At 42.0% G+C, this 71,870-nt stretch overlaps 2 protein-coding genes across 2 annotated transcripts in view; one reads left to right on the forward strand and one right to left on the reverse strand.

Annotated features, from left to right (window-relative positions):
• The window catches only part of AP4E1 (adaptor related protein complex 4 subunit epsilon 1), a 20,514-nt gene extending 11,679 nt beyond the window's left edge, over positions 1 to 8,835 (forward strand). The window contains exons 13-21 of the mRNA XM_062501227.1: positions 78 to 196; positions 895 to 1,197; positions 1,758 to 1,872; positions 2,239 to 2,374; positions 2,959 to 3,214; positions 3,946 to 4,524; positions 5,867 to 6,051; positions 6,752 to 6,909; positions 7,320 to 8,835. Of these exons, the coding sequence (XP_062357211.1) occupies positions 78 to 196; positions 895 to 1,197; positions 1,758 to 1,872; positions 2,239 to 2,374; positions 2,959 to 3,214; positions 3,946 to 4,524; positions 5,867 to 6,051; positions 6,752 to 6,909; positions 7,320 to 7,480 (2,012 nt within the window). The 3' untranslated portion in view covers positions 7,481 to 8,835. The remainder of the gene's footprint in view (positions 1 to 77; positions 197 to 894; positions 1,198 to 1,757; positions 1,873 to 2,238; positions 2,375 to 2,958; positions 3,215 to 3,945; positions 4,525 to 5,866; positions 6,052 to 6,751; positions 6,910 to 7,319) is intronic.
• Positions 8,836 to 14,088: 5,253 nt separating this feature from the next.
• TNFAIP8L3 (TNF alpha induced protein 8 like 3) lies at positions 14,089 to 57,701 on the reverse strand. Its single transcript, XM_062501533.1, has 2 exons — positions 57,650 to 57,701; positions 14,089 to 14,651 (listed from the first exon to the last, which is right to left on the reverse strand). The coding sequence occupies exons 1-2, from the start codon at positions 57,699 to 57,701 to the stop codon at positions 14,089 to 14,091; spliced, it is 615 nt and encodes a 204-aa protein (XP_062357517.1).
• Positions 57,702 to 71,870: the final 14,169 nt, after the last annotated feature.

The raw sequence follows: 71,870 nt of genomic DNA on the forward strand, positions 1-71,870 counted from the left end.
TTTTCTTAAAATGTGGTTTGAAATACTTGGTAGGATGTGTTATTTGTATTTCAGAGAAACTGCTGTTTTCTGTCTAGGATTTGATGATGGAAAAGAAGATCATCAGCTCCGGATGTATGCAGTACAGTCTTATTTAACATTACTTGAGGAGGAAGATAAGTTGTATCCACAGAAATTCCTTCAAGTTATGAGTTGGGTAAGGTAGACACACGGTCAGAATGCCATACACAGATTTGAGGAAGCTGTCAAAGGTGATAATGTTTTTTCATAAAAATTTATTGAACTTTTAATTTTAAGTCATTTTTACTTGAAGTCAAGCTAGCATGCTGAAATCTATTTCAGTGACCTCTTTGGTGACTGAGAACTATTAACTTGTGGTTTGTGGAAAAGCTGACTTGCTCTCTTTAAGGCAGGTGACTGTTGGAATGGCTTTGCAGCCACCTGAATCTGGCTGCATACTGAGAGCCTTTCTGTCTTCATCCAGTTAGCCAGATGTGGTTGTGAAATGCTCTTGGAGCCCTGCAAATGAGTCACCAACTGCTGTGCTGGTATTATTTGATACCTGGGGAAGCTTCTGCTCCCACCCGAGGGAGAGACTGCAGTTTGAGGAAATGGTGTTTTGTCAGGGCCTGGTTATGTTTAGCTTTCTTTTCAAGGCAGTTATTTGATTTTATTTGATTTTTAAAAAGCCAAAAGTTGGAATCTGTTGAGGTAAGCACAAAGGTCACTTCAGTCCTTTGACATATAAAACAACATGGTAAAGAAGCAACTTGGAACATGTTTAAATAATAGTTACTTGAATGTGAGGTCGATTTTGTTGTTACTTAGTAACTGAACTTTCAAAACTGAAAGCCCTGCTCTAAATACATATATTTGTCTGTTCTTTGTGAATAGGTGTTGGGAGAATATTTCAGTCTTGTTCCAGATGTTGATCCAGAAGTTATTTTGGCAAAGCTGCACAGCCTGCTGAAGAAGACTTTTGTTACTTCTGAAACTAAAGCATGGATAATGGCTGCAGTCACCAAGATAGCATCACACACCTCCTGCTCAAAAACAGTGGATGAACTAATCCAAGAACTCAGCAGCTCTCTGGATACATGCCTGAGGCAATATGCCTTTGAATTGAAGCATCTGTGTGAAGACAAGGCACTGATGAAAAGCTTGCTTCCATTTGATGCCAGTTGCACTGATCTGGTGGTAAGACACATACCATGTGTGTTTTTCTTGAACCTCTTTGTAGTTCAGGGGGATGAATATTTCGGTGAAGAGGCATTTTCAAAATGAATGGTATTTGCAGTTCTCACTGCGTGCCAGTCTGGTTAAAATGAGTTTTCAGAAACACTTTTTCAGGCATGTGGGATGGATCATAGTGTTCTGTACTGAAAAATAAAGAACCATGGTGTTTTAGTTAAGTAAGCTTAACTAAAGCTTTTAGCAGAATTGTAATTTCATACACTGGTTTATTTTTAGTTGTCTTTTGTTTTTTCAAAGATGAGATAGGCCTGCTTTAGTGATGCAGTACTGCTTTTGAATTCAAATGGTTTGCCTTCTATTTAAAAACTACTGATTTTGACCATGACATTTCCACAGTAAATGATGGAAAAGATTCTGTCCCTATAGCATCTTAACTGGTAGACATGGGAGATGTGACATGAAGATTCTGGTTTGCTGATAAGACACAATATTCTTCTGGTAACGTCAGGCTCACACAGAGCAAATATTTTCATTGCCTTTTCATTCTTTTTAATTCTGTGTAGGTAGATGCTTCCTTATCTTTTCTGGATGGGTTTGTGGCTGAGGGACTTGGTCATGGTGCAGCACCTTATAAGCCTCATCACCAGAGACAAGAGGAGAAACTTTCTCAGGAAAAAGGTGACAGTTTACTACATTTATTTAATATTGGTAAAATACCTGATAAATTAACAGTAAACTTAAATTGTTAATAATTATCTTATTAAACTAATAGTATCTTATTGCAGCTCTTGTCTGTAGACAAGAGCTAAGTTCAAATTAAATCTTAGTTCCACCTCTGTCTAGCTGATGTATATAGATTATTGTTCTGCAAGTGAGAAAGTCTTATTGTAATCCTTGCAGACCTATAGGATTTTAAATTTATGGGAATTATTAAAGTCAAAGCCTGAAAAGTCCAGCAGTACAGGGATATGAATTTTCAGCAAACAGATTTCATTGTGACTTTATTTATGCCTCCTTGTAATTTTAAAATTGTCTGTCTTGCAGCTCTGAATTTTGAACCTTATGGGTTGTCCTTTGCTTCAAGTGTGTCCTCCTCTGGTGTGACTGGCAGACAGTCCCCCACTGGTTTATCTTTTGGCTCTGATACATCTGGGAATAGTGCTGAGACGGGGCACAAAGAGTGAGTTAATTTGTGTGAAGTATACATTTAAGCTTCTGTTCTTGTCAGTATCATGGGTCTTTGTTGCTTCCTTGCATGGAACTAGAAAGAATGCAGTTGAACTTGGAGACCTCTATCACATAAGATGATCACATGGGGGCATGTATGTAATAACCAGGAAAACAGCTGATGTAGTCAGACTCCTCTTCCACTTTCTTCACAGACTGCAGTTTAGGTGATAGCTAATGCAGTAAAACTGGGGCAGGATTGCCTGATGATTGCCTTGTTAACTATTTTTTCTGCTGTCTTGCTTTTTATGAAGATAAGTGAGGCTAAGGTTTGCAGTATAAGATACACCTTTTATTTTTAGTGAACTTCCATATCCTTTTATTTGTAGTGAAATTCCATATCCGCATGTCCGTAGAAGTTAATAATTTCATTTATATGCTGCTAAACTGGCATGCAGGAAACATTTCCAGAGTCTTTATACTTTACTGCTCACTCTTGTCTATCAAAGTACCAGAGCAGTGAATGGTGTTTGAGTGTTGGCATGTTTTTATGAACATGTTCATATGGCTGATCCTTTGTTTTGTTTGCCTTTTTAGGACAAATACTCTGAAACTTGAGGGAGTACGTAAGCTGTGGGGAAAAGAAGGTTACCTTCCAAAGAAAGAAAACAAAATAGGGAAAGGAAACGAGCCACAAACAGTGCCTTGTGGCAGCTTATTAGCAGGGCAGGTGGGGGAGCCTCCTGCATTGCAGCCTGATCCAAGTGCCAGCCTGTCTGAGGAAGACAAAGAGAAGCAGCAGTTAGCATCAACTTTGTTTATTGGACTGGGATCAAGTGCTGGTGTCAGCCTGGTAAGTGATTCTTTTGAGACCTAACAGTTTGAAGTTTACATATGGTCTTATTTAAAGTTAGACATACTTGTATGCAAATGGAGGTCAAACTCCTGATAAGAACAATATGACAACCCCCCACACCCCTCCACGTAATTGAGAAACTATTGAGAATTGCTTTTGCAGTGTGATATCTTATTGAAACGTGAAACAACTTGATGAAGCAACCTCTGAGGCACATCTTACTTGGTAACTAGAACTTTCCTCTGTTCACTTGTTGTGCTCCAAATTTTAGTGTCAGTTTTCCTGAACAACTGTTCCTTGACCCAGCCTTGCAGAGCTGTCACTATTCATGTGGTTGTAAGGCTAGAATTTGGCACCCTATGTCAAGACCATTTTTAATTTGTTAGGTAGTATGTGGAACATAAAGGGTTCACAATTAGGTAATATTTTTAAGACTGGCATCATATTAGCCAGCTCAAATCTTAGCACTGGTTAATTAGAAACTACCTTTGCTTATAATCAGTGTTTTTAGTTTAAGGGAACCTAGAGTCATTCTTGCATTTTAGGCTAATATAGTACTCTGTAAGAGATACAGCAAACCCTTGGATCCATTGCAATATCTGGAATCTATTTGTATTTGTCATCTGTTTTGATTCCTTGGTCCTTCCTCACTGTTGCATGGTATTAACAGTAACACAGCTGCTTGCTAGGGACTTTTCCACCCATTTTTTTTTCTCTTTCCTTTTCAGATGGGCAAAGCAGACACAGCTACTCAGAAGTTCAAAAGGAAATCAAAGATAAATGAAACTCAACCATTGAGTGAGGAGGCATCACACTTGCAAAACAGTGCTGCTTCAGATTTTGGTCCCTTACTTGACACAGTACCTATTAATATGGAAGACTCTGAGGGAAGTATGTGCACAAGGTTAAGGAAAGCCTCCCCTTGTTCTTCAGATTTTGTAGAAGACAATTTAGCATTTGAAGCACCTCAGTCCCTCAGATCATCTATGCTGGATGACAGACTTTCAGCTAACAGGCTGTCACAGTCATCTTTGTTCGCTGATAGTAACGTTGAAATTTTTCAGCCTTCTCCAAGTGCTCAGTGTGAAAGTGCCAGTGAAACACTATTGGTCCCTTCCTTACCAGAAGAACTTGAAGAGCTTCCTCACTCTGAAGTAGTGGGACTTTGTCAGAGTGATGCCTTAGCTCTGCATTTATGTAAGGTGTGGACAGATGACTCTCTGTTGCTCATTGTTTTTGTTTCAAATAAAACCACTTCTGCACTTTGTGCTGTGAACTTAGTGTTTGAAGAAACAGAACACTTTCAGGTAAGAAACTTTGTTTCAATTGTATCTCCTGTTCACTTGGAACTTCTTGCTTTTTGCTTGCATTTAACTGTGCCTTGTTTGGTTTAATGTGACAGCCGTGCCTTTTTCCAAAGTATTTCCTTAAAAACCTGTGGCACAGCTGTTACACATTTTTAAAAGGAGGTGCAAGAAATCTCACTGAACTTACTGTCACTGGCTATAAAAGTTAAGCTCTCCCTTTTTCAATTCACCTTGAGTTTGTTTGCCTCTGTATGAGTATGTGTGATTTTTCCATTCTGAATGCAAAGACTAAACCAAATGCAAACCTCACTGGTCCTGCTTGGAGTTGTATGACTTGAGTTCACCTCACTGTGCAGCTTTCTTTTGTCTGGGTGTGACTTGTGCTTGTGCATTCCTTTGTATTTACCTGATAAGCAAACATGATGCTTTCCTGACACCAAATTTGTGTAAGCTTCTTTCAGTTTTTATTTCAAAGACTTCAGTCATGGTTCACTGTCATGCATTTAGTTGAGGGTGCAGAGGAGTTGATCAGTTTTTTTTACATTGGCTATGTTAGGGATTTAAATGTGATTGGTAAAAGCATGTTATAGCCATAATTAAAACTTAATTTAAATATTTGGGAAGATAGTTAGGAATTGCCAATTGGTATGACTATCCACAGATTTTACTAAAAGAAGCACAGAATTATTAACTCAGCAATGATGACCTGATGAATAGAGTTAAGCAGATTATTTCTTTTAGAACTGACTTAATCAAGGAACTGCTAATTAGTTATGAAGTCCCTTTCCTTTCAATTTCTGATTAGAATCAAACTTGGCATTGATAGAGAGTGAGCATCTCCTGTCTAGATTTTTCTTGTAATTCACTTAAATTCCCATCCAGGCCACCACCATGGATAGAGTTTCTGTTACCAGTTTGTTTGGCGAGCCAGGGACTGCTGAGTAATCTAGAAACTGTCCTTTTTATTAGGGATATTTTCTTAACTTCTTGCTTTTAGCATACAGCTTGAGATATGTTGTGATGCTGCTTGCTTGTATGTTAATTTATGTTGGGACTGAGCTACAGAATTCAGGTTCTTGGTGCAGTTCTTTGGAGCTGGGAGAAGCCAATTGTCAGATCAATTTTACTGGTGCTGTGCATCTGGTAGAATGTTTGTAGGTGTTAATGATTGATTTATCCTTCATGAGGGCTGAGAAATGGTAGCTCTGTTCACTTGTCAAATACTCCAAGAAAAATCAACAGAAATAAAAGGCAGTTATGCAGTTTTATAGTTGTATCTGAATCACTTGCACAACTTGACAGCAAGACTTATATTCTTTATTCCTTTTATGACATTATATAGATTTTGGAGAGTGCCACCTCCCAGTTTCCTGTAATTGAAGCTCAAAGTGTGGAACATTGCCAGAAAGGCATGAGGATGAACAAAGTCTGTACTCAGGCAATTCTTTCTGGATCTGTTGCTTACCAGTCAGAGACGGAAGCTCACCTTGAATTTTCAGTAACTTTATCATTGATGGACTTCATCAGGTAAATAAAATAAGGTGCAGTTTTTCAAAGCATTTGTATTCAGCTCATTATTAGTCAGAGGTAGGATGATTTGTGTATTGACTGTGAAAATACAAAGCTTCACCTTGAGCAGCTAATTCAAATCTGAGATGGCTGCTAAAGATAGTAAAGGGTTATTCTGCACTTGCAAAACAGGGGTGAAGTTCCAGCAAGAAGTACAAATGCAGTGAGGATCTTGACAGTAACTGTTTGTGAGGAGGCTAACAGAACAGAGAACAGAAGGATGTGATGCTTTAAAATATGTCGTGATGTAAACGTGTCAAGAGGAAACAAGTGGTTTGAGTACAGAGACCAGAACATTGTCTGAAAAGGTTGACAGCTTTTGCAGAGGAAGAAAAAAGCTCATTCTTTTCATTTTTGAGCACTGCGTTTATATTAGGAGTAGGAAAGAAACAAATGTCCTTTGTCCAATAGACTTTTCTTTTCAAATGAAATTTAGAAATTAATTTTTAAAAAAAATTTAGAAATCTAAAGCAAGGAATAGAAACACTTAAAAAATTAATTTGGAAAGAGGAGGAGTTTGATTAGACTAATATGTATTTATTTATTTACTGTGTGCTCTATTGTCCAGTTGTTTCCATATACAGGATTTTTGAGACCAAAGATGTTCTGATTTATATATATATTATTTGGCTGAGAAATGTGGTGAACTTCTTTTTAGGCCAATGGAAATGACTACAGAAGACTTTGGGAAGCTGTGGTTGTCCCTTTCCAATGATGTGAAACAGAATATAAAAATGTCATCTTGCCAAGATTCCCTTTCAGCAGCCCTGGATACACTGCAACAGAAGCTGAAACTCCACAGAGTTGACATTATAGGTTTGTGAAAGTGTACTCAAGGGTTACTCACAGGATAATTTGTCCCAGCAAAAAAAGTGCATGGGAAGAGAGTATTTTACAGGTTAAGGCAGGTTTGGGAGCATGGTAACCAAGGGACTGGTGTCCCATGGACTTTGCCTCACTCAGAGGTCTGGGGGAAGGTGATGTCAAGGTACAAGTGTTCAGCAAACAGTGGATTTTACAAGGGAGAAAACCTGCACTGAAGCGTTTTGGGTAGGACAAAAAGGGAACGAAGCTGGGATTTTGGCATGATTTGTGGTGATGCGTTCCATGAGTTAGAGTAGGGAAAAACGGCAGACATGGAGTGTGAAAGATGCATTTTCTGTGAAATCTGCTATAGCAGTTGTTACTTGCTAATTGTTACTTCATTTTTTCCTGTGGTCTCTCAGGTAATGAGGGGATCCTGGCCTGCCAGCTCCTTCCATCTGTGCCCTGTCTGCTGCACTGCCGTACTCACTCAGGGATGCTGGCCCTCTGGTTCAGGTCCCCTTGTGCTGCTCTGCCAGATGGTTTGCTCTATCAGTGTCAGAAGGTGATGGAGGAATCCTGAGAACAATAGTGCCTGCCTTAATCTATTTAGTGTGTGAAAGCAAATCAAAGATTTATACACTTGCACAGATAATTACCAAAGCTAAACTAAGATACTGCTTCTTCAAGTATTGAAAGTTTTCTTTCAGCTGGCAATGTTCAAGTGGACTTGTGGGGGGGAAAATGGTGACCTAATTTACCCCTGCAAAAACATGCTCAGGATTGTACAGTATGTTAAAGTATTGTTACCTGTGTAAGTGAAATGTATATTAATTTTGTTGTAAATGACTGAAAGTATTTATTTTTATTACACAGCTTTTATAGGTGTCAACACTTAATTCTTCATGGAAAGAATACTTAAATATGATTTTGAAGAAAACATATTTCCATTATGAGGTCAGACTTGATCAGTTATCTAATTTTATTTTGATAATTTTTCTAAAGCTGTTTTTAAGCACTGCTGGCAAAAAGACCCATATTGGTGATTATATATAATAACTTATGTAGCATGGTTTTAAAAGAGTTAAAAGACTCTAGGGGGCAAAACACTTCCCATGATCTTTGGTATTTATGGTGGAAGGGATAACATCTAAATAGGTTTTTAATAGGAGTCAGGCATGTGAAATTGTTTGGGAGCACCTTCTGGGGGATTATCTAACCTTCAGGCTAGTTCCTGTCTGCAGTTCTTCCTGCCCTTTATTTCAGCCTCATTCCCTTTCCATAGGGGTCTGTGACAGTCACTGAGTATTTGTGCATGTCTAAGATGAAGTTCCATGTGGATCATGACTGAGATGGCTGACCTGGGGACGCTTGGCTGTGGACGTGTTGGTGCCTTGATTGTTGGGTAGTGAACATGTTCATTGCTTTCCAATCCACTGTGTAAATTTAATCTGGCCAAAATCCCTGTGCATGAAAATTCACAAGGGGAAACCTTCCATTTATTTTTACTTTTAATTATTTATAGCCTCAGTATGACTCATCAAACGTCTGACTTGCAGAGATGTGGCTGTGTTGTGTGCGCATGGCTGGGAACTGCAGCGAGGCATGAGGGATTAAATCAAAGCAGCAGTTGTGCAAAATGTGTCTGAGCAGATTGTCTCCTCTTCCTGAAGTAACCTCAATCTAGAAAATCCAGCAATCTTAATTTATTTATGTGCAAAATGAAAAGTTGTACTGGTTAGTATTATTTATAGCTGGTCATGTTTTATATTTAAGCATCCAAGGTGGTACACACAGTTCAGACATAGTGTAAAGGGATTCTGTGGTGGAATTCTCTCCTTTGTGTGTTTAATACTAACAAGGAAATCATATTTCAGCATTACTGATTCTCACCTGATAAGGAGTGGTTGTAAAGGAAAATAAAGTATTCTTTCACTTTGCTGATGTTTTGGTAAACGTTCATGAAAGTGTTGTAAGAATGTTAATGTGCTGGTAGCAATTTTTTTTTTTAAATCAATATACTTGTTTTATCACAAGTATAATCATCCAAACAAAGTTCCTTTCTTACTGTTGTTTCAGTACCCTCTTACTAAGGAATTGAAAGTGCACTGAACCTGTAAATATATTTAATGTTCTTCATACTTTAATGTTTACTTGGCACTTCAAGGCAGTTTATATAAATGAAAACTGACTTATAGTGGAATAATTTCCAGCAGACGATTTCCCTGCTGGTAAAACAGACTTGTGTTTCTCAGTTGGACTTGTGTAATCATAGGAACTCTGATACAAGTATCTGTTTGTGGCCTATGCATTTAAACCATTTCAGCAAGGAGATGTTCAATGTCCTGGTGTTTAAGGGGCTGCAAAGACAACAATGCCTTCTGTTGTTAATGTAATGTTCTCTGTAACCTTTTTCACTGTATGAATAGCGTATGTTAAGGTGTCAGTATTCTGATTCTGATTGCTTTATGGTAACATCATAATGGAGTTTGCAAGGAATTGTACCTGTGTCAGTCATTGTTTTTTGATTGCCCAACAAATACTGTTCTATCACCATATTTACATTTCTTGCAGCTTAATAAAATTAAGTTTTATTTAAAAAAATGAGTTTGATACTTGTTAAATGTTCTTTTCCATCACCTGTTGCAGTGTTGCTGCATATTAAGAACTAGTTTCTATTTTAATTGTTTCTCTTTGCATCTGAACAGTGACGAAGAGTATAACATCACAGAAGTCTTGAATACATTAATAATTCAAATGTCCTGTTTCTCAGTTGGAGGTATCAGAACAGTGAAGGACTACACTTTTTAAGCTCACACTATCCAATCCTATTTTTGGAATAATGCCAGAGTGATCTTGGTTTTAGGCATCACAGGACTTTTCAGTAACTCTTGTTCATAGCTGATAGGAATAGCATGCTTTTAAGTTCAGTGCAAACATAAGCCATTGCTCTGGGGTTGGGAGCTTGGGAAGCATGCCATTTGCAGAATTGAAGGTGGTTGCAGCCCTGAGCTGAGCCACCAGGCTGTTTGGTGTAGCAAAGCTGTGGCTGTGTAACAGCAGCCTTGGCTGAGGTGGGGAGCTCAGGCCCTGGAGAACCTCAGCATTTCAGTGCTGGCAAGCCTTCTGATCTTGATCCAGCATCCAATTGTCTCTGAAACAGAGCTGCAGAGAACTCTACAAAGGAATATTATTCCATCTAGTTGTGTATTGAAAATGCTGTTGTGAGTATCTTCATCTTCCATAGTGTTATAACTGCTTTTTTTTTTGTTACCTGGTTGATCTTGAAAGATGAACCTGATTTCCAGGAAGGGGAATAAGGTGCAAAGAAGCAAGTTAGAAGGAAGAGAGCACATAACCAGTTTGCATGAAGGAGTTGGCTCAAGAGGCAGCCAGAGGCCAGTCTGTACTGACCCTGCTGAACTGGCAGGTTAACAGAGACTGGACCAAACCCTTGGGAACCAGGAGGCCTCTGCTCCACTGCTGTGTGCCCTGTGAGTTCTGGACATTGGGAGTCAGCAGGAAAGGGATTGTATTGGATCTGTATTTCAACTGTTTTGTCAGCTTCCACCTCCTTACGCCAGGTGTTTTCAGGTATTTTTACTGAAACAAACACTTCAGTAGAACTGGAGGAAGTGCAACATGACAGAATGAGTCAAGATCTTTTCTTAGATAGACAATCTGTTGGATTATATTCCTTTTTGCTAAGTATTCCCAAATCCTCCTCATTCTATAGGCACCCAAAAGAGTGAATTTGTGTAATGGATGGCACTATCTTGAGGTTTTCCTGTACTTGTAAGTAGCTCATAAATGACATTGATGGTTTCTAAATATTGGAAAAGTGTTTCTTTCCTATAGGGTCTCACCGGTAGTTTTTCAGCATAAAAAGCTGAATTATCTTTTTCTGTGTGGGTAAGACTGTGCATGGTCTTTTTCTGGTCTTGATTTATGTAAAAATTGAAAACAGACCTGCTTAAGTCACCCAGTTAAAACTTGCATTTTGCACTTCTGTTGCTGTGATGAAACTTAATTGTGCTTTACTGCTTGGTTCTCTTCAGGGCCAGCTATTTATGAGCCTGTCTCTGAGAATGTTTCTTTAGCACAAATCAGATCACATGTGCAGCTCTGTGGCACAGGCACCATTTCATTAACGTGTCAGAAGTGGTCACTCCCATGAGAGTTTCTTGAACATTAACATTCTTGTCTTTATTATACAAAGCTGGCAGTGATAAAGCAAAGAATATTGTGTCCTGCCATGATGTGTTTCATAAAATTAACCTGACAACAGTGTTTTGCCAGCAGGAAGGCTCAAAGCACCACTTAAGGAGATTGCTTTAAACTTTGATTTTTAAGGTAGTTGTCAGTTTTCTCTTTGTGCCAGTATTACATTGCTTTCATTGCTATAATTGCCATGTGAGTTGTTCACAAAGCCTGAGCTCTTTCAGCCAAAACAGTTTGCATTTTCTGGGAATAAGGACAGGAGAATAAATGCTTGCTGTTAAAACATTCTAGTAGGTTCCAGCATCTCCATGTTTGGTACAGGGCTGTGAAATCTGTCAGAAGCATGTCTTCCATCTACCTTAAATCACATCAGACTAAACTGGGCTGAATCTAACATGGGAAACTTGCAAGAAAGTCCTTGGAAGAGTGAGATTTTGGCTTCTGGTATCTGCTCTTTTCCTGCTGACACGTGCTTATGATACAGTAGAGGTGGTAGGATAAATAAATCGAAACAAAAAGGGCAGTAATCACACATTTTTAATCCACAAATGTGATAATACATAATATATTTAAGGTGACCTGAACATTGCCCATATTTTAGCAATGTTGTTACATACCAAGCTACAAGTACAAAAGTAAACAGTGAATACACAGGATATGCAAGTATGAGAAATATTTGAAAACATATCTTTCCTTAAGGCTACTCAGATTATTTTGAAATAAAACAACAGATGTTCAGCTGGTGTGTTTAAAATACCAGAATGTGAATATTGATACTTGCAACACACAAAAAGTCACAAATACAGGATATCCCTTTCCTTTGCACATCTTGAATGTTGAATAATCTTTTTCTGGCTTTAAAAGAAGAACTTAAATTTATTTGCCACAAATGAAACACACAAAATCTGACATGTGCACTGGTACAGAGCATTAGATACAAGAAATACTGTTCAAAAGCATCAGTGGACAAGTACATGCCTGGAAGAAATGCAGCTAATGATGCATGTAAATGTAAATATGGATCTGCAACTGGCTGAACTTGCAACCCCAAAGGTTGCTGTTTCATTTCTGTATTGCAAAGGAGTTATGCATCTTCATTGCAACTAAATCTACTTCTAATAGGAAATACATGGGGGAAATTTACACCATTAAAAACTGTTCTGCCAACGTCTTTCATATTTACTGTGCTTCAAATGAGTTCTCTTGGGAACAGGTAAAAATCCATCTAGGACATCCCAAGTGAGTACATGACCTGGGCCTGTGTATTCTCAACTGTATAAAGGCATGACAGTAAAAACTGTTGTTGCAAGAGATAAAATATAGTTATTCCAGGGTGAGGGAGGAAAGAAGGATAATAAGAGTTTTGAACAGTTTTCTCTTAATACCATAGTATTCAAGAATTTATTCAAATGAGAAACATGTTTTTTTTTCTTATCCTAAAGTAAGGAGTGATCAACCTATAAGCTTCCCTTAGAGAGGAATGGCTTTCAAATATATTTTCTTGTCTTTGTCAACTTTCAGATACATGCATCTCTCTATTATACTATACATGATATGGAAGGTATTACCCCTAGATGATGGCACTGTCTGCTCTCTGTGTCAACTGAAAGGAGAGGGTTCCTGATACTGCAGTGTCAGGAGACAGAGATGAGTCTGGAGGATAAGATGGAGAGGACAAGGAGAGGAGAGGTTTCTGAACATGTGTTTTTCAGTCTGGGTCAGTCTGCACTTCGTCAGGTTCTACAAGTGGCAGCCAGAGCATCAGCTCTGCTGCCACACTCCCTGTGTCCAGCCACAACTGTGCAAAACCCACTCATACTGGCAAAATCTTTTCAGTTTGAAGACATCACTATATTTTCTTTCAAAAAAAGCCCCAGAATTCATTGAAAACGTTCTGAACAAAAAGTCACTCCAGAAACTCACCAGAGTCACTAAGGCTGTTCTCTTTTACTGCTGTGGATATGCTACACTTGGAGGCACTGCACAAATAGTGGATGGGGTTGCTTTGTATCCCACCTCTGATTTACTGTAGGCACAAATCTCATGGATGCATTAAACCAAGAGTATTATCTAGGCTGAATATTCTGAGGATCAGGGGTGTGAATGTTGGTGTCTCAGGCATGCTGCTCCTCACGAGGGCAATTTCAAAATCTTCACAAAGAGTATTTTTGTTCTGTCAGGCAGAACAGTGAGAGCAGCACAACCTTCAGTCTGAACTCACCTGATGTTACCCAATGCAAAGCCCTGAGAGCGGGGGAACTGCTGTACTACTTTATCTACCTTTGAGCTGGAACAACTGAGCTGCTTTTCAAAGTAAAATGAAACCTCCTCTCTGTTGTTAGCAGGTATAAAACTAAACTGATGGAACTGTTGCTTCATAGAGCAGTTATTTGGATTTTTCTCCCGCTTCAGCAAGTGTGATTTGTTACTCTCTTATTAGATTTATATACCATGAAAAATCAGAGATGTTTTCTCATATTGATTCCTGGTCCTCTTGAAAGGAGTGAACTTAATCCATTACAGCCCTACTTTCTGTCAAGGCCTTTTCAGTTAGCGTGGAAATAATAAAAATATATGTACCAAGGGCCTTGGGGGTAAATTCCATGCACTGCTCTTGCCTTTATCTGTCTGTGTTTACATAGCCATGCATCTGAGTTTACTTTCTGTTCACATATTCAGCCTTGAACACAAAGCTAGCAGGATCACGGTGAACAGCCATCTGTGTCTGAACCGTATACTGTTCACTCTGCTCCTTGAAAAAGACTGAATTATCTGAACAAAACATTAAAATCCATAGCTTTCTGATTTAAGTTTTCCACTTCATAATGAGCCTGGTGAGCACCTTCTGGGCCCTGCTGGGGACTGTAGTAAGACTGATGGGAAGGAAGCTTGCTTGCCTACCATGGCTTATGAAGGGTGGCCAGTTCTACAGAGAAGTTTTTGGTTGGTTTCTTGCCTTTAAGCACAGCTTCAAAGAACCTTCTCATCAAGTAGTTTGTTGATGCCATTGCAGATCTTTTTGAGGTATGGCCGACAATCCCCGTCCAGGCTGTACAGGGCAGACAGAAACTCCACATCTGCAAAGTGGTTGAAGACGTGGTTGATGCGCCCGTGGGACCGCGCTGTCAGGTGCCGCCCTACGAGTTCATGCACGAGCTCTTTGCACTCATTCAGCAGTTCTGCAAGCACATTCCTGTCAAAAGTGTATTCCACCTCGTAGAAGCTGACTATTGTCATGGCAGTTTGGTTCAGCTTCTTCCTGAACTTGTCTACGATCTCCAGCTCTTCCTGGTTGAACTGATTATTTCGATAGAGGATTCCGATTTTTATTGCCACTTTGATCAGGTCTTTCATGATTTTATGGGCTTCTTTTTTGTTTCTGGTGTGTTCCTTTGTTACTTTGTACAGCTCATCGAAGATTTCACTGCTGGTGTCATCGATTAGCATGTTGGCCATGGTTTTGGTTGCCATTTTACTCAGGATCTTTTTCTGGGCTTGCAGTGCAAGATTCTTGGAGCTGAAATAATCAGGACCTGGTTTGGGATAGAAAAAAGGGGAAATGTTAATTTTATTTGGTGAATTATTTTTGTAATCAGTTAAGAAAGGTAGTACCTGCATGGTTAACTGAGACCTTGCATGTGTCACTGAGCAGAACGGTCACAACTGCAGGAACACTCCCTACACACTATAGCCAGGTACCCTTGGGGTTCCACACGCCCACATTTCAGGTCTTGCTGTCACTGAGGGCTTTTTGCTTGCAAATAAAGAACAGAATATTCTGGCAGGGGATATATATGCTGATTCAGTGATAGTCATTTAATTTGGTAGTTCAGTATGAAAGCAGAGAGATCTGCTGAGATGTTGTGGTTGAAATAATACATGAAGTATCAGAGACAAGCAGAAAGAGATAGTGACAAGCAATATATAAGCCTTCAGAGTTACAGTCTGGTCATTGGGAGGCACTGTTGTTCCATGGTTAGGCTAAGCGGATGCACAAGCATGGATTTATTTTGCCTTAATCTGTAGTATCAATGCCTTCCCCTTTTGTTACCAATTTGCAAAATAATAGAATATGACTTTTATAAAATGTTGGTGCTTCAATGCCTGCAGCTCCTGCCAGAGAAAAATATGTGAGCTATTTGCTCTTCATTTATCAAACAAATATTTTGTGGTTTTTATCTTTTACTCATATCTGCACATTTCTCTCAGCAGAGCACCTGAACACGTGGCTACTGCTGGGCTTTATCCCATGAGTTTCTGTAGTTCTTGGTCGAGATTATTTGACCTTCCTCTGTTTTTTCACATTAATGTTGGCTTCCAACTGACCCTCTGTGGACAAAGCAAAGGGAACATGGATCTGAAATAATTATCCAGGTTAATACTGGGGCAGCAAAGGCTCTGTTGGATCAAAGGGCTCTTTATCATTGTAGCCAGGTGGTGATGAGGGTGTGTATCTGGGGAGGACAGCCAGTGAGCTCTGAGTGATGCAAGAGTGGCCTCTTTGTTCCCAGACACCTTCCCTGCCTTTCCCTGGCATCTCCCCTCACCCAGTGCTGTGCAGAGGAGGTGCCCGCGTGTCCCTGCCAGCTCTGCCCACCGGGACACCAGAGCCTTGGCTGCTTCCAGGGGGATGGAGCTAACCGCGTCCTTCACCGGCTGCTGGGAAATCAAACCACTAACAGGTTAAAAATGACAATAAAAATCCAGTCTTACAGTACTTATTTGATTGTGGAGCCTGAGTGAGTCTTTAAGCCGGTGGGGTGAGCTCCAAGGCCCTTTCCAGCCTTCAGCACACGAGTGTTGTCACTTCCCCCATGCTCCTTACACCCTCACACCACGGAAAAGGGGTGCTGGCTGCCAGTGCTCGCTTGGAGTAAGTAACACTGAATTTAAAGTCCTCTTTCTAATTCTGATTTTCAAGTTGGCTGGAATTAAAGTTGTTGTCTTTGTGTGCCACAGCTGTACTGCTGAGCAATGTTAAAGAGTAACATTTAATTTCAACTGAACCACCACCTGGAAAAAATAATTCAGTGTGCTTAAAAGAATTGCCTGTCATTTGGAGAGAAAATTGTGGGGCTGAGCTGCTGTCTGGAGGAAATAGGAAAAACTGATTTAATCTAGGAATGATAAAACCAGGATGAAAGCATTCTTTCACTTAGCAGTACGTGGGTATATAAATAGGATCCGTGAAGAATAATTATGTGCATTTGACACACTGAAATGGTAGATTGTTAGTGTCTGTTTCTGTAGTAAGTGCTTGCTATTAACCAAGTGGATGTAGTTGATCAGTACCCGGTTTGATCAAAAAGTGAAAATAACTGCAGTAGAATTTTAGAATGTTAATTTTACTGAAGTTCATGACACTTCAGCCTTGTGTCCCTTTGCCCAGATGAGAGCCCAGCTGAATCCTGTCGTGCCTGGCTCTGCTGCAGGGACAGCTCTGCAGAGCTGCTGCAATTCTGGGGCTCGAAGCACAGCTATCAGTTGGGGTGAGTGAAACATCCCAACCCCATCACACACCCTGGGAGGGTCTGGGACCAGCAGAGCCACCAGCGCCTTAAACACAGACACATGCAGCTGCCCTCCCACCCACGGGATCTCTGAGAGAAAGCTGGATGCTAAATTAGCACGTAAAAGCTTCTAATGAACTTTTCAGAAGGGTGAGTTGTCTAGTACAGAAAGAAAACTGTGATATATAATTGTGTGTCCAAAGTCCTGTCTCTTATTCACAAAACTGAGCAGTGTGACCTGCAAACACGGGTCCCTTTCCTGGGACACCCCTGGGTTTGACACCACAGCTCCCAGTGAAAAGGTGCAGGCTGTGAAAGGGGCAGCACGGCTGGAAACCATCAGGCCAAGTTTAACTGAATACTAAGGCTGGAATGCTTTTCCATGGCGAGTCCCAAATGTGGGATCTTCTATTTAACAGCGTAAGACCGAGCTCCTCATCTTCCTAAAAGTAAAATAAAGAAATATTGCATTGCTGCTGCGGCTCCGTCCCACTTCGTGCTCCTGCCTCTCCATCCTATCCTTCCATGGCATGCGCAGCCCCCCCAGCCACGCCAGCCCTCAGAACCCAGGCAGCCCCAAATCCTTTGTGCAGGCTCCTGTCCCCTGCCTCCCTCCAGGACCCGTGCTGCTCTCTGCACGGCACAGTCTGTAGGGGCTGGTAATTCGTTCCACCGCCGTGGCTGCCACGTGTGCTTTATCCCAGTCAGCTGTGCCAGGCAGGAGAGGTTCCAGTGGGCACGGGCAGAGCCTGGTGGGACACAGATCGTTCTGCGCCCTGGCGCGCGTTAAATTCTGTTAAATTCAGGAGCTGTAGCTGCTGCCACGGTCCCTGCAGCACGCCAGGAAACCGCTGACAAGCTCAGGAGGGGCTGAAGGGCAGCGCTGCACCTGCCCCAGGGAGCTGCTGCCTGGCCTGGGGTGGGCACTGTGCAGAGCCTGGGCCACGGCCCCGCTGCCCGAGCTCACACAGCGGGTGTGGGATGGCAAGGAGGCAGCCAGCGGCCATCGGCCCGCTGTGCACCCGGACAAGAGCCTGGGGCTGCTCACAAACCTCTGCTCGCCTTTGCTTTGGTTCAGGGTGTGCACAGCTCCGCGGCAGCGGGTGCTGGAGAGCGAGAGAAGCTGGTTCGATTGATTGTTTGGATTCCTGCCTCCAAAATCACACTGTGCTCAGACACCCAGGTGACGCCTTGCCTTTCAAAGATCACAAGTGGTTAGCCACATGATTACATTCAGGCTTTTGTGGGGACAGCATGTTTACCATGGCAGCCTTTTCTTACTGCAGCACATTGCTCACTACACAAAATACTTCTTCACCTCCTACATACAGCAATTCTATTTTCTGCTTTCTTTCATACAGCAAAACAAATCAGCAACGACATTATAGATTCTATTAGCTCTCGGGAACATTTCACCAAGGCTAAAAATGAAAAACCACCCTCTAAGCATACTGCTTTGTTGGGTAGTGATTAGCTTCCATGATAGAAAATCTCACATCTTAGTTTTTACTGAAGAAAGGGCCAGCTCTCCTTCAGATCTGCTCTCACCTTCTCTCTGTCATCTAGAGAGCTGTGTATGATAAAAGCTGTTTAAAAAGCTCCTTGTGATGGGATTGATCCCAGAGCAATCTTCCATCCTTCTGGGAGTGCATCTCTCCAGCCCCGTGTTTCCCCTGCTGTGGTGCCCATGGAGGAGTGTCCAGCTGTGGCAGGAGGATGGGCAGAGGCTCCCTGTGCCAGGGAGTCCCATGGTCAGGGCAGGACACCATCCTCATCCTCATCCTCCTCACCAGTGACCACCCAGCTCCTGGCACGAGGTGCTGAACATGACAAGGATGTCTCGCATCCCCTAAACTTAATAACACCATTGCTTAATAGCAGAGTTGCTTAATAACAGAAGTGCAGAGAAAGTTTGGCAACTCTAGTGAGTGGATGTAAGAGTTCTATATTTTAGGAGTTTTTGAGACTAAAATGCAAGAACATCTGTAATATTCTCAAAATATGTTGACTGCAGATGGCTGTACCAAGCACAAAATGGTCAGAACTAAATGCTCAGCAGTACTATTTTTATGTAAATCTGCATTCAGCCACTCTGTACACAACACACAGCAAATCCAGTCAACCAGAAGATGCTCCCACTATGGTGAGGAGGGAGAATGGTCAACATTTGCTGAAAGCAATTATGAGGATATGGAAACCAGCCTCCTGAGCAATGAATCAATTTCTCTCCTAGTTAGCCACTTAAAGCCATAATGCCATTTTGCAGCCAGGATATTTTCTCCCCTGTCTAATGGCTGAAAGTTGAGTTGAAGTGAACTCTGGAGGGAGTATGGCTTCACCACAAAAACAGAGAGAGGAGGAGTGGACTAAAGGGTTTCTGTGGAGGTTGTCCAGTGCATTTTTAGTTGGATCAGCAGGCTGGATGGAATTTCACCTGACACTGAGAGCTGTTACCCCAGTCCTGCTACAGCTTGTCCTGGCTAATCAGTTCCCTCAGCCATTGGCTTCACCTGCTCCCAAGTGAGACACATGTGGAGCCTTTGCCTGATTTTCCACTACACTGAGTGTAACCCCAGCTCCCAGCAGTCAGGGTGGTTGTGTTTTCCAGCCAAGGAGTGCACATGGTAGAGCTACTGAGTAGGCTTGAGAGCATCCTGGAGAGGTGAGTTGAGTTGTTTTAAATTAAAGGTCTGAGCTAAAATCATGAAGAGGCTGCAGGTCTGAAGAGGGTTCCTGCAGCTTGGCAGGCATGGGAGGTGATGGGCACCAGAAAAGGTTCCCTGCATCTGTGCTCCAGCTGTACTGGAAGTAAGCAAACTGAACAAGATGGAAATGAGTAAGAAAATAAAGGTAATTAAGAGGCTGAAATATTTTTAATACTCCTGAATCTTCAATTTTAAAATGCAGCACAGCTTCTGCAGCAAAAGTCAGGCTTTAAGGAGTCAGCAGTGCTGCTGGAAACGTGGGCATCCCTCCAGCTGCTAGCAATTGCTCAGGCTTGTGGGAGATGGACCAAGCCAAGGGCCAGGCACACTCTCAGAGTCTGCTACAGGGATAGCTGGCTTGTGAAAATTGTTATAGTAATGTGCTGTTTAATGACTTGTGTGACCCAGTTTGAATGGACCTGTGTGCTTTAACTTGGTGATATACCTGCCCCTGAGCCTGGAGAGTCTGGGAATGGCAATGAGGCAGTTGGATTGTAAAGCTCTTGCAGTGGATAGCTGAATGGTTAATTCAGCATTGCTGCTGGTGTTGATAGTTTACTGTGTTGCAGCTTGTTTCTTTATAACCTAAAGCTTTGCCTGTAATGGCTCCTTTTCTTGACATAAATAAAAAAAAAATCTAGTTGTTTAATTTCCATAATTCAGGCAAAATGTTAGAGGAAATGAGCTGCAAATGTTTTAATTATCCATCAAGTCTCACTTACATGTTATAGGATTGATTAGAAATGTGAACTGCAGGACTCAGGATTTCAAAGAAGCTCTAAAAGCAGACAGGAAAAAGAATCCACTAAAGCCACTTGTCCTGCAGTGTTTTAGTCCTGAGCAGCCCAGGCACGAGCTCTGAGTGTGTGTATTACTCTTGGACAGCTACAGGACCACTGCAGAAGAAACATTCAGTGTTTCCAGTAACTTTAAGCCAAGAAATCCAGTAGAGCAGATGGAATACATCAGCTTTCAGGGAGGGCCAATTTAAACACGTGTAAGCACCAGGAGCCCAGAGCTTAAACTTTAACACTTCTAAATTGTTACTGTGAGCATAAAAGAATTGCTCATATCCTCAGTAGAACTGGAGATTACAGACTGATAATTATATGATCCTGGGAGAATGTACCAGTACCCAAGTGTCTAAAAGCAGAACTTGGATGTGCTGGAAATTGCAGCAACAGCCCTGTACAGAGGAAATATGACTGAATGGAAAAGAAGACCATTTTTCCTTTCTGTGCTTTAGATGAGCAGCAACTGTGCCACAAAAAAACCCTCTGTCTGGGCACCTGGGGACTGGAGATTGCAATGGGTAGTCTTATTTCTGCTGCTGATTTGTATCTGGCATTTACTTTTCTAGTACTGTATTGCTGCTACACACTGGAGTTGCCTTTCAGTACCTGGAGGAGGTGGTGGAAGGCTGGGGGGCCCCTTCTGTAAAGAGAAGAAGAGCAGTGCAGAGTGAGTGGATAGACTGCTGTCCTCTGAGTAATGCCTCCAGGAGCCGGGCCAGGGGAGAGGAGCTCAGCTGCAGTTTCCATCAGCTCTGATGGAGTTGCCAAGAGAGGGTCTGGCTGAGTTTTGCTCCTGCTGCCCCTGGTAGCTGGCTGGGAACTGAACTGCACTGCTGTGCTCCTGTCCCAGGTCTGAAAGCAGTAGCTGGCAGTGGTGTGTGGATGACAGCACTGTCCCAGAGCTGAGCCTGGCTCACAGGGTGGAAACCCTCCCAGGCACTCCCTCGAATACATGGCACAGCTGACACCATGCAGGGATTTTGTATGGTTGCTATTTGACATTACAAATGAGACATTACGCTTGGTCATATCCTGCAAACTCACAGCCAGCTTGTGGGAGAGGAAACCACTCCCTGCCAGAGGGGCTCAGTGAGGATCATCTGTGTCCCACAAACCAAAGGGCTGGACCAGCAGCAGCTTCTTCGGGCAGGACCCAGCCCTGGTCCAGCCTGCCAGGGACACATGCAAGCAAGCAGACCCCTCTCTGAAAGTGGCCACTTAAGCTTTTAATTTTATTGACCTGATAATGTAAATCAGAACCAAAGCCTACACCAGGCTGCAGCTCAGGGAAAGGCATCTTTGCGGAGGGACTTTCAAGAGCTCATTTTCATTTTCAGCTTTTCACCCTGTACTTTGTAGCATAGGGCAGCAAACCCAAACGCATCAGGTTAGCTCCTGGCAGCTGGCAGTGAGTGTGAATGATGCAGAGCTTGCACAGCACCCTGAGGTGCACCCAGAGTGTGTGAGCAAGGCTTTGCTCTTGAGCAAACTGCTCAGGAGTTGAAGTCTGTCTGCCAGGAATGAGAGTAAAGTACTGGGGTGTCTGGGTTTCTGAGCTTTACTGTACAACTAAAAGAGGTTTTGATAAACTGACCACTGTATTTTATAAACAGGTTTAAAGTCTTTTGACGTCAGTTTATGTTCATGGCAAAATACATTGGAAAGAGTGAACACCTCTATCCCAGAAAAAGATTGTTTAGCTCTGCCTGACACTGCTAGACAAACAGGCTCCCCACAAACAGCAGAGTTTTGACAAGGGAAGATTGGTTACTACCCCTTGCAATGACCTATTGATCCTATTCTTGTATTTTAAGACAGGTGCTTATGACTATATTAAAGCAGGGGTTCTTTCAAAGGCTAATTTTACTCTAAAATACTTCTTCTGACCAAAGAGGCATGGTGGCATACCCAAAACACTACAGCCAGATCTTATTTAAGCATGGATAGCTCACCAACCCCAGTGGCCCAAGCCTTGGTGGCACTCGGGGACATCTTTAATTGGCCAGGAAGTTTTGGCCTTCAAATTGCCTGTGAAGTTTTTTGGCTTTTTTCCCCAATATAGGCTCTACAGAAAATCTTTGGCAGGAACTATTGAAGAATTTAACTTCAGTCTCTGAAACATTTTGTGTTTCACGTCCATTGCCTTTTCCACAATTACCACATTTATTACACTGTCTTTTCTAGGAGACACAGCAGGGAAAAAAGAAGCTATCATGGGGACTGTGTGGCAAAAATACCCAATTAGTAAAATAATTATTATCTCTATAGGAAAATTATGCTTGTTTTAATGTCTGGCCATGTAATTTCACAACAGGATCGTAATGAGTTCTTTGATATGTGCTGAGGGGTTGTTTATTGCTTAGAAGGGACAGAGGCTCTTGGGGAATATCAGGCGTATAATGAATGATAAACAATTATCTTGTTAAGGAATGAAGGCTCGTAGGCTTCTTTGAAAGGATTCAACCATCACATTCTTCCAAACTAAAGTAACAATTATCCAGGAAAGAAAGGATTTTCTTGCCAAAGTATCATTTGTCACAGAGACTTAAAAGCCATGTGAAATGTTTGAAGGTCTTGCAGATGTCCTGTTTTATCCAGACACAATTGTTGCAGCAGCTTCTCTTTGCCAATGATCTGCAGAACTTCCTTACAGTGGTTCCAAGCTGGTAGATTTGCTCTGAACAAAAACTTGAAAAGCTGTTTGAACATTGTGACACATGCACAGGTCTTGGGGGCTTTCAGTCCAGTTTCGTGAATGACTTGAATTCTTGATCAGGATGTGTATGGTTTTCATGTGTTCTTTTATCCTCTCCTCTGGCAGGGTGAGGGAGAGAGGAAGGCTGTGGAGGCATCTGTGCTTTTGTGGGCTTGGTGCTTGGCAGTGACCACAGGCACCACTCCTGGTTAAGGGGAGGCTCAGATTTCCCTGTGCTTCTGCAGCTCAAATGCTTTCTGTTCCTTCCAAAGAAGTCTCTTTAGCATGCAGGAGCTGGTTGTTCCATTCCAGCAGGAACAAAATAATATGCTGTTAGTAAAGCAAGGCCCGTCAATATAAGCCCTAAATATTAAACAAGGCCTCCCTGCAATCTGTGTGCTTTAAATAGTTAAAGTGCAGCTATGAAACAGGCTACTGGCTACTGCTTCACCAGTTTCTATTTTTTCCCCCACCCATTTCTCATCCTCTCAGGAAGAAAATTTTGAGGGTTTATTTTTGTGCCTCCAAATTGCTTGCTGTTGCACTACACTGCTCTTTCTTCGGAGATAAAACGTCCTTGCCTTTTACATAAAATAATTCTATTTTTGACTCTAATATATTAAGAACGGCATGAAAAATAACCAACTCTATGCTCTAGGGATGTACAAAATTCCATGAGAAGCAAGCAATTGGGACCCCAAGGGCAGCTGGGCTGAAGATGCTGTGAAACTGAGATGGCATTTCTCTGTAGCTTAATGTGAGGCTGAAAGGAAATGGGAAGGGGGAAGTATTTCTGCTAAAGCAGGTCAAGGTGAATAAGCTCCAAAGAACCCACACTAGGATGCAGCTGCAGCAGGTGTCCAGCTGCTGCTGACCAAGTGGCTGTGTGAGCTGAGCTCTGCCACGTCCAGAGGGAGAGGATGGGGTGCAGCTCCATCCCTGCAGAGCTCTCCCAGACATGCTGCTGGGATGCTCCCCTCTGTGGGACAAGGCAGGCTGCTTGGGGTGTGAGAAGCACAGCTGTAATTCACTCTCGTTGAGTGGATTTTGTCTTGGGCTTTAAAAACAAGCAAAATCTCTGACAACAACACCGCATCTTCTCTGCCCTCAGTGCTTCAAGTGCACTGACACAGTGCTGGGTGGGCTGGGTAACACCTGGCAGGGTGTGTGGAAATGGAAGAGGCCAAGGGAAGGGGACTGCAGGCTGTTGAAGCTTGATATGAGTCAATGCCATCTGTGTGTCTGGCAAAAGAGGGAGATACGTTTTTTATGGACACCACGTGCTATTGTTTTCATGATTTGGTACTCAGTTGTTTGACCACTTGGTTTTGAATTAAGAAGGTGATGGATGGAAGGGGAATAAACCAATGCCAGATATCAGGTGCAGCTGGAAAAACATACTGTTGGTCCCTAACTAAAAACACCAGAGGAGCTGTAATTTCCATGTTTAATTCCAGCCGTGCTTCCAAGCTCTGTTTATACCAGAGAACAAAGTCAAATGAGGGGAAGGTGAAGAGGACAATAATGGCAAGAAATGTCTGACAGCAGTTCACTTTCCTAAGTCAGGAACAGATGCTCTAGACTGATCACAACATGTTTAAAACTATTAATGAAAGAAGGTCTCCTTAACCTTTTGCACAGACTATTTATAGTCTAATTTTTATTCTCTGCATGTGTGTTTTGGGGGAGTCAATTAAAAAGTATTTTGAAGATGCTGCTTAGTGCTCACAACTCTGGAAGGTAAGGGCTTACAGGTTAGAACCCATTTGGAGCTGCTGTTTGACAGAGAGGCACAGCTGTGGCTATCTTACAGCTGGAAGGGTAGGACTGTGATGCCAGGGTCACTAGACAAACAAAGGATGTCAAATCTGCTCCAAAATGAGAGCCTGGTAGGGGTATAAGGGAGCTGCAAGTGAGGCTTATCCTATGATGGACTGATGCTCTTTTAGAAATTAAAGAACAAAAAAAAGCCAACAAAACCCCCAAACCTCCTCCTCAACAAAACAAATAAAACTCTTAACCAAATAGAGAATCCCACTCAAAACCCTAACCCAAAACTATTGCTAGAAGAGGATCTACAGATCTGTATGTCTATTACTAAAGAAATAGTTTTCTGAACCCTCCCCTTAGTTATATTGTCTATGTCACAGAATCATTACTTACAAGGTATGTGGGTGCACTTGTCTCTGTATTTATAACACTTTTCATTCTCTCCATGAATGCAAAGGCCTGGATTTGTAAAGGCATCTAATTTATCACTGACTGCAGTCCAAAATTTTAGCTCCTATTCTGAGAATGTGCAGGAGGTAAAAAAGGACTTAAACAGATCTGGAAAAGTTGCTGCAACTTGTGAAGTCTTTTGGGGTAAAGAAAATGGATTAATTCATGGCTCCCACTGGCAGTGACCCTCCTTGTGCCTTCCAGAGCATCCCCTGCTCCCTCTGCCCCAGTGCAGGGTGGGTGAGCATTTCTGAGCCAGGTGCTGAACTGTTGCACTTACAGCAGGTGTCAGGTGTAGATCTGAGCTCCAACGTGGCAGTGAGGGTTTTACTGCTGCTTGAAGCAGTTTTGTTCTATGCAGCCCCAATTAGTTGTTGACTGTGCTGCAGCTTTATGAATCCAGCACAATACCAGATGGGAATATTGCTTGTGCAAGTTCATAAAAGACCTAAGGGTACCCTTCCTTTCTGAGCAAGAGCTGCTGATAATATCAGTTTCCAAACGATGCCTGCTCTGGTTTCTTTTAACTAATTTAAAAGTTTTTGTTTGTTTGTTTGTTTGTTTTTTGTTGGGTTTTTTTTGTTTGTTTTTTTTAAACAATATCCTTACAGACTTCTAACCCCTGCTTGCTGTTTGATTATTAACCACCAGGGCTGATACTGCAGAATCCACCTACAGGGAGTTAGTTCAATGGTATACTTATAAATGAACTAGTGGTGTTGCAAGTTTAAAAGAGAAAAATTATTTTTAAATGTCATTGGCTTCTCCTTGCTGACAAGCAAACGAGTAAATTCCTTTTCCTTGTAGTTTAGGGGTTTTTCCCCTTCTTCAGCAGAGAGGATGTTAAGCCTGTGCTATACTGAGACAGCTGCCCACATCTGAGCACTGGAACTCTGCACACCTTTACAGGAAAATCCGAGCTCAACATGCCAACATCCTCCATGCAGGGTGACACCAATGCCTTGTTTTCTGTCTGAAAGTGCTAGAAAAGTATTTGTTAACAACAGGAAAGCTGAAACTGAAAAGACAGAAGATGTGAATACTTAGGAGAAGAGTTTGCTATTTAATGTTGTTCCCCAAAGAGGACAACAAAACTAGAAGAGTCTCCATTTACTAATTGTTTTGAACAATGCTTTACTGTTTGCCTGGTTATTCAAAAGAAAAGGAAAGACATTTTTACAGTTGCAGAATATCCTTGGGTAACTTTATTTTCCTTTTTTTTTTTCCCTTCCCCCTGTCCCTAGAGAAGGATTAGTTGCTGGGGAGATGGCCAACCCAGATTCTGAATGGAAAACTCCTGACCAAAGGAAAAATTAATGGTGGTCAATGCAGCTGGGATTCATCACACTCTCCATCTCTTACAAGGTTTTGTGCCTCTCATTGGGGATTTATTGGTAGGAACACATTGCCTTATGCCTCAGATGTGATCCATAACCTTGTTTTCCTTTAAAATGAAGTCTGATTTGGACTTTAATATATTCTTTGGGTGATCTGCTTTGCACTGCTTGTCTACAGTGTCAGGTCAAGCATCAGATCTGAAGATGCACAAAACACTGGGAATGAACATGTGATGAATTCCATCCCCGTGGAAAAAAAGGGCACGGGTTAATATATCTATCTATTCCACATGAACCAGACCACCTGCTGTATTCTCCATCCTTGTCCTCTGCAATCCTGCTGTAAGGAATGACCACTGTGGAATACTTAGTCTAGGCTAATGAAAGTTGAGCCTTACAGTACAAGCAAAAGTTTATTTCCTTTGGAAGGACAGGAAACTTGGGAATGTAGAATTGCAGGTCAGTTCTGTTCCTCCTTGGTTCAAAATCTGCATGAATATCATCTGTGAGAACTTAGTGTTTTAGTGTCTTACACCAATGAAAGAAAAGATACAGAATTTATAACGGGGGGGGGGGGGGGGGGGGGAAAGGAGAAACCTGACTACTGATGATTGTTTCCTTGTTATGGGTTTAAACTAAACTGCTAAGCATGGCATCAGTATCTTCTCAGTGAGGTTACTGACCCACACAGCATAAGTAACACCTGACAGTCAGAGCTCCTGCAGAGGATAAACACTAATGAAGATGATCTGGTTTTGTACTTCTACCTTGCTCATTGTGTGTATACATACTGCAAAGCACATCGTGCTGGGAGGGAAATACTGACAACAGGGATGCTTTTGCTGTGGTCAGTCTCTAGTATCACTGTAACAGCAGTGGCTGTAGCCACCCATGGTGCTGAAGTTCACTTGGAGTACAACTCTTTATTTCGGGAAAGAATTACTGGAAAAGATGCTGGGAAAGTACTGAAATGGTCAAGAGAGTTCTTAGAAGGTCTGTTTCATTATCCTGAGATATGTGAGTAACAGCAATGCATTGTGTGGGGGTGTATGTATATATATGTATATATATATGAATATATGTACCCTCATTATGTAACACTGCAGCTCCAAGGAGTCAGGATTGAATTTGCACAGGAAATAAACAAAAATCGTTGCCTTTGCATTACCCACAGAAAAGCCTGGCAGGAAAAGCCTCAACAACAAACACAGATAAACAGAATTTGCCATCCCTGATGGTTTCAGTTCTGTGAAATCTCTGAGTACATCCACACTGAGATGCTGATGCCTACACATGTACTGAGAGCATCCAGCTGGGGCAATGCACAACGTAACCTCTGAAAGCAGCAGCAGCAGGGGTCTCTGGAGACAGACTCCACAAGAACTGAATCTGGCCCAGCCTGATACTAAGAGGAAAAAAAAGCAGCGCAGCCCACACGCTGTTACCATCTCGCTGTCCCTGCTGCCAGCAGAAATGCTGCCTTCAGCTCTGGCTGTTGGAAATGGAGTACCAGACTGGCCCACAGCTCCAGGGAACATGTACTCACCAACACAAACTCATGTCACCCAAACTACTGACACTCCTCAAGGGACTTTGGTCAATTCACAGAACCACAGAATCACAAGGTTGGAAGAGACCTCCGAGATCATCGAGTCCAACCCCTGCCCTAACACCTCAACTAGACCATGGCACCAAGTGCCACATCCAGTCTTTTTTTAATCACATCCAGGGATGGTGACTCCACCACCTGCCCAGGCAGACCATTCCAGTGCTTGATCACTCTTCCATAAAAAACTCCTAATATCCAACCTATATTTCTCTTGGCACAGCCTAAGACTGTGTCCTCTCGTTCTGTCAGTGCTGCCTGGAGAAAGAGACCAATCCCCACTTGACCACAGGCACCTTTCAGGGAGCTGTAGAGAGTGATAAGGTCACCCCTGAGTCTCCTTTTCTCCAGGTGAACAACCCCAGCTCCCTCAGCCATTCCACACAGGGTTTGTGTTCCAAGCCCCTCACCAGCCTCGCTGCCTCCCCTGGATGTGCTCAAGCATCAACATCTTCCCTAAACTGAGGGGACAGAGCTGGACACAGCACTCAAGGTGTGGCCTCACCAGTGCTGAGTACAGGGGAAATGAATCCCTTTCTTGATCTCCAGCATGATGTTTTAGAGTGTCTGTGGTACCTGCTGAAGAAGCAGAGGCACTGGTCTGTTACTCCTCCTTCTGGAGCCATTCTAGCAAAGGCAGCTTCTTGAGGCTGACCTAGAAAGCTTCCAAAGGTGAGTTTAGATCCATGTTATCTCTCTTGGAATTGGCATGGTATTCAGTGACTGAACACCCTGTGGAACTTTCTCAGCTAGACCAGCAACCACCCGAGGGAAAATACTGTTTACTTTCCTCTTACTGCTTTGTAGGACTCGGTAAATCCTTCATTCCTAGGGAATTAATCTTGCATTCCTTAGTCGTGCTTGAAGACACTGGCTTCAGAGCTCTTTCTGCTTGAAGAAATGTGACCAAATCCACTTCTTGCTCTGCTCTCATCAGTCCTGTAGGAAAAAACTGGATTTTGCCCAACCCTATGTTTCCCATTCACCATTTTATACAATGAAGAAAAGTGCTAATCCCTTTCATGAAGAGGGGTTTGAGTAGCTCTGGCATGTACTGCTGCAGATGGGCAATCCCCAGAGATTTGTCAGGCAGGGATGGGCCAGACTGCTTGGAGGCCAGTTCTCATTACTGGTCCAACTCTGTTCAGTGAGCGAGTCTAACAACCCCTGCCACACACTTGTCTAGAGAAATAAGATTCCCATGCTCCTGCTTTTGTAGGGTTGGGATTTTCCTGCAACAAGGTCTATCTGTAGTTCCTGCTTGTGCTCCTGCCATTGCCATAGCATAACCCAGGGGCATTCACATCTAAGTACACAAGGAATGAGCAGAAAGCAGACAGCCTTTGATCAGATGGGACGTTTCCACGCTTTTAAATGGAGATAGGAGCCTTAACAAGGAATGACTGTGTATGTGCCATTCATTACTATTATTTCATAAACCAAAATAATCTTGAGATTCCTATGGGTTTGCACCAGAAAGCCTAGAGAGTGATAACCCAGTGTTTGTGCTCTGAACATGGGTACTGCTCATAGGGAATAAACTGCTGGCAGGAACAATTCAATAAACTCTATCATCAATCTGAATGATACTTTAAAATAATTGCTTAACTTTTACTAACAGTCATTATTAATTTAATGAAGTTTCCCAGGATGTTTTAAACCAAAAGAGAGAATGTTTGTAGTCCTCTGCATAGAGACATCACACATTACATATTCAGCAGGAAAGGCCTGGAAGAGGAGCCCTTTTGTTTATTCTTATTTCCTTTTAGCCAATCTGAGCTGCTAGTCTCATGCTGTTAAACCCTACACTTCAGTAGAGCTGAAGCTTCCCTTGGCAAATAACTGAGCAGCAATTTAACCAAGTGGGCCTCACCTTAGTGAGCTGGGTTTGCTGCCAAAGAGAGCTGGCCTGCTTTTCTTTTTGTTTTTTCCCCTTTTCCTCACCCAAGTCTATTCAAATAGTTCCTTTTGCAGCAATCTGTTCTCTTCCTCTGGGCCTGATGCTGCTGCTGAGGTCCCCTTGGCATGGAGCTGTTCAGCTCTGCCTTTGCTCATCTTTGCATTTCTTCATCTTCTGGCAGCGTTGGTCCCTCCCTGCCCACAGTTTCAAGGTTTGGTTCAGGAGCAGCACCTCCCCATCAGTCAGCTGCCTGTCCTTTCTCCAAGCCTAAAGCCAGAAGATGGTTTGCCACTTTTCAGTATTTTCTCCCCAAATACCAAACACTCTCATGCTTACAGAGAAGGCACATGCAGGAGCTTTACACTTTTGGCTTGCTTAACAACCAATGCACAATAAGTCTGTGATAAAATTGCATTTTCTTATGGCAAAGGGGCTCCCCAGTGAACATCTCAGACTCACTCCCACTGTGTGAGCTCTCATTAAGCACAGCCCAGTGGTGGTAGTGTAATGGTGCTACAGTGGACATTTATTTGACTTTAATATACACCAAAATTGCTTGTGGAAAGCTTTTATCAAAGAAATAAAACTCCAGACACCAGAAGCCTGTCTCTTATCTAGTGAGAGATAGCCTACAAATCCAAGCAGCATGTTGGAGATTGTAAAATTCCTGACACATGGAAAGAGTGGGGTAAAAAAAAGAAAGTCAGCTGTCACTGTGTGTGTTCTGGTCCCATGTTCATGCTCATGGCTGGCTGATGCATTTTCTTCTTAGAACTCACACAAAGGATCTATCCTAAGACAGAAGCTGAAGAGAGATTTGTATCCAATGACTTTTGGTTAAGCGAGACCATTAATGCTCTGAACACAAGTCTCTAAATGTGATAATATGCTACGATTTATTCAGGGCAGCTCTGAGTTTCTTAATCAAGATGGTTATAATAATGATACTGCTTTGTAAACTGGTCAAATGGAACCTGATAAATCTCATTAACAATCTGATGGGTATTGTTTGTAAAATTCTAGAGATGCTTGACAATTGCACAGCAATCTGCTTAATTCTGGAGTAAAATTCAGCCCAATACTACAAAAAGTATGTAGCATATTTCAATATTCTAAAAGTGTACATTTGGATGGCTTAGTTTGGGCATTCCTGTAATTGCTTCTTTTAATATAATTTAATTGCTTTCTTATTTTACATTTACCCATAGAAGTTCTTTATTTTACAATCAGTGAAACTATATGCATTTGGAGGCAGCTTTTTTTCCTTCATTTTCTTTCCAAAGAGAAATTTACGAAAATTAAAATATATCTGACCAAGATGATGAGGTAAGAAAAAGTTATCTGCTCAGATAAGCTACAGAAAACAGAATGTTTAAAGAAAATACTCGCTTCTTTTTCTTCACAAAGGAGGAGAAAATACTGCCTTGTGGAGGAGCATTTGCTGTATGGGGATCTGCCTCTGAAATAGCTGGAGATCCCAAAGGTTGCATATGAACAAGATTTAGGATTCCATTCTACTTCCTTCTGCATAGATAAGAATTCATTTGCTATATTCAGAGTTTCATGACAGAAAGTCTTTACTGATATCAGTGATAATGGCCTAAACTGGCCAGGTAAAATGAAGATGTCATGGATGATGACACAGAGCTTTCTTTTTCCACAACGTACTTATGTTTGAGTCCAACCATTTCTCATCCAAAACTGACTTAATTTCCACCAGGTCCTTTTTCCTAATTCTTTCAGCGGGAACTCACTATTTAAAGGGGGCATATCCCAATCAACCATTATATATTTTTAGGTGCACTTCACCACCTTTCTCAGAATGTGGTTTTGTACAAGACATTTGGTGTTATTGTTCTGATTTCCCACAGCTACCAGAGCATAACCCTGTACTGCACAGTGGCTCCAGTCTGAATTAATGTCCTGAATTTAAAAAGTATGTCTGTCCCATACTCAGGCTCTCATCCTCTTCACTGTGGACTGAATCAGCAAATGAACAGAAGGACTATTTTCCGATTTCTTTCAGTTATGTTTATTTTTCACTATGACAACTTCTCAGAGAACAAGCTGAAATCTTACTGTGTCTGCTCTTGCCTCATTCCTCTTTTTTTTTTTTTTCCCCTCACCACAGAATAATAGAAATCATCTGGAATATGGGGATATAAATTATTTATGTCAATAGCTAGATTTAGGAGTGACTTTTAATGGCATTATCTTTGCTTCAGAAGTGAAGAGACCACAGGCATAGGTCAGTAAAGCACTAAATGAAAAAAAAAAAAATAACAGCTTCAGAGATAGGAATGGACAAATGTGTGCAGTGGATGTTTAAAGCCCCTGGAATTTTGAAATATAATAGGTTAATTCCACCAAACTCTAATGATTTGTAAGATCTCACCAATTCTTAGTTCTATGTAATTTCCTGGCTGTCATTTTTATCATGTAGGTTAGTTAATGTATTATGGTTAAATACGGGCAACTATAATCACACTCTGTTCTTCCAGTCCTGCTTGTGCAATCTTTCCCCCTTTTTTCGTTGTACAAGGAAAATGGATTTTCGTCTTCAAAGGTTTACGTGGGGCCTTTAAAAGATTCTGTGAAAAAAGTTTCCTCCGATTCCTTGCAGGGTTTGCAAGGTCACATTGCAGCACTCTCATGAATGAGCTCCAGAGAGTAAAGCTCTGGCTCTGCCTTCCCAAGCCGAGATGTGCAGAAATGAACTGAGCACTCCAAGCGCCAGTGGAACAAAGGAACCCTTCTGAGATCCTGCCACAGACTGAGAGGGGCTGGTAACACCAGCAAAGCCACCTCCAGGTAAAAATACAAAATCCTTATCCTTTGAACAGCTGCCATAAGGAGCCTTTTCTCCCCGGCTAGCCCTGACTGAGCCAGTGAAGTGGGAAGGAGTGAATGAAAAGACGTTTCATTCCCCACTGCCAGAGAACAGCTCTCAGAACAGCACTTTTCAGCAGTACCCTGATTAGAATGGCTGCAGGCTCAGGGGACTCCCTGTTGCCAGCCTTGGCACCTTGCTGATCTTCAGCACTATTTGTTACTTTTTTTAAACCCAAAGCCAGTTGAAACCAATGAAAACACGCTTCTTTAACAGCCAGGGATTTTGCAGCCAAGCGCTGCTTAAACTTAATAATGTAAATAGCTTTGTCATTTTATAGGGTATGTTCTGAGTTAAATGAGCAGAACTTACTGGGAAACTGAATTTAAAAATATTGATTCCCTTCTTCATATCTTTCCAAATATGTCCTAAATTTTTGCCAGTTCTAAGGTGACCTTGTTAATGCAATCTAATGTTTAATAGCTATATTGAATAATATCCCAAAGATGAGTCAGAGCATGGCTGAAATTTGCACTGAAGTCATAGAAAAACATAACCCCTGAATCAAAAATAATTTGTGGTCTTTCCTATATCCTCTGTCCCAAGGTACAGAATCAGTCACTGAAATGGTTTCCTTTTCTTTAAACTGAACTAAATCCTCTGGTGTACACCATCACAGCTCCACCTGTGCTGGCAAACTGGACCAATGAGGGAGCACTCCCCTCATCCAATTTATCTTTAATAGACTGGCTGAAGAACAATGACCACTCTGAACCTAATGAGACTTAAGACTGGACAAATACTATGGCTTTCTCTACTCATGCAGTTGAGAACAGGGAAAATCACAAGTTACGGGCTGTCTCTAGCTGTCATATAAACTGAAATTATTAAGCTGTTTCAACAGAAAATGTTGGCTGGATGAAATACTGTTGGAAGTGCATGTATATTTTTCTAAAATTCCTAGTGATTGCCTGTCAATCTCCCAGGTTTCCAGCCCCTTCTTCTTGAGTCTGCCATTTGAGTTAGCTTTGCTGCACTGATGTTGGCTGAAAAAGTGAATTGCTCCTGCATGCAATAGGGAATCCAGCTCAGTGCTCCTCTTCAGACTAAGAGAGCTGATACTGACCTTGGTCATGTAGACTTTGTGTCCTTTTGTAACAAAACTCCCCAACAAAACCAACAAAACAAATGCAAATGTATGTATATGTTCATGCATAGATATGTTACACACATATCAGGAAATTTTTCATTCTAAATGACAACACAGCACCACTAGATTTTGCAGTGCAAATACTGCTTTTAATCAAATCTAATCTTGCATCCACTTATGTAGAAATCCCTAATGATAATTTCATCTCTGCAACACTATAGGACTGGTAATACTAATTGTTTCATCATGTTATTATTGTTTCAGTTGTTATTATTACCTATTGCTGAAGCCTTTGTCATTTCACAGGACAGCAAATACATTTATTGAGATGTCCTACTTCTAAAATATACAACAGAAAAAATATTATCATAAAATGTTGTAAATGTATGAAGCATAAAAGGAACAACCCTATTTCTCAGACACACTGAAGGGTTAAATCACAGACTTTGGGAGCACTGTTGCTTATTAAAAAATTATTTACGAGTTGAATTGTATCACTTCTAAATATATAAAGAGTTGGGATGGCTTCCAGCCATTACTAAAGAAGCCAGCCAAGTGATGCTTTCCAATTAAACCAGGCTGAGTTGTTTGTTTGTTTGTTTTTTAACTTCTCAGTGTCCTGTGTTCTTGCTTCTGTTTTCTCATGATTCAAACAAACAATGCATTAAGCTTGTGCAAGGGAGGTCTCACACGTCTCCTCTCTGGTCTCCTTTCATGTGCTGGTGAGCAGTATGGCCTCTGTAGGTACTCACTACATGAAAGGTGTCTTTCTTGTCCACATAAGGGCTGCTGCTGGTGCTTCAGTCCTTGTTTTAATTTGGAACCAGTTGTTTTACAAAGCTTCAAAGCTTATAACTTCTGAGAGCTTATTTATATTTGTAATGTTCAATCTATGAATAGTGACTGTGTTAAAAAACCTGAGTGCAGAGCTGAAAGATTGACTTCCATGGCTGTGCCTGAGCAGTTCAGATTATACAAAGAGACAGATGAAAGTCCACGATGTCTAATTTATTAGCAGGGAAGTAAAGAACAAATTAATTAAAAAGAAAAATGGTGAGGGCAAAAAAGAATCACTAAGCCCTAAAGTACTCCATTTCCTCCTTGTATTGGATGAAGCTCAGACGTTTACAGGGAGGTCATGCACCACTACTCACGTGTGGTATCGCACTGGAACCAGCTCTTGTTAGAGAAAACAATCCACAGTTCTCCACAGGTTTATTTCCTGAGTGCAGCATATTATAGAAAGCTGCATCTTTGTATCTAGGAGAGTCCTGGACTGTAGACCTGGAGGATATACCCAGACCACAGCAGCCCATGAACTTTGTCCAAGATGTCTGAGAAAAAGGTAATTATGAACACCTAGTCAAGTCTCCATAAGCCTAAATTTACTGTAAGCACTTAGCTGCAAAATTAAGTAGAACACTGAAAACACTGCAGTAGACTATTGAGTGCTTATTCCTTGGGAGTGTTTATTCCTTTCCATAGCTGGCTATAGTCATCATTGCTGCAGAGTTCACTTTGTTCTACGTTGAAGAAATATGTCAGCTCCAGAGTACATAGGGCCTGGCTTTATTGCTGGGATTGGAAGTTTGCCACTCAAAGATCCAATCAGAATTGTTTATTTTTTTCAGCACTTTGGAGTATCTAACAAACTCATTTGGCTATCTGGCATATTTCTTTAGCTCTGTTACAGGTTCATCTACTCACCCATGATCGTTTACAAGATTTAAATAACGGTTTCTCCTCGATTAGTGCTGGGAAATGAAACCAGCTTGTATAACTTGGAAAAATGATTTAAAATGATGGAAATTATTCCTGTACGAGGAAGACAGAAATAGCCCAACACAAGTGCATTCTGCAGTTGCCAGTTGAAACAGCAGCCTATTTTGTGTTGTGCCTTTTACTGATTCATTTCTAGGGCTGTCCTCTAAAAGGAATCTACAGTTAGTGGGGTTGAACTGCTGCTTTCTGTCAAGTGGAAACTGAGTGGCTGTTCCATAGCCTTTTTGCAAAAGCTCCCTTTGAAAGCTGGAACGCTGGAGCACAGAGATCTGCCAGAGCCTGCTGCTAGGAATGCAGTCCTTGCCCAGTGTCTGTAGGTCCTGCCTGCTCCTCCCTTTCTGCTGTGACAACTCAGATGCTGCGACAGTGGCTCCCGCTGCCCGTGCCATACACAGGAGATTCAGCCAGAGGATTTGGGAACTCAAATCCCTTTGTCACATGTCTGCATCTCCCTCAGCCTTTCCAAGAGCATCCCAGAAACAATGTGCAGCAGCTCTGCAGGTGCAGCAGAGCTTGACACACACTCCCCTTCCCAGAGTGGAACTGCCCTGCCACGCTGCCCATCCTTTAAGGGATTGGCACTTACAGACCTGTCCAGTGTCTTCAATAAAGATTCCTTTGGGTTGGTTTCAGGACCCCCATTTTTTTTTGGGCACAGAAGTACCACCTATATTGACACTGCAACCGTCTCTGTCTGGGAGATGGCAGATACAATGGCAGCTCTTGCTGAGAATGTCTTCTGCTGACAGAATTCAGGTAGTGAGTGGTGTGCCCTGCGTAAGGCTCCTGACCATGTGCACAATATCCCTGCTTTTCTTTTACTTTGCACAGCCACAACACCAGGGACTCCAGGGGAATGCAGTCCTGAGGAGCAAGCCAGAAGAGAGATGGTCTGGGAGGCATCAGCCAAAGAGCACTCACAAGACTGTGGATGAGCCTGTCCTTAATAAAGTTGAGCTATTCCAACTCATGGTTAGTTTTACTCACAGACTAGTCCCACTAAAAAAATGCAACCACTCTGCTAGGCACAGGTAGGGCTGTCAGTCCCTCAAGTAACATCCCTTACAATCAAATGAGGCATTCAATTTGGGAATTGACAACAAAACTCACCATCCCACTGACTTACACGCCTCGCTACGTTTTCACAATGACGTTCAAAGAGTAACAAAACACTAAAATACTTATGTACTTCAAACACACTGGCCTTAAACAGATTTCTGTGGAATGTCCACTGTATTTCTGAAAACTGTATTATCAGGAGCCAGCAAGCTTCTGTGAAACTCTTGCCAGCCATGAGCCACCAGGGATAATCCTTCACCACTAGAACTGAAGATTTTCTTAATACTGCATTACCTGAGGGCAATAGGATGTGTAAAGAATCCTTGCAGAGCTCTTCAAATTGCTGAAGGCCAACACAAGCCCTCAGCAATATCTATTCTTTAGGGCCTTGCTGAAGAGTATCTTATGGGTACCTTTTTTACCCATATGAATTTCACAGCCTGAACTGGGATCAGCAGAGGAAGGAGTGGGAGAAAGGGAAGTTTTATCCCACTTCCACCCCCAGTTCTGCTCAGTTCATTCATTTCATGATGTGCTTCTGGCTGCACAGTGTATCCTCCTCTCCTGGGGCAGGCTGCATCCACCCCTGCTTTAACCTCTTTCTGCCCCAGTGACAACAGCTGGTTGTTCAGCTCATGTCCAAAATAGCACTGGGCTGCTTCAAAAATTACCATAGCTTCTCCTCTGGGGCACAGCCAACGTGGCCTCACTCAAACTGTTTATTTACAATACATCCTAAAAGCCCTCTGGCATCCCAATCAGCAGTAAAATGAAACAAACATTGATTTCTTACAAGATGTATGAATATTTCTACCATCAGGGAGAGGAAGGCAAATAGAAGCTTTAGAGACAATCAGAGTAGTAACTTTTGAATCCTAGTCTGGAAATAGCAACATACACAAAAATAGATGTATTTTTAATATATAGAAAGATCTAAAACATATTTTCTACAATTTTGTAATTTGAAAGCTCTCAAAGCATAATGAACACAAATACATTTTTGTTTGCAGTGTATATCCTGCTTAATAAACTGTCACACAAAGCACTTTGGCTCTTGAAAATAACTACTAAAATGAAGGCTGTCTAACAGAGCATAGATTGAGATGGTTATTAAAGCTAACACTTAGCACCTAGAGAGTCTGTCAGAGTCTCTGCCCAGTAAAAACTGAGAAGTTCATTGCACTTGTCCTAGCAATGTCTTTCCATAACATCCATATTTGGAAAAGAAATAGGAAAAGAGACTGAAGCAAAATATTATTTTCCTCTCCAATAAGAAATTAAGGCAATTGTATATTACCTAAAATTGTACAAAGAAAAAAAAAATGTTTTCACAGCAATCAGTTTCTGAGGTATTTAAAAATCTCTTACTTGACTTAGTTAACAACCAGCATTACTGCTGCCTCAAATTTGCTAGAAGGAGAATGACAGATCTGCCCTGAGTTTCAAGTATCAGGCTCTTGTTCATTGTTCTTTCCTAATGAAATACCAAATTTTCACTCCTGTTCGGAAATCAAATGACAAGATCGTTTGACTACAGCTATGTACAACAAAGGCATTAATTAGAAAATTCCCTGGCAAATGACACAGCCAAGACTTATTTCTGTTCAAGACCCCGATGGTTACCCTTGTTTGGGTAAATCAAAATACAGAAGAGAAGAATAATCAGCTATTTTTTGTGTATCCTAAACATTTTTAGTCCCAAATAATTTCCACATAAAATTTTACCTTCAAGCCTTCTAGAAAATCCCAGTAGCATCTTTTACTTCCCACCTTCTCCTAAGCTGTAAAACTTGTCCTGCTGTATACATTATCCATGTCAGAAAACAAATTCCTTTTGTATTAATTTAACCAATTACATCATCTTTGGTTTTATACCCATCACATTTCACACTCAAGCTGAGAATTTTCATTAAGGCCTGCGAAAGGACAGATTTTGGGACACAGCTAATCATGATTCCTTTATTCTACCCCATGCATTATAAACCACTCCAGGAAAAGAAAACTTTCCAAAGCTTTTTACCATTTGAACATTTTGATTGAGAACAAATCCTCAGCTTGTCAGTTGTGTTGGTTTGTGCTTCTACACATAAATGGTGTCTCTTCTCATGGTAGGGATCCCACTTCACACATCAGCTAATTAACCACAATTTAGACTGAAGTACGAATGATTACTCTGCTGTAATGCTGCTGTTTCTTAGCAACCATGAAAGATATGGTAAAGGATGTGAGACAGAGACCCAAATAACATCAGTTCCAGATTGAGAACTTCCACCTAGACTAAGCTATGAGTGGGACAGTAAATTAATTTAAAATTTCTATTTCCCTACTTCGGTGCTATGCCCCTTGCAGGCTTTTGACAGTGTAATTTTCACACTCCATGATGACACTTAAGCATTTAACTTTCCCAGAGCTGATGATACCTGCTAGCTACTCCAAAAAAACTTGAAAGCCTTAATTAGAAAAATATTTCCTGCATTCTTCCCATGTGATTACTTATGTCTAGCACTAATTCTTCACTTGATGGGAATTCTACCAAACTAAAGCTGCAAGGTCAGGCCTTTCTTCAGCGTTACACAATAAACAAAAATCTATTTTATTAGCAGCAAATTGGTAATTATGTTTTTCCTCATAGTCCTAAGGTATTTTGAGCATTTAAATTGCCTTACTCTGATCTGAAGATACTTATTTTATGTACTAACCAAATTTATACTGCAAGACAATTCTGCCAATGCTTTTCAAAAGTATTGACAGAATTAAAAAAAGTCTGACCACTGAGAGTCCAATTAAAAATCAAATTCCTTTAATATTTGATGAATCTTTTTATGACCGGGTGTGTAGTTCTACTCTGTGATTGCTACTTGCATATGATGATGCCAATAGTGCAGATTTAATTTTTATTCTGGGAGAAATGGAAGATTGGTTTCTGTGATCCTATTTATATTCTGCTTCTGAACACAGGAATGAGTGATAAGAAGAAAACCAAAAAGCAGACTTTGAAGTACCAAAGCGAGGACAGAACTGATGGCTCAAAATCAGACGAGCCAGGTACCCACATTTTGAATTCTCCATCCAAGGGACAGAGAACGTGCAGTCATGGGAGACACACATGGTAACACTGCTTCTCCCAGCCCCTGGGAGCTGGGAAAGCTCCAGCTGGAAGGGATGGAGCTTTATGGAAGTACCGGGGGCCTCACGGCTCACCTGAGGGTCACAGCCCCTACAGAATGCAAAACTTCAGTGTCTGCATCAGCTGGTGCTGCAGCCTGGGATGGCAAATTCACCTGGCACCAAGGGCAGAACAGGGGTGCCAGGAGGCACCGTGGGCATCTGCCAGCCCTTCTGCAGTGGCACCTTCCTCAGAGAGAGCCCTGGCCCCAGCACAGCAGCAGTGTCCCCATGGCACCAGGTGCTCCTCATCTGCAGAGCCAGGGCTGCAGTGAGCAGCTGCTCCTGGGGCTGGGAGTGTGAGAGAGGCAGGGCAGGGCAGGGCAGGGCAGGGCAAGGCAGAATAGAGCAGGGCAGGGCAAGGCAGGGCAGGGCAAGGCAAGGCAGGGCAGGGCAGGGCAAGGCAGGGCAGGGCAGGGCAAGGCAGGGCAAGGCAGGGCAGGGCAGGGCAGGGCAAGGCAGAATAGAGCAGGGCAGGGCAGGGCAAGGCAGGGCAGGGCAGGGCAGGGCAAGGCAGGGCAGGGCGCCGCTCCTGCAGGGAAGCCTGGAGGAGAAGGGGGCTGTGGAAGGCTGGAACGAGGACGCACAACCTGCACGGCGAGCGTGCAGCTCCCGGGTGCTGCTGGCTCTTGTTTGTCGTGAGAAATCGCTTTGCTGGTATCACAATGTCCTCAGCTGTTGTCTGGGGTTTTGCTGCTGCGAGACGTGGTGTGCTGGGCTGGAAGGAGCCCTGGTCCCACCTGGGACTGCCCTGTCCAACGGCACCTGGGGCCCGCAGGCAGCCTCTGTGAGAGATGGTGGCTTTGTCACAGTGCCACAGGCTCTGCGTGGGCCAGGGCTTTGTGTCCCTTTTGTTCCTCTGGCAGCAGGTACAGGTGGGACCTGGGGCTTCTGCACGGTTGCTGTAGTTTTGGTCCATTATCTCATGGAGCTGAGAATGGATCCAACTGCTTGTAGAAGGTTTCCACTGTTTTTGCTGAAAGAAGCTAAAAGTAAAAATCTGACGTTACAGTTCCTTAGTCAGACATTCACAGTGGTGTTTGGCAGGGCATTTGGCAAAGTCCTGCAAGAACCAAGGAGTCAATTCCCCTGGCACTATGTTTAGTAACATCTCCACTAGCCTGTCTGACCATGGGTTTAAAGGACATCTCTTCACTCTCTGACTTTAAAAGTAAAGCTAGTTTGGCAACATTTGGATTTTTGCTTGTTTAGGTTGTGTGGTTTTCTTTTTTGTTGTGTTTGGTTTTGGCTTTTTTTGTTGCTGTTGTTGGTTGGTTGCTTGCTTTTTTAAAGCAGAGATATTCATTAGTAGTCTGAAACAAAGAGAGGAAACTATTGGATTAATCAGTATAAATAAGTACATTCTCCATGCTCAAGAGGAGTTCACAGAAAGGGTATTTTCTTGTAGTGCAAGTTTACATGGTCCTTAGGAATACTGTCCTATTATAATTTTAGCTGCTTTCTGTTATTTTCATCTAAAACAGCAATGAACGTGTATCTCCTTTAATATTCAAATGAGTATCATCAAGGTTTGGTAAGTTTATTTCAGGCAGCAACATAGCTGAACATGATGGCAATCACTTTGTTATAGTAGTCTTGTTCATGCATTGCACTTCAGTAATTTTGCTCTGATGTGCTTGTCCTGTATAGCTCAGAGAGACTCTGTAGCTCCCTCCCTGAGAGGAAAAATGACTTTCCTCCCTGTCTTCCCTCTAGGCAATAAAACTTCAGAAAACCTTTTTTTTTTTTCCTCCCCCTCTTTCAGTCTGTTTACATTTTTGCAGGGGAAAGTTAGAGCGCTCTGAAAAAAGGACTAAGGCTAACTATAACTCATAGGTTCTAACATTTCTTTTTATTTCTGGTTTAAAATCAGATTCCTAAGACAGATGGTCTGTTTAGTCTATCTTAGGTCACTTCAGGAACAGCTCTACTTTAGTAAGACTCCTTTTTTCCTGCTATATATAGCTTTGTTATAACAAGATTGAAATAAAAAACCCAGATGTTTAATGTATAAAATTACATTGTCCAGTTTGACAGAAAGTGTGTCTGCTCCTCAGCACCTACACCTGGTATTAATTTGTCTCCTGGCCTCACTGCACTGTTGAGATGTAGATCAACATGTAATCAGTATGTAGGCTGGAGGTAGATGGTATATTTTTAATTAAAATCCACCTTCCTTTTTTTCCAGGTGTAGCTTCTACCCACAAAGTGCTTCTAGCAGGCATTAGTCAAGTTGCATCTACCATCACCTATGGATGACACATTTTACTGTTAATTAAGAGGGGGAGGTTTGCCGTGAGGTGTCAGTAGTGGCTATGGGGTATGGAAGTATAAATATTATTGACAGACCACCAGGTATCATCTGCTGATGATCTGGACTGGCTCTTTTGCTGCTTTCAAAGCCAGCTGGCACAGAAGGAGGCTGCACCTGGTGGCTCCTGGAGGAACACTGGCTTCAGACAGGTGAGGCCAACCCAGTGCACAGGGCAGTGCCTGCTGTAGCAATTCAGGATCAGCGGTGCCCCAGGTGATGCTGGGAGGAATCAACCTGAGGCAATCTAGGGAGATGAGAATGGATTGTGGAAGTGATCTGATACCAGGGGATACACATACAGGGTGCACCTGATCTCATGGCTTAATGCAATCTATGTTTTTTTGGCTTGCTGCAGATTGGAGGACAAGAATGTTCTACTGTGTTTTTTAATTCTTTTTTTCAGCTCTTTATGAGTCTCTGCAATTGAACTGTCTGCATTTACACCTTGGAAAGTAATGTTTGTGTTAAAAATCACCTGCAATGTCCTGATTAGGTAACTGATCAGTGAACAAGGTGCAGCTGGCAAGGGCTGCTTGGCTGATGTTAGGATGGGGCAATCTACACAGGTATTAGCTGAAGGAATGGTATCCTCCAGAACAACTGGAGGCTTTATCTGAAAGACTATCAGTGTTAAAATGGGATGGGAGTTAAGGACTGAGTTTTGGAAAAGGTTATTCTGTCTGCTCACATGGAAGGTGAGTCAGGTTTGGTGTAAAACATGGTTATTTACATCACTGAGCTAATCTCTGAACTGCTGTGTATTGTTTCAGTGCCATAGAAACCTGGGGCTGAAGGAAAAAAGCTTTATATCAATCATCTAATCCATTCCTTTCTCTGAGATCAGGCTAGAAGAGATAGTTGTCTGATCTGTTCCTAAAGACCAACATTCCTTCTCAGTGGTTGTAACTCTGATTTTCCTGATGTCAGGCTGAATTTCCCTGGCTGCAAACATGCTGTGTGTCTCTTGTCTTTCCACAGACATTGATCCCTCTGTGCAGGGATCCAGTATGCGTTAGTGTGGAAAATGTTGTCTTGCCATGATTTCATTTCTAGATTAAATAAACTGATCTAGAGAAGTGAGAGAATGAAAAGAACATTATCCATTGCAGCTGTTTACTAGGATGTCTTCAACCTGTGTTTCTACAGACGACTGTCAGAGCTCTGTTAATGGAAAGCTGTGTTTTGGCTGGACCTGGTTTTGGAGTTTGCTGTATTTCAGGCCAGGTTTCATCTGGCTTTGTAGAATTTGAGGGTTAGTGGCAGGTTACCAGACCTCATCACCTCTGAACAGGATTTATTGTTTCTCCCACTAAGGCACTGCCTGAGAAGAAGCAGCATAGGGCAGATGGTTTAGAAGCACAAATTCACACCCTAGGAAGCCAGCTTCCTGCAGGGAAGTCTTGACAGACAGGGCTGGAAAATGTCCCTATCCCTTGGCCTGCACACACGCCAGCTTGGCAGCAAGCCCCTCTCGAGAAGATCATTGTGTAGGTGGGTTATATGTGTGAAGTCCACACAAACTCCTGCGTGTGCAAGAACTGAAACTTGGGCTGTAAAGAAAGCAGTGGCTCTGTGTGCAGTGGGGAACTTTTCACTGTGCCTTGCGCCAAGTTTCTCATGGGTGATGCAGTGTTAAACCACGGTGTGTGAAAAAGGCTGTGGAAGAAACCCTGTGCCCAACCACTCCATCAGGATCTTTTCTTGTGCTTGATCCCACCCTGCAAAGACTTGTGTCAATAGACCACCAGTCATCAGCAGGTTAGTGCTGCCAAGCCCTTTCTGGTAAATTCTCTTTGGGTGAATGGCTTTCCTTATTTCAGTAAGAATATATTAAAGTAACACGGGGTAACTTCAAATTGTGGGGTCTCTTTTGATTCCAAACATATTTTCATTGCCAGAAAGCTAAACTGTTGGAATCAGAAACAAATGGAAAAATGGAGGAGAAAAACGTGTCTTGAACTTAACCCAATTGCTAAAAATATAGATTTTCTACTTTTGCTTGTAACATTGCTTTGTCTTATGATATGCAATAGTACTGCTTATTGAAGAAAATAATTTGAGTCATCTGTTTAATGTGACAAAAAGTCAAGTTTGTTTAAGATAAAGTAGTGTAAAAACCACAGTCTTTTTCACAAAAAGCTCCTGGAAGTCCTTATTGAATGCGTATGTATTTTGCACATTTAAGATGATGTGTGAACTGCAGAAGTGCAGATTTTCTCCTGTGGTAGGGAAGCCCTCTAATAATACACCTATGAGGGGCCATGCCTTGCACTGATATTAGTATTTACATGCTTTTCATAAAGCATCTCAGGGTTCTTACTGCACAAATGTAATGAAAGACATTAATTTCACCTCACCTAAAAATAGTGAAGTGAAAACCAGACAAAGACAACCAGGAATGGGAGGAGAAATAGACACAACTGAAAGACTTGCTTAAGGCTGTCATTAAGATCCTGCTGTCAGCTCAGTACTTTATCCACCACACTTTTTAAAGTTATCATATGGGAGGCTGCACAAAGAAATTAGCCTAGTATCTTTACAGTGTCCTTAAATTTCCAGTTTTATTTGCTTTGAAATTCAGGAAGGCATTATTTAACAGAAATCTGAAGTTGTAAAGTGTATTTTCAAAGACATATAGATGACAGATGCCCTTTACAATGTACTAAACTGCTTTAATATGAATACAGTGTCACTAGTGCACAAACCTAACTGGGATGTCACATAAAGAAAGGATTCTTGCCACTGTGGTTTTTTTTTGTTGTTGTTTTTGGTTTTTTTCTGGTTTTGGGGGCTTTTTTGTGTATGTGTTTGGGTTTCTTTTTTTTATGAAGGCAAAACTTATTTGGATATTTTCTTCCCATCTTTTTTTTTTTTTCCAAATGAGCATGTGAAAACATGGCAAAGCTCCTTAAATACTGCTATTCTCTGTTACTCTGCATGTCTGTCCCTGAGTACTGTTAGAACAGCTCAGAATTACATAAACCCCAAATCAGCATTCCATCTGTTGAAATCTGACACATCCATGCACATCCTAGTCTCCTTCCTAAACCCTTTCAGTGCAGCCATCTAACATTTCCTCTGTGATGTCAGCTCTGCCTAAATAACTGTACTACTGCAGCCTGAGTCCCCTGCTTTCAATGGCACAGGCAGCACTGTCCCAGCATTAATTTCTGTTTGCTATAGACAAGCTTCTGATTCCTCCTTACCATCGTGCAAGCCGTGTGTCAGTGAGCCCAAATGAAAGGAACATTAGACACAAATTTTGTGTGTTTGTGTTCATATTAACTCTTTTGTGGTGTAGCTGCTTAAAAAAAAAAAAAAAAAAAGAAAGAAGGAAAAAATCAAGTAAAAGCAGCTAGTCCAACTCCTACCACAATCCAGGTCTGCCACCCTCAAGGTGTGAGAAGTTGCAGAAGGTCTGGATGCAGGATTTTTCCCTTAGCAGCAGCACTAGGGATGCAGTTTCCTGGCCATGGTGCTCCTGGGGCAGCTCTGGAGGGCACAGGCTGCTCTATCCCCAGTGGGTCTGTGATTCTGAAGGCACAGTCGTGCCCTGTAGTATTCTTTCTTCCCCAGAGTGGCTATTCCACACTTTGCATCTCAAGAGTTGTGGAGGCTACACCTTCTCTGGCATATTCAGGTTATGACATTTGCTAAAACCATTTAAATCTCAGTGTTGCCTACTGATGTGTGTGCACCTCCTGATTATGGTAATAGGGAATGATGATTAGTAAAGTGAAAAACGTGAACCCACAGGATAAATGTCTTCCACTCTGCACAATACTGTTCTCTTTACTACGTGTTTCTGATGTTCTGTATGTTCCTGTGAAGGAAATTGCTTTTTTACTGTTTGTCTTTCTACCTCCCTGGGGATGGTGTTAACAAACCTACTGAAGTCTGTGACTTGAAAGTCTTCAGCTTTTCTTCTATATATATAGCATTTCCTTACTTAGGGAAAATCTTTTTTGTCCACTTTACATATGCATACAAAAAGCTTAGTTATATTCAATCACATGCTGTTTGCATAAAAAATGTTTTCAACTAAAAAAATGCTAGTTTCAAACCAAATGAATTAAAGCAGATAGCTGTAAAACTTCTTCAGCAACAAAATTACTGTGAGCTTTATGATCTCATATGTATTTTTATCACTTTATCATGGTAAAGAAACCACATTGCCTTAAAAGCAAGCTAAGTACTTATTTAAAGATTTGTTTTCAATCTCTTTAATGGCATATGAGCAAAGTTTGTATTTTAGTCAATGATGAAGTGACTAAGCAGAGGCCTTAACTGTCCCTAAAATAATCCCCATTAAGAAGTGTAACTACTGCTTCAATGCCTATAAAAGAGAGGAGAGAAGTCAAGTGTTCCAGAATTGGTTGTTCAACATAATGGCACACATGCTCTATGAATTCCATCAGACAAGGCTACGAGGAAAAAGGAATTATAAGCATAGAAAAGCTTCTTCAGTGACAAGTATATAATTTTTTTTAAACAACCTCTTGCAGTCTGCATGGGTTATTTGGTATGTCTAGTCATGCTTCATTTCGCTGCTCAGCCAGAGTTATTTCACGTGCACGCTTCTGCTTGTCATTGACTGCAGTAACTTCAAGGAAATGAAATTCTGTTATATGACAATATGGAAAACATTGAATAATCTCTCCCCCACCATCGCCCTAAATTCTCTTCCTACACATCACTTGTCTCTTCTCCAGTGCTACCCTGGCTGTTGCTAAGGCACCGCTTCCCTGGCAGAGTTCAAGGTAAATACACAGAGCTCCCAGCAGCGCAGGAGACACTGGTACTCATCCTCCCAACACGGATGGGCAAGTGCAGACAGCTCTGGGGAATTTCAGAGGTATTCTGGCTGCAGAGCTGTGCACTGTACCACACAAACAGGGAAGGGCAGAGCCATGCTCTCCCTGCCTGCTGGGCAGCACTGTGTCCCCTCTGGGGTCCTGGCAGCTCACACACAGGTGCTGCTGGCCAAGGATGTGGCAGGGGGCTTGGACAGAGCCAGCAACCCAGGGACAGATGCTGTGGTGGAAAATGGGCACCCTGTTTCTGGGAACCTTGTTTCTCTTCCCCACTGATGGAAGATGAAAGCTGAGTGTCAGGGTGGCTGCTGACCCTCCAAAGGGTGGAATGGGCCCAATTTTACCTTGAGTCAGCTCGGGCCAGTGAGTAGCAGAGTGGAAAGGTGGATGTAGGCACTGTGCTGGTGTTCTGGTGAGTCTGTACCTAGCTGGCAATTCCTGGGCTTCAGCCCTTTCCCTGGAGCCTCTCTCAGTGCATTTCTGTGCTCTCATCCTTGCTTCATCGGCAGAAGAAAATTGAGACATTCTTGTCCCAAGTGAAGAAGTTTAGTTTACACAAGCATCTTTTGCCTTCACTATCTTTTCACAGCTGTTTAAAGCTTCTGCTTCATTTCTAGAGGCAATTTCTGTGAATTCTCTTCTAATATTTTTTTAATGAAAGCATACTGTCACTTTTTAATAAATATATATTTGGAACCTTGTGTGAGGGAGATCTGCATGCTGTGATTCAACACTCTGCATAATAGCAAGGCTCTGGTTTCCTTTACTCCTTGTAGTTAAGCTCTATCTCTAGAAAACAGTGTCCTCCTCTGACCTCGTTGCATCAGTGACAGTCACAGACTGCTGTGTCTGGTGGCAGATGCAACTCTCCCCTGGATCTGCTATTCAATCCCAACGATTTGAACTTATAGGGGTGAGGATATGCTGCTCCTTCAAGGAGTTGTTTGTTCAGGAATGCATTCTGGAAATAGCTGGGAAGCCCTTGTTATCTGTGAAGATGCTATTGTGTTCTCACTTTCTGGCAAATATTGCATCTACCTGTTTCAGTATTTCAAAGTCAAATTAACTTTCCTGATCCACTTGCAAGCCCACTGTCAGTATTTTTTGTTTGCCAGAGATGGCAGGTTAGTTCCTGTTTCTAGAACCTTTAATTACAATGCCAAGTCAGTATCTTACTTCCACCAATTGCTCCTTTCTTGAAATATAACCTAACAGCATTTACTCCCTTTTTTTTAGTGGTAGAATTCATAAACCCAAGAGCATTTGAGAAGAAATGAGTTGAAGAAGAAGAATCAGATCAATACTGGAAGAACTGAGGCTTGAGGAGAACAGCATATTGGCTGGGGCACAGAGAAGTGAGAGATCAGTTAAATGCTACAAAGATGTGGGTATCTGGAGAATGAACACAAATTGTTAGTGTAAGATATGAGGATGGATAGGAAAAGAGAGAGTTTGAAAGTATTGTAGAGGATAGAACAGAGAGAATATAACCAAAATATGGGTACCTGCCTTCCTACAAGGGTCTTAGCCTCTTTGGTGGCAGAGGCAAAGCGAGGGTGCAAGGAGATTTTAGACCTTCCCTGCCCTCTGCTCGTGCCTTTTCTCACAGCAGGAGGAGTTTCTGCCTGTCCTCCCAGGGTGCAGTGACACCCACTGCTCCTGATGGAGTGGAAACATCCATTTATACCAGCACAAGTATGGGGCAACAAAGCACTGGTTGTTTTCTGGCTGTCCCCAGCTAGGCTTTCAAACACCTAGCACGGAGTAAAATCAACAAGTTCAGGAGAAAGTTGTGCAGAAGTGAATGATACCAACTAGTTAAGAGTCCTAGCTCACAGTCTGGCTTCAGAACTACAGGAGATATAGGACCTGGCCTGGAGGATAAAGGGATGCAGCTGATTAACAACTAAGTATTGGGACTGCTCTAAGCCCTCCAGCATCTGATTTAATCCAAACTGTAAAGTTAAATCATGGAATTGTGGAAAACATTGGTATTCATCTGTCCTTAAGACAATTTGTTCTTGGCTTTCCATCAGTTCTGTATGCTTTCTGTAAGGGGAAGTGCTCTGCAGAGAAATGCCAGTGGTGACTGTTTTGGATGAGTGTACAGGTCTGGGGGTTTTCAGTGCTTGTTTTCCTTTCTTCTTGTTGCTTTTGCATTTGGTTGTGGGTCTTTGTTTTGGGGGAGAGGAAGGGACAGCACTGCAGGCCAGAGTAAACTCTCAGCTCTATCTGCCCCAAGGATGCAAAGTGTTACATCCTTCCTTCTTATGCAGGATAATCTGATACTGACCTTTAAGAACTGGTATAGAAATAGACTCTTAAAAACAAATGCAGGTAAGAGAGAAGCCAGAGAAACCTCAGCTGAGGTCAGGCTAGATTCATACAACAGAAGCTAGTTTCTGATGTGGGAGAGATTTAATCATTGAACAGAAGCTCCCTTTGTTATATAGAGCTAGATGTACAGATGTATTTAAAGAGCACCAGTTAGTCCAAGGGGGTAGGAAGGGAACATACTGGCACTGTACAAAGTCTGTGCAAGTGGTTTTACACATACTTAGGCTTGAACTTTTTATCCCATTCTGAAACCTGTAATTCAAGTCAGTATTTTTCCTCACCAATTCTTTATCACTTGCTAATGAATCCAGTAGCTGTGCATCATAATGACTGTACTGATTACTTTTGTATCTACTAGTAAACATTCCTCCTAACAGTGGAGATGATGAATAATGTATAAAAATAGTGAGGCACCAACTATAACTTGCTTTGAAGTGAACATGAAGGTCACTCTTGATACCTTCAGCCTACTTCCTTCTGACTTCTGGGATTTAGAGGGAAATGGTGCACATAAACACAAAGCAAAAATTAAATGCAAGTAAACAAAAGCTACAGACACTCACCTGGCATAACACTATATGGCAAAGAGTTTTTGTTGAAAGAATCATCTGAAAGATGGTTATCTTAATCAAATAAAAATACCCCCGACTTTGAAAAGTCTAAGAAACTTGTATTTGTTTGACCTGCATCTGTCACTGATTTGACCATGTAAACTACAGGCTCTAAAAGTAGATGGAAAACTATTTGGAAAGGAAACAGTAGCACAATAATAGCATTAATACCTTTCTTCAAAGAGAAAGAAAGAAATAATTTAGGTTTTCCTGCAACACAAACTGCTTGGACAAACAAAGTTAACACCAGGAATGAGATGGTGATAAGTGAGGTATTATGCTAACTTTTACTATTAATGTTTTAGAGGATTACTGTAAGTTTAGATTAAATTTCATATTAAACTAGCACTAGTAAGATGACCTAAGAGAATGTCTCCATGTTGAAGTGTTTGTTTCATAGATGGCTTAATCTTCCTGCCTTATTTTGTATTGTTTTATCAACAGATGTCAGCCAAAATCTACACCTGTACAGAAGGACTGGTCAGTCTGTTCCTCTGCAGGAAGGCTGAGTAGTTTTAGAACTGCTAAAACTTGACATAAAGCAGCATCTGTACCAAGGAGGGATTAGTGACCACTGAAAAGACATCAGAGTGACCCTTGCTCTTTGTCAGCCTTTTTTGTTAAAGGTGTCTGCCTTAAAGAGCAGAAAAACTCACTGGCTACCAGCCCATATCTGAGCTCATGAGCTCAGCTTGGCTTCTCAAGATGATGTCTGAGGCTGGGGTACAAAGTTGTAGTTACTGCAACAAGCCTCAGCCTCCCATGGACCTCCTCCAGCTGCATTTGTCAGCCCATGAAATGGCTTCCCATAATGGAACTGGCAGAGACATTTCTGCAGGCAAACAGCAAATAACACACTTTTAATTGGGCAAGGCTCCAAACCCAGGTCTCAGCCCAGGGAAGCTGCCCTGAGTGGGATCCCCAAGCAGTCCAACAGCCTGGACACCTTGAGCAGGCGTCAGAAGCCACAGTACCAGAGAAGAACCTCTGCACCCTGCTCTGACCACAGGATCTGTGTCTGTTAATAAAGCAGGACAGAACCTTTTGTCCATGCATTGTACTGCCATCTGGATACAGGCTGAATTCTTTCCCACACTCCAAATGTTGTTTAATTCATACTGGCCACTGTTATCCTCTGTCTCATGCCAGGACATTTAGTGGGAGGCTATCTGGCATGGGCTGAAACAGTGCCAGGAAGTGTATTAATAGATAAACAGTTTAGAGGATTGTGTACCACTGCTTGGGCTCACAGCCAGGCCCTGCTTAGTTTACCAGATAAAGCAGTGAGGTCTCTTAGAAAGTTACAGGGTTCTCCTACCTTCCTGGGAGGGCCTGTCACCCAAAGCTTGATGTTGTGGGTAGAATGCAAGTACCAAAGGTTTCTCAGACAGGCCAGGTCTTCAGGAAAACTCTCTCATCTGGCCTACTGTTGTCCTTTTTTACCTGGGATTTATAGCTGGATTGCTCCGTTGCCAGCTAAATAAGGTGACGTACTCTTTCCACCATGACTTTTTAGTCTTTGCTGTAGAGGAGATGAAAGGCTAAAAGATTTATTTCTTCAAAGGGGAAGTGTGAGTTTTTTGAGGCAGTGCACTTGTTGTTTTGTACAGCTCATTCCTTACTGCCAAAATATCACTTTAAATAGAACTCAGTCTCATCCCAGACCTTTGGCAAGGCAAACAGGAATGGCCAATAATTGCTGTGTGGCAGCAATTGCTTCATATTCCTACTTATGAATTTAATATGCTATCATAAATTCCTTGTCCATATCCACATATTAGAAAGAGTAGAAGCTTCCTGCTCACTGACTGCTAACAGCATCAAAATCTCAGGTGGGGGAACAGCTTGGTCATGATCTTGCACAAGCAGGCGAGCTTAGCTCAGGCTTCCATCCAGTGCTTCATCAAGTTCATATTTCCACTTGATTTTAAGAACAGAACCTTGAACAAATTGACTTGTTCAACTAAATTATTGTTTGTCCAAGGTGTCTAGTCAATTTGACAAAAGTAGGATTATTTATGGTCTTTACTATCCTTACAGCATGGTTAGAATTTTTCCCTTTAAAGTTTCTACCCTGGTGTTTTTTTGTTGTTGTTGTTTTTTTCTTTTTTTTCCCTGCTGGACAAGGCTCCCTAACTGACAGCTGCTGTGCTAAGGAGGGGTCTGTATGCAAATCAGCAGCCCAGGTGATTCCTGGAGGGGAAACTGAAAGAAAAAATTCACCCAACCGGGCTGGTGGCTCACATCCTTACCTGGGCAGCTCCTGCCTGCTCATCCCAAAGCAACTCTTGCCCCCTCTCTTGGCAGAGAGACCTGGACTTGAGCTTGCCTCAGTTTGCAGAGTGATCCAGAAAGCCCTGTAAGAGTTTGGTGCACAGGTCCCATGCCATGTTAGTTCATGTCTGCTGTCTGTCCATCTTTTTTCAATTAGCTTTGTTTTCCAGAAGAAAGGGAAGGGAGAGATCTTTCTTAGACAGCTGCTAGAAAGAACTTAATAAAAATTCTTTCATTAAAAAATATTTTTTCAAGTTTTCATACCTAGAACATATTACCTACTGCTTCTTCTGGCTTGTCTGAAGTCTAATAAATATTATTGTTTGGAACTTTCCAGGCAGAACCAAAACAAGGCTTTGGTAAACCAAACCCCTCCTTCACACAATTATTCTTTGTGGCAAAGGATATATCTTTCAAACGGTGTGATATTGCAAAAGTTTAAACAATGCCCACTTGCACTATGCATCACATAAGCATGTTACTGATGCCTCAAATAATAATTCTTAAATGTCTTCATTATGCTTGCTAATTAATTTTATATTTACAAGACTATATTAACTCTTAAAATGCATTTAACTCTGTAAAACGATGATTAAAATATGTAATAGGCTTCAAAGATTAACATCACAATACTACAGACAGTTCACATAACATGATATATAATTTTCAGAAAAAAATCACTTGCTAAGCATTGCAAATCAAACAGTGCTACAGCTCTAGAAAATTTATTCTTGTCTGTAGAGTTTATTTTACACCAGTAAATAGTGTTTAAATCTGTTGGGTTTTTACTAAGTATATATTTACTGTCCAGGGAAAAGCTCAGATAATTTATCAAATAACTTTAACGCATTAACATTTTTGTTTTAAGAATTGCAGGGTAAGATCTTGGCTCTGTTGAAGATGTATTGAAGTCATAATCAAGCTCCCACTGGCCTTATGGGCACAAGCCTGTTGATCAGGTCGTCTTCATTATGTTATTCTTGCCATTATACAAAGTTGTAGGTTTCACCCTGTCAATTCTTAAAATAAAACAAACAAAACAAAAACCAAAACCCCTGTCACCAGATTAGAGCTCTACTTGGAGGACAAGCTGCTCTTCCCTAGGACAAATGTCTTTTGACTTCTGTGGAAGGAAACCCAGAAGAGAGACCAGCAACACTTTTTTCTCCACAGTATTTAAACTTCATGAGGATAATCTGTATTGTTTCAGAGACCATACAGTCAATTTAGCCTCTGGTTATCATAAGTTACTAGTGTAACATAACAGTTCCATTAAAAAAAAAACCATGAAAATCCATGTTGTGATTTAGTGGCTTGTATAAAGGCTTAAATCAGTACACATAAAAGCTACGTGGCCAAACTCCTGCCTGTTTCAGCCAGGGAACCTAGGACAAGGCACACCAAAGGCAGGTCTCACATCTTTTTTTCTCCTATATGCAGAATTTCCAAACCCACTGCTAAATCATTTCTGTTGGTGATGACCTGAATTTTTGAGAACTGTTACTCTGAAAGATGACATGGAGCATCATTCTTTCATGCGTCAGGGTGACAATGAAAGAGCTGAGGAAAAGGAGACCATCACTCTATTGAAAAGGGCTTTTTTAAAACCCAACCTCTCAATAGGTGAACATTAAAAAATGAGAACAGTGCTCTATTTTAAGATTACCTGTTCAGTTCTCAAAAGCTCTTCTGTAGGACAAGGAAAAGAATGTGACTAGTCACCTCTACGGTAAAACTAGAAATTTCACTAGCTAGTAAGCATGTTACTTTTCTTCTTTTGCACCACAATCTATATATTTTTTCAGAACCGTGAAGACCTGTTTAATGTTCTAAATTTGAGTCTGTCTCATGAGTAACCTTTCTTGAAAACCAAAGCTTTTTGACCCTATAGATACCTCAAGAGCAAAGCAGTAATAGCTGGGTGTGGGAGACTTGTGGGGGCCAAGGCTGTAGAGCTGAATGTTGTTAAGAGGTGTGGTGGTTTTTGCTGTTTGTTTGCTTTAAAATGCAGCTAACATCTTGCACTGCTCACATATAAGGAGCTTTTTGTTTGCACCAAAGGAATATGAAGATGCTATTGCGACCACATGTTTGGAGTAAATATAGAAAAAGTCTTTCTTCCTCCTTCGAGATTCAAGTTTTAAGTGGGCTATGAAAGCAGATGAGGCTGCTGGGATCTTGGAGCAAGATTCCAGCTGTTTCTTGGAAGCCACGTGAGCATGGCAGATGGTGGGGGTGCACCAGGTAGCCTCCTGCACACCCGTGTGAGTCCAGGATTGGCACGGGTGCCGCTCCACCGGGACAGAACACAAGGCTGGGAGAGCACTGCAGGAGTAGGGCAGTCCCTGAAACGGGCTGTGCTTTAACATCTGGGTTGCATCAGCATCGTGGAGCCCTGGAGATGAAGTGAACTGCATCCCACTGGGCTGGAACAATCAGGCAGCCTCAGCAGTGGGCAGTGGCTGCAGGGAGCTCGAGCTGTGCCAGCTGAAGCCCGGGCAAGTGTCAGGACTGGCAATGAGCAGAGCAAGCTAAACACTGGGGCTGCTGTCAACTTCAGTGCAAAAGTCTAGCTGGACTAAAATCAGCGCCCAAAATCAAACTGTCACCAGGACTTCACCCCAAATTTTCCTCCAAGACACCGTGTGCACCCCTTGAGCTGTGGGTCACCGGGATGGGTGAGGTGAGCACCTCCCTGAGCCAGGTGGTGGCTGAATCCCCCACTGCAGCCTGTGCAGCACTGAGTGACAGCCTGAACACCCACACAGAGAGGCTGCACTGTACATATGGCAGAGTACGGAAAAAGGACCAAAGGAAATCTAGCAAAAAAAAAAATAAATCTATTTTTCAGAAGATTATGGGAGATACAAAGAGCAAGTAATTCTGTACTGCAGAAAAAAAAAATGCAGCTGGGTAAGACAAAACATCCAAGTTTTCTCACTATTCTAATTTTATTATACTGCATAGGCATCTGCCATGTATGGCCAGAATACCAGATTTTCCTCCTCTTAAACAGTACAAAGAAGGAATAGAAAAGAGGAAAGGAGACTGATGAACATCAGCTCTTGGCAGCTAGCAAGTGATGACATCAAAAGCACTTATGGCAATCTCTAAGCATGGTTATTTTAAATTTATTTAAAAGAAAATCCTATTCAAAACAGTAAATTGTTGGCAGGAGCTCTATTATATTAATTTGTCTATAAATGTAATGTTTGTAAGTTGCTCTTCATGCATGGCTTGGAAGATTTGTTTGGATGAAAAATTATAGCTGTTGGTGGTCTTTACAAGTAAGCTCAGCCTAACAGAGCTCTGTGAATAAGAGGAGCTCTGTGACCTGTTGCTGGTTTTCTTTAATTCTCTAGATCTCAAGTAAGAAAATACAAAACAAGATATCAAGAGTAAATACCTGTAGCATTTAAAACTGAATTAGATTTAACATTATGCTGTAAAATGTTCTGCTGGGAGACCAGAGAACACATTTATCTTATGACTTGTTACTATTGTTTATCACTGCCGTATTAATAGGACAGGTGAACTATTTCACAAAATATTTGGTGCTTTTCTGACTTTGTAGTTTTGTTTGCTGTTCAAATCTTTCTTTTTGGGGATGGAGGAGTGTGTTAGCTGGGGTGAAGTACATGTCCAAACTGGACTGGTTATGCTGAAAAGATTTATTTAAAAGATCTAATAACATAACATGGCAACTTTATATTTGGATTTATTATGATCACTGGGACCATTTCAGGCATCATTCCAAATGCACTTACTTGCATCTGATGCCAGTTAAATGGCTTCAGAGAAAGATGTCTATGACTTCCACTGTGGAAAGCTGGAGGTCAAATAGGTTCCTTTTGCACCTGATGTCTGACAGTCCAACATCTGCCACGAGCCAGCCATGTGTGACACCCTGCAGCTCAGTGCTGTGTGTGTGTGACACCCTGCAGCCCAATGCTGTGTGTGTGTGACACCCTGCAGCCCAGTGCTGTGTGTGTGTGACACCCTGCAGCTCAGTGCTGTGTGTGTGACACCCTGCAGCCCAGTGCTGTGTGTGTGACACCCTGCAGCCCAGTGCTGTGTGTGTGACACCCTGCAGCCCAGTGCTGTGTGTGTGACACCTCGCAGCCCTTTGCTCTGTGTGTGTGACACCCTGCAGCTCAGTGCTGTGTGTGTGTGACACCCTGCAGCCCAATGCTGTGTGTGTGTGACACCCTGCAGCTCAGTGCTGTGTGTGTGACACCCTGCAGCCCAATGCTGTGTGTGTGTGACACCCTGCAGCCCAGTGCTGTGTGTGTGTGACACCCTGCAGCCCAATGCTGTGTGTGTGTGACACCCTGCAGCCCAGTGCTGTGTGTGTGTGACACCCTGCAGCCCAGTGCTGTGTGTGTGACACCCTGCAGCCCAGTGCTGTGTGTGTGACACCCTGCAGCCCAGTGCTGTGTGTGTGTGACACCCTGCAGCTCAGTGCTGTGTGTGTGACACCTCGCAGCTCAGTGCTGTGTGTGTGTGACACCCTGCAGCCCAGTGCTGTGTGTGTGTGACACCCTGCAGCCCAGTGCTGTGTGTGTGTGACACCCTGCAGCTCAGTGCTGTGTGTGTGTGACACCCTGCAGCTCAGTGCTGTGTGTGTGTGACACCCTGCAGCCCGGTGCTGTGTGTGTGACACCTTGCAGCTCAGTCCTGTGTGTGTGACACCTTGCAGCCCGCTCTGCTGCGGGCAGGATGACACCACCGCTGACCCACGGGTCGGACACTCACAGGTGTGGCCGTGAGGTGACAGCGCTTCTCTGAGCCACGTGCCATGCTGGAGGCGATTCCACCTCCGTGTATTTCACACAAGTTTCTTGTCCCCGCTTTTACCGGGCGTGCAGGACGGCCTTTGACTACGGCACATCAACCATCATTTGCTTCGCAAAGACACAGGAACGTGAAGGTTTGGAAAGGGCAGGAGAGGTTTTGATTTTTTTCCTTCTGTCTCATCCAAGAACTATGTGGGTTGCAGCAACCAGACAGCATGGTTCCCGGTGACAAGTTAAGACTTGAAAGCAAAAGCGCAGCAGCCGGGGGCTCTGCGTGCCCGCCCCGGAGCGGGGTCTGCCCTTCCGTCCGTGCGCCAGGCGCGGCGGTCCCGGAGCGGCAGCGGAACAGCCACGACCAAAGCCCCGAAAACTTCGCAGCCTCTGGGTACAAAGCACCAGCTCGTCCCGGCACTGCCATTCAAGCGGCTGTCGCGTCACAGCCCTCGAGCGCGGCTCTCCCGCACCCCGAGCCCGCGGGTTCCGTCCCCGAGAGCCGGGCTCTGCCCCGCGCCCTCAGCCCGGCGGCGCCGCCCGGAGCCGCCTCGCAGCGCGGGCACCCGGGCGAGGGGAGCACGGGGAGCGAGCCGAGCCCGGAGCCCGCTCCTCCCGCCCGCCGCGCGGCCGCCGCTTACCTGCGGGCGAGACCAGCTCGCCTTCGCTGAGCTCGGCCGAGTCCGAGTCCATGCTGCAGGGGCCGGGGGGCGGCTCGGGCCGCCGCTGGCAGGAGCAGAGCCCGAGCGGCGGAGCTGCGCGGCCGTGCGCTCGCAGCCCGGCTGCTCCTCCACCCCGCTCGCCTCCCCGCCCAGTGCCATTGGCTGCGGGCGGGCGGGGCGGGGAGCGGAGCCGGCCCCGAGCTCGGGCCGCTGCCGGGGGAGCGCCGCCGTTCCCGAATGCCGGGGCTGCGCGCTGCCCTCGCGTCTCCCGCCTGTGTTTTCCGTCTCTCTTCTGGTGGACGTCTCCCCTGAGCTTCAGCCGCCTGGTCTCTTTTCACCTTGTCTCCTCGACAAGTGTCCTCAAAAATCAGAAGAGGGTAGGGCAACGGGGCGGTGCCGGTTCTTGTTGGGTACTGGTGCCCACAGGAATAATGAAGGTCTCAATTATGTTGCTTCCTGACTGTATGTTTTTCTGTGGGAGACAGTGCAATATCTGATAAATGGCCATGTCATTAAATCTGCAGGCTTTGCTTCTGTCCTACAAGCTACTGCAGTCCTGGGCCGTCCCTTAATTCAGAGGGTTGAGGTCACTTGTTCAGTCCTGAGGTTGGGCAGATCTTTCCCTTTGCTTTTATTAATTTCTAATTTTTCTTGCTGTTATAGACTGAACGGGACTTGAACTCTAGTACAAAAATCTGAGGAAAGTAGTAGCAGAAAGTACTTTTCTAACTGGGAACCAAATGTCATCCTAAACCAGGCCATGGAGATCTAATGGATCCGTGTCACATCCTAAAAGCCAGCCAGGGCCTTCAACACTTACCTGCAGCCTACTGCAATCTCCAGCCAGAGGTTTATGCCTGTAACTCTATACCCCAGCTTTAGTCTGGAACTCTCTCCCCAAAACCATACACCCTTGTTGCTGGAAAAAACAATGTCTGGGTGCTGCTTTCAGGCTGCATATAGCAAATTATCTATTGCATCAAGTCAAGCTTGACACTCTTGACAAGTGTGAAGACTTTTTCTTAACACAGAGCATGAGATTAAAAAAACAAAAAGTCTTTCTTCTAACTCAAAGGGCTCTGTTAAATTCTTTCCAGTGATGGCTTATCCTGTGCAATGCTACAATACTAGAAATGAAGCCAGTTTGGCTTATGTTCTATGGTTGCTTCCCTTCCTTCAAACCAGGTTGAGCCTGAAGAGAGAAAACACCTCAAACTTTCTGACCCAGAATGCGCATGTTGCCATGGCCAGTTTAGTCATCAACCCCTTCAACCTCTGGAGTAAAAAACGAGTTGTCAAGTAATTTGGGACATTGCTGTCATAACCTGAACCCATTCTTTTAAGACACTTACAGGTTTTATTTCATGAGAACAAATTCTGACTTTTGTTTGTAGATGTTTTAATGAAATTTAAAATGACACTCCAAATACTGCTGAAGATACCCTCATAAATTAGTATCATGTGAGGAAAAACATCTAAACCAAAGTGATTCTAGAAATCTGTTGTGAAAAGCCAATGCAAAATTTGACTGCAGAATATGTGGAGAATCTACAGTCCTGATATAAACAACGTAGCAACAGAAACAACGTAGCAACAGAAAAATCCCTATGTTAAATTACAGAAATAATCCCAGATACCACACCAAGCATAGAATCTGAGAGCTGAAGATATTTTAGTTTCTCTCTCGTTCTCTTTCTGTTATTGTTATTCTTGTTTGCATTTATTATTGTCAAAAGCTACCTAAATCACCTCCCTACTGAGAGTACAGTTTAGTAGGAAGAGCAAATTTGTATTCGAGTACAATTAATTAATTTTGTGGACTGTCTTCAATTGCTAGAAACTAATGATAGTTTCTAACCTGGACAAATTCTGACTATTTCATGGCAACGGCTGTAGTCAGAAAAGCAAAGGAACATGGTGTTTTCCTGAAGGGATGTGTCGAGCAGGACCCTTCCAGCTCTCTCGGTGGCAAAGGGGGGCTGCCTCTACAGTGAATTTTGGGTCATAGATGGGGCTGATACCATGCAGCTGTGGATGCCTCTCCAAGGTGTGTTCTAGGCACTGGCCTTAACCTCTTTCCTGTGGGGGATTTTTTCTTTTCTGAGTGTATAGCCCTTGCTATAATTGGAATTAAATGCTGAGCTCTTGAATAGTCCTACTTCTCTGCTACTGATCATGGTTCAGTCAGTAGAAGGAAAAGTTATTTTTCATGGTCCTCTGAAAGACAAAAGTCTTAGCACGGAATACTTCAAAGGAAAACCCAAGCCCCACTTACTTTAATTCCTGTCAGTTTCTTTATCCTTGTACAACTACACTAATAAATATAATGATGGAAATGGTATAACTTAATCAGTATTGTATTGTGTCACGCTTGTGATATATACATTGGGTATTCTCATTACTCTGCTGGAATTACTTGCTACTTCACAGTAAATTCTCCCTCAAGATTACTTTCCCTTTTTATTACTGCTAACCGTAAAGCAGTTAGAAAAGTTTTCAGCTGTAACAGAATGAGCATATTGTTTTATTTCAAAACATATGGTTGGAATTCAGGGTTTTTTTCCTCTCAATGTTCTCTGCCCAGTGCAGTCCCGCACTTGGTTTAACATGTGACCTGGAAAATTCCATATGCTTAGAGCTCTGAACTCCATAGTTTCCGCTCATTACAATACTAGTGAAGAGAAAACCACAAAAAGTTTATTAACAGCAGTACATGCACTTATCTAGATGCCTGTTAAATGAAACTCCACGTGGAGAAAGTTGGCATTTCATGATTTTCTTTTTTTTTTTTTTTCCATTTGGTACAAATAGTGCAATTACATATTCATTCATATAAACTGAATCTCTGTGACTGTAGCTCTGCAACTGCTTCATTTATTCCTCCCTAAAGATAGGGATTTTTAGAATCTGGAATGTTTTTTCTCAAGGGTCAGTTAATATATTTGTCTGTAAATCTCTACATGTAGGATGTAGCAGGGGTGCTGGTAACATTGGAACTGTCCCATGTAATCCCAATTATATGATGCTGCATCTCTGTGTGGCTCCTCCATTCACATTTTGGCTGCATCTGGTCCTGATCTTCATTCCATATGGAACTTAGCTGAAACCCTCCTCTGCCCACTCATTGTGTGAGTGCTGGAGATCTGCCTATGACAGCTTTTAGGACTCATGCTTTTGCAGTGTTCTATTGGTAAATCACTCTTGCATGTTCATATAAAAACAATTTCATTGAATTCTAAATGCTTAGGTAGCCCAGCTACCATTCTATCCATGCCTTATATTTATCCTTACAGGCCTGCTTGGAAATCAAGATAGTAGTATTTTTCTTTTTTAGAGGGAAATGAGGGACTGAGAAGCTGTGATTTAAAGTCAAATGTGGAGCAGACTTCCCCCTGAATCCCATGAGCTGTACCTGAACTGTTCAGTTATCCATTTCTGCTGAATGAAAGGCTGGTAAGCTGTCTCTGGTTTGCTTCTCAAGCTTTCCTCCTTGAAACTGAGCCTTCAAACCTATAATAGAAAACAGTCTCTCTTTTTTTCCCCATTGTTACGTATAACAGAACTCCCACCACCGTCTTTGTGTTTGACTTGTCTCCTTTACGCTGTCCAGACAGGTGGGTAGGACTGTATCTTCCTCTCAGTTCTAAATGTAAAAATGTAAGATTATATATTTTCTTCACAAATTACTTCTTTGAATTCATCTACCCTAGGTTGTACTGTTTCTCAACTTGTTACCTGATATTTTGTTACACTATTTATTTTCTTTCATACTTGTTGAGGAAACTTTCAAATCTGACCATTTATGAGACCCTCTGACAGTCATGCTCTAGCCTCAATACCAAGCACGATTGCTACTGAATGTATTAAACAGAGCAGGATCTCCCACAGGCTGACATACTCTTGAAATGTGCTTTAGCATATTTTAGATTTATTTCCCAATTTCTTTGTGGTGTATGTGTGTATATTTCATGAAGAAAACTACCCTGCACCATTATTGCCAGAACATGAATAATTAGTGTCAGTAGATTCTCTGTGTTGGCGATTTAGACTCTTGCTGGTGTTTGGAAGCCAACGAGCATTCACTGCATGTATGCATTTTGTGTGCATTGCTAGGAGGTTTTCATTGCAATCTATTGTAATCTGAAAACAGTCTGATTTGACTTAGAGTTCAAATGATGAACAAGATGTCTGTGTTACTTTAACTCTTCCTCATGGGCCAGTAGATATTCAAAGATTGGGATTTTTGTAGCACATGATGTAAGCAGTGCTTGTACATCCTGTATGAAGAGGATAAATATGGAAGAGTTCAGTATTTTCTGTTCCCTCCCGTTTTAAGTAACTGTAAGAGACGGAGAGCATCAGTTCTGAATACCTACCATAGCATGGACATATTTTTAGCTATTGGTCTTGCTGAATTATGTTCTGCCTTTGGTGCTGACTTCTTAAAGCAGAGCTGAGGAAGCAGTCACAGGCTGAGACTGCAGCCTGGTGCTGCTGTGAACCTGTGCTGTGATGTTTAGAATACCAGATTTCAAGACTGAGGCTGAGTTTCAGCCCTATCCCCTCAATGCCTTGTAAGCTGCTCTCAGGAGATTTTAATTGCAAGTGAAATAAAGTGAAAAAGCAAAGTAGTAACTTGTCACATTTCCTCTTAGCTTGTAGAAACAAGACTCCTGTGGGAACCGAACAGCAAAAATGTTCATGTACACTTCTGGCCATGAGGATGTTGTTGCTTTTCTGTTCCATTTTAGCAAGATTTTGCGTGTAGAATAAGGCTTTCTATATTAAACTTTAAATTGGATTGCCTGGGCATTTCATTGTTTTCTACTACTTTAGTGATATTGGGTTTTATTTTCTTACAGATACTTTACTATTCCTTTCTGTGAGATGGTGATTTATCCTGTGCTTAGAAAAATATAACTCTTTTAAGTTATAGATGCAATTACCTGTATATTAGCAAACTTTTGAACTCATAACCTTGCTTTCTGAGTGATTAAAGACATGAAAGCTACTTTCCAAATTGAAAAAGCACCTGTTAAATCTGTTGGCTTTAGAGGAATTTCTGCATGGAAATTCTATTGCTTAAACCAGGTGTTTTTTTGTTTTGTTTTGTTCTTTTGGGTTTTTTGTTTGTTTGTTTGTTTTAGGAATTTAGCATTATAAGTAAATATCAGGACTTTAAAATAATTTTACTTGCTATTTAAAATTTTATTACAAATGGGATACTGATAATAATAAAGTCTGAAACTGATTAGCTGAAAGAAATTTTTGCTTCCTCTGTTCTGGGGGTGGGGAAATAAATTTTAAGGAATTTTCCTCAAGGGAATCACTGTGAAATATAGGATAAACCAGGGGAATTTCTTCTGTTTTATTCCTTTTCTGACACTGTCTAGGGAAAGCAAGGCGACAGCTGCTAGTCTAAACTTTTTCCCTGTCTGCCATTTTCTTTGGGAATTATTTTTAATTCTTGTGGTGGTCACTGAAGTTATTTTAAAATATGTCATATTCCTTGCTTTTCACCTGTTATTGAGTTACGCCCTTCAATACAAGGGTTGATTACCCTATGGCTACATTTAAGCCTTTGACCTTGCCTAATATGCAAATTAAATGCAGTCAAGCCAGCAGTGCCTTTTACTGAGTTGTGTTTCAGGATGCTTTGAGGCAGTTTTATGCTTCTAGCCTGGAAGATGGGTCATCCTTGTTTTCATCCCTGATTTCAAACTGTGTGTAGGAGGATTCCACAACTTCACCATACTCTGAGAAAGCAGAGAAAATTTTGTTGCTAGGAAACCGTGGAGGATCTATACTGTACTGTTTTTCCAGAATGTTTATAGGTAGCATCAGTTATTTAATTAACTTCTCTAATCCTGTTCTTTATGCTAGCATCCACTTTTTTTATAGTCATGGTGTTTGTTACATGCTTCTGTATCCTAGAAAATGCATTCTTGCTGTGGTTATTTCTGTATAGCTTGATTCTTCAACACACAAAACCCAACTTCCCTAGCATTTCAAATTAGAGTGTGTTCGGAAAGCTGTTCTTTATTCACATAATAATGATGCCTATGCATCCTGATTTATTACAACAGGTAGGTCACACTTTTCCCACAAAAGACAAATGATGAGATCCAGAGAGCTGCCGGTCTTGCATGGAACTTTAATAAACTGTTATCAGGAAAGTGTTAAAGCATTCAGTGTTTTGCAGCTGACTGGGTCTGGATGCTTCTTTACATTTGATGCTGTGACTGTGAATTTACAGCCGTAAGAGGTACCTGCACATTGGCAAGACAGCAGAACCCTTGATGTGGATTTCAGCCCAGGAGTGGTACAGCTGTGACTGAAAGGGTGAGGCAGCAGCAGGGATTGGTCTTGGAGTACTGTTTCTGCTAAGAAGTGTAGCAGAAGGGAATCATGATCTCTGAGAGGCAATCAGAGGGCCAGGAATCAATATTTAGTGGAGCAATTCGCTACCATCCACAAATGGATGAGAATGCTCAAATGGCAGAATGTTAATATGCTCATTTGTGGTTTCTGTAGAGCTTGATGTGATTTTTGGAACAGCATGGAAACATCATCTTCATCTGACTGTGTGGGCATTACTTCATGACCATTTCTAATAGCATGGCAAAAAGCACTCTGCTGCCCACCTATCTATAAATAACTAAATATCATCAACCCAGGAATAAAATCACATTTTTTGGGTAGTCTTGGGAACATGCAAGATAGGCAACTAGATTACATGTAGTCCTACAACAGTCCCGCTAAAAGGAATGAAATTACTTAGAAACTTGCTGTCCAGGCCACTTTCAGTTGAATTATTTCTCTTGCACACATGGAGGGCCTCAGAGTACTCATAAATACAATGTATGAAGGACTTTAATTCAATTTGGAAAATGCAAGTTTGTCTTTAGAGAATATCTAGAAATTTTATTGCTCCTAACTAAATTTTTTGGATTGTAGATCTTGGGTCTCTTTTGAGGCTAAGACAAAAAAACATCTTCTTTTAATATTGCTGGGATCAGTACTGTGGAATGTGTCTGCCTAATAATATGCACTCAACAATTTTATGTGAATTCTACCTATTTCCAGAGTAGACTCACAGAATCATTAAGGTTGGACAAGAACTGCAAGACTGAGTCCAACCTTTGGTCAAACACCACCTTACAACTAAGGTTTAGCACTGAAGTGCCATGTCCAGCTGCTCCCTGCTGCTTCAGCTGTTTGTATGAGGGGTCATGGTTGTTGTTTGTGCTCCTTCAGGAGAAAGAAATGCTAATCTGAAGGAAGGAAAAATACCTTGAATTTCTGGCTTTCATCATTGGTCCATGTCAAGGACCTAGAAGAGAGAGTGAGAGTTTGGACAGAGCTGCTGTGGGGAGACTTAACATTGAAATGTTTGAAGTCTCAGATTGTTTTCACTGCATGATGGACTCCCTTTGCTTTTCCAGAGCTTTATTTGTCAAAGATGTGCAGAGAAAAATAGCTGGAAAAAATAAGATTATGCAATGCCTAATGCAGCAGTGCTTCATTTAGCTAGTGTAATATGTATGGGTGCCAATCAGGGTGTAGAAGTACTTGGGATCACAGGATAGTGCAGGCTGGAAGGCATCTCGGGGCATTGACCAGTCACACCTCAGAGGACACAACACCAGTCTGCAGGGCATCTTCCCTTTTGGTTTGTTATGCACCTGTAAAATATATATAAAAATTAAAGAATTGAACAAAAAACTGTCGGGAGGAGAGAATCAGATCCATTTTCTGAAAGCAGTTCAGAGCCAAAGATGATAACCCAGTCATTCCTATAGCAACCATTTCTACCAAGGCTTTTGTCATATTAAAATTGAAGTGTCTGTTGTATTGGAAAAAAATGCCAAGTAAAGATTGAGTCATAAGGGAGGCCAAGCATTTCCCATTTTCAGACAAACAGGTGCAAGTGAAGGCTCAGCATCTCCCAGGAGGCACTGAGCACCACAAAGGGCTGGAGAGTGACAGGGAAACTGAGTGCTGGTGTGAAGGGTGCTAGAGTGGGATGATCAGATGAGCAGCACGTGGTGCAAAACCTGAGGAGGAGACAGCACTAGGTGTTTTGGAATGTGAGAATCCAAACCCTCTCTGTGCATGGCTGAGAGGCCCAGTTCCTTCTTGAGAGGCAAAGTGAAGGAACAGATTTGTGATGGTGTCCATGGGTGGATTGTGTAACACCACTCAGCTCCCCATCAGCAGATCCAGGGAGCAGCTGAGTCACTGCAGAGAATCATTGTGAGAGCACAAACTCAAGGGCAGATCAGTGGCTGCAGCAGGTGTTATAATAGAAGAGTCTGGAGAAGCACAGAAAGTCATCCCAAAGCCAGTGAACTGAAATGCTGCACGAGATCATCAGGGCACTGAAGCAAGTGTGGTCCTTCCTTAGATTAAAGAAAGTTTCCCACCATTTTGAGGGACAGCCCTGATTGAACCCCATAACTGACAAGAAATCATGCCCAGCAAACACCAGTTTGACTAAATGGGACCACATAACCCTAAACAGAATTTTCAGAGCCTCATTAGAGCCAATCAGGTGCTGTGAAGTTATAAATCTACTGAGAATTTAGAGAGAAAGATCTAAAGTAGTAGCTGATATCGTTCTGGAGATAAAAATATCTGGGGCACGACTGAGCCTAACTACACATGGTTTTACTGAAGGACAGCATTCTTTGTTCTAATCAGTCCTAGGGATTTTAGAGGTCTGGTAAGTAAAGTTTAGCACTGAAGGAGGCAAGGAGCCTGTGCTGCTGCTCCCATCTCAGAACATCATACAGTAGGAATGAGGACTGAGTCAAATATCCACAGCTGGGGAACAGTTGCAGCTGAATTTTGATATGAAGTACTGGAACTGTTAGGAGAGGAAATCCTCAGTGAACTGATTATGTAACTTGTAAAATTTTTAAAGTTATGCATAGACTTAAGAGGTAGAAATGAAAATAAATAAAAGTAGTACAAGGATATGTACAATTATCACTACAAATCATCCAGTATCGCTCTCAGCTCTAGCCAAACCTGATTTGGGATAACTGCCTCAGTTTCAGAAATGGACTTTGATTGTTTAACGTGAGATGCTGTTGGTATTTAAAAATGCTATATGAAAAGGCAATCTTATACAGCACTGGACAAAGTATACGTGGGTTGGGTTTAAGCAACCCCTCTTTTTGTATTCCTCTAACATGCTATGATAAAATGAATCCTGAAATACCTTGTATTATGACTCATCTGATATTAAGATGTGTCAGTGTTCATAAACAATGCTGTTCATCTTCTATGTGTGTGCATGTGTAAGAGGTGTAGGTGGAAGCTGAAGTTTTAGTTGTGATGACTCAGCCTTTATTCACTGTTTCTCTTATTTCTGATTTATGAAGAAATTCTCTTTCCTGTGCACTTAGATGGGCGAGGTTCAAGGGCTCAGTGAGGAATGTAATACGTTCATTTCCTGGAACAATCCTGAGATTTTTATGTCTCGGATATTTGACTGTTAAAAATTCAATCTCCTGTCCCAGGCGGTGATCTGGATTTTTGACCCTCATTTCTTCACTCCCTTTCTTTGTGGTTATCCTGGGGTGACTTGAGTTAATGGAGAAATTTCACCTACCCTCTTCTCTGTTGGGTTCTATGTTACTGCTAAAGTGGTTTTGTGGGTGAAGGCTTTTATGAATTACATTGTCTCAAAAGAATCATTCTCATTTTGTTATCTTGCTAGACTATTTTATAAGTGGTGATCAATTAGAATACAAAGAAGAATGTTTATGCAAAAGTTAGGGAAAGAAAATTTTGATGGTGATTTAGGTCTTAGTTGGTAAAGAGGTGAAATAATCTGTTCAACTTTCCACCGTGCTGGGATTTTCTTGTTTGTTTTGTTTTTAAATGAGAATTTGTATCATTGTAGGTATTCTATTCTGTAATTTGCATAATCCGCCGGGTGATGAAATCTCCTTGATTGAAGTGTGAGAGAGGTGACTTGCCTTGTAGCAGGACCAGGTTCAGAGGCTCGGTTCGGTGTCGGTGCCTCGGGAGCCGCACGCCCCCAGCACAGCTGGCAGATGGAGGGGCTGGACCAGCTGCCCAAATCAAACCCTCCTGGCCTGGCTCTGCCTGCCTGGCTCTGCCTGCCTGGCGCTCTCTGGCTGGAAAAAAGCTGCTGCACTTTCGATGCTTCGTGTTTCTTACAAAGCAAGAGCCTGTGCTTCAGAAGATGGACCCGATTGCAATTATTTAAGCTGTCTTTTCTTCACATCTATGATTTGCTCAATCTGTGGCTTTTAAACCTTTGTGGATGGTGATGACATGTTGAAATCAGGCGATCATTGCAAAGCCAGGACATAAATACATAGATGTGGGAGTGGGGGGGGGGTGAGGGGGTTGTGTGGAGGGATTGAATGCATTTCTTTTTAGCATCATGAAAACTCAAAGGTCCGTAATAGAAATAGGCCTGCCAGCCTCAATACATTGCAATGATGTGTCAAGGATAGGTTATGAAGCTGCAGGAGCATTGTAAGTACTTAAATACACACGATAGTTGCAGTTCTCCTATGACTGTTGAGTGCAGATGTAGTTCTGGAACTTCTCAAAAACCCTGTTGCAGCTGGTCAAATGGATGCAAAGGATGCAAGGCTCCCTGTTACACCTTTGTTTTGTTGCCTGCTTGGTTCTTGGATGGCTAAAGCCGTTTCAATACAAAACCTGATGGAAGCAGTGGCAGCCTAGGGAGTCTCAGGAGCAGAAAGGGAAGAGGCAGTGCCAGGGGGTGTTGGTATGGTATCACCTATTCTCTGCCAAGTTCTGCTTCGTTCTGATCCCCTGCACTTCAGGGAATAGGGACACCAGCAACAGAAGCAAGCTGTTTGTGATCCCCCCCAAGTCTTCCCCTTGTCCATTCCACAATGGGTTTGCTGGACCATCTCCCTCTGTTTCTTTTTAGCTGGTCAGCCAACACAGCATGACTTTTACCCGGCTGCCTGCCATCTGCCTGTAGACTCTCTTCTCCTTTTGTTCCTCTTTAAAAGCTCACTCCTGCGAGGCACTGAGAGTCTGCCATGAAATCCTAAGCAGTCGTGTTTCCTGCTGATGTTTAGGAAAAATCATTGCTGGCCATCAGTAAAGAGAGTTTAGCATCTCCAGAGAAGGGATAGAGACTTGTAAATCCAGCAATGGCAGCTCTGCTTGAGCCGTGTCTCTCATAGCCTTGTCATGATGCCCTAATGAATATTTATCATTATTTGTGATACCCTATTTTCAGCAGTTATATATTATAGTAACAGCTGACAAAATGCTCCTTTTGGTTTGTAATGAAATTGTCTCTGTTTTAGCTGCTTGTTATGGTGGAGATGTCACTCCCCTACCATTGTGTCTGCCATTATAACCCAGCTGGATTATTGGCAGGCTAGCAAGATTAAAGGCATATCTATGGGAGAAGTTTCTTGTCAGGATGAGGGGCTCTGAGTGGAAGTGTTAACTCTTTGCATATTTATCTCATAACAGTGGGTTTTTTGGTTTTTTTTAGCATAAAAGAAATCTTCCAAAACTTTCCAGGCTTTTAAGTGACAACCACTAAAATCAAACTCCTTCAGTAAGAAGAAACACAGAAATGCTCACTGTAAAAGTAAATTAAATTGAGTTAGCCTCTTGTCAGTTTTGTCAGTTGAAGTTGTCAATATAAGTATTATAGTAAGGAATGCTTGCTGGGTGTGTGCTACAAGAAAGCAGTTTATGATGTTTGGCGAAGTGTAATTAGGTAGTGATTTATTTTGAACAATAACTAAGCCCTTGGCTCATGTGTCAGGCATTGCACATCCTTTCCTGTATCCTTATTATTGGGCCAACACAGAAATCCAGAGACTGACTGCTAATATGGACAAGGCATATGGATGGGGTTTTTGTGCCTGTGCTCTTTCTTTCAGTGCACAAGGAGCTGGGTATCTGAGTAATCCAAAGAAAGCTGGTTTGGAAGCCAGGACCTTTATTTTCTTTCCTGCCCGAGTCCACTGACCCGATGGTCCAAGTGATGCATTAATAATAAACCCTGAACCATTTTACAGTGGCACACAGCCTTGAGTTTCAGCTACCATACAATTATTCCAGATCTCATCGGTGAAAATCATTTATAATTTTACAATTACATTTAGGAATCTGGTCCAAATGTTCCAAGTGCTTTTTGATTATTTTCCCAGATTTAAGTCTTAGAACAACCCATGTTGGTCTGGAAGCCTTTTCACACTGTCCTTTTTTCAGTTATGAAACCTACATGGAAATGCTCACTAGGCTGAAGACTTACTTTTGCAAACAGAGAGAACAAATTTAAATAAACATTATTTTGGGATTTCTGTTTCCCTTTTCTCAAATAATGCTGCAGTCCTGAGGACGCTCAGTTTGTGCAAATGACTTTTTTTGATAAAAAGTAACTTTAATAAAAATTAACATCCAGCTCTAACTTATGATGTATGATGGATTAAACCATAAGGTTGTCTTTGCACTGTTAATTTTGAAGATTCAGACAAATTTGGGCTTAGTCTTAATTATATAAACTGAAGTTTGTTTACATTGGAGCGGAAAAGGAATCTGGATGATGGATTCTCCCTTTGGGAAATCTTCCACTAAAAAAAATTGGTCTGATTTTGCCATAAGAAAGTGTATTGCAGTTGGATTTTCACTCTTAAAAAGAAACTGGAGTGATTTGGAGCTGCATTGTTCACAAATTCCAAGGACTTAGCAGTAGAAATATCTCCTCTTTGTATGATATAGCACAGACCATTAAGTGATAAGTTTGTCATGCAGTACATATCACACCACATCTGGTTTTTCCTTACATCCTCAACTTGGAAATGCGTGTTTAGCTGTTACCATAATGAGGGAGCTGTGCTGGCATTTTAATTTTTATAAAGCACATTCTAGAATTCTTAAGTTAACGCAGGAACATCCTTTCAAAATTGTTGTCCAAGTTCTTGTAACAGAGTGTAGAAAGTGTTAATAATATAGCACAGCACACAAGAACAGATGTCCCATGGCAGAGTTGAAATAAAATTGGAAGAAATTAGCACCCAGTTTGATAATGCACAGCAATGGAAACTTTGTTCTGCGTATGGGGGCTCAAGCTTGGATGCTTACAAACCCTCCCCTTCATTATTGAACAAAGAGGAAAATAGGAACAAAATAAAAATAGAAACTGATAAAAACCACTCAATTAATGCATTCATTTTTATTCTGTAGCAGAATTTCATTTGCTGATCCATTTTCTTTGCATAATTACCAGTGAATTGAGCTCACCTTTAATCTCTGAAGCATAACTCTTAATTGCACAAATTCTGTCTATAAAAGGCATGCAACTTTATCCCAGTTCCAGAACATGTTACTTTGATAATTTCCTGAACCATCATGTAATGAAATTTTTACCCCTATGAGGTTGTTTGGATTTGACAAACTTAGACAATTAAGGTGTTTCAATAAATGATTTCAGGTTTGACATGTGAAGTTTAAAGTGGAGATAAAGAAATACTGTGAATAAATTTCACTGTATCCAGTTTCTGAAAAATTGTATGTGATACATGTGGAGTATTGAGTGATACATGTGTAGTACTTTGTAAATTTACAGGTTTTTGTCCTCCTCACAGTTTAGAAATCCGTACACATATTTCATAGCCAAATCTCATCTTCCTTATTCAGTATTGCACTCTTGGCTCAGCAATGTCTCGGGACAATACTTAAGAGTAGATGCCACAATCAGCCCTTTATTTATGTGGGGATCTTTGATAACTTTTTTATGGTTTTGTTTTGTGGTTTCATTTTGTTCTGTGTTTATATACTGCAGATTATTCTGAAGAGACGATGAGCCAGTGACCACTTACAGGTCAGGACTGTCTGAAATGCAAGAGAACTTTCTCACATAGATGTTATTTAATCACATGAATGAACCAAGTCTGTATTGCTGAATTATTCTCAACTCAGCAAGCATCAGTAAGGACTGAGAGTTGAATTATTATTTTTAGCTTCTTTATCAGAAGGGTTGTTGAGTATCATTCCTTTTTAAAACTTAGAGAGGTAAGGAAGGGTGATTTTTAAACGTATTTCCCTTTGACAGTGCAGGATATCAGAATTTTCTGCTTTGATTCACAGTTTATGGATTGTCTGTGTTGTTCTGAGAAGCTTTTCCACTAGGCTGGTACATGACAAGGTGCTGTGG

Source organism: Cinclus cinclus, chromosome 13 (assembly GCF_963662255.1).
Source record: "Cinclus cinclus chromosome 13, bCinCin1.1, whole genome shotgun sequence".
NCBI lineage: Eukaryota > Metazoa > Chordata > Aves > Passeriformes > Cinclidae > Cinclus > Cinclus cinclus.

Bases quoted from the DNA above. Each gene is read 5' to 3' on its own strand.
- TNFAIP8L3 (XM_062501533.1), bottom strand. From the start codon at position 57,701: ATGGACTCGGACTCGGCCGAGCTCAGCGAAGGCGAGCTGGTCTCGCCC. The intron at 14,652-57,649 runs GTAAGCGGCGGC...ATCCCAAACCAG, and splicing joins CGAGCTGGTCTCGCCCGCAG to GTCCTGATTATTTCAGCTCC.